General features: G+C 37.5%; 3 protein-coding genes across 8 annotated transcripts; 1 reads left to right on the top strand and 2 right to left on the bottom strand.

The window, feature by feature from the left end:
* Positions 1–28,961: 28,961 nt before the first annotated feature.
* Positions 28,962–30,031, bottom strand: LOC110869951 (early nodulin-75-like). The gene is made up of 3 exons (XM_022119151.1): positions 29,876–30,031; positions 29,517–29,827; positions 28,962–29,475 (listed from the first exon to the last, which is right to left on the bottom strand). The coding sequence occupies exons 1-3, from the start codon at positions 30,029–30,031 to the stop codon at positions 28,962–28,964; spliced, it is 981 nt and encodes a 326-aa protein (XP_021974843.1).
* A 5,052-nt stretch (positions 30,032–35,083) lies between these two features.
* Positions 35,084–39,715, top strand: LOC110872810 (receptor-like protein EIX2). Its single transcript, XM_022121687.2, has 4 exons — positions 35,084–38,253; positions 38,424–38,522; positions 38,609–38,684; positions 39,459–39,715. The coding sequence occupies exons 1-3, from the start codon at positions 35,085–35,087 to the stop codon at positions 38,671–38,673; spliced, it is 3,333 nt and encodes a 1,110-aa protein (XP_021977379.1). The 5' UTR covers position 35,084; the 3' UTR covers positions 38,674–38,684; positions 39,459–39,715.
* Positions 39,716–40,244: 529 nt separating this feature from the next.
* On the bottom strand, positions 40,245–45,225 carry LOC110872809 (glutathione S-transferase T3-like). Of its 6 annotated transcripts, none has more exons than XR_004864353.1 (6): positions 44,767–45,225; positions 44,552–44,636; positions 43,771–43,826; positions 42,198–42,289; positions 40,568–41,773; positions 40,245–40,477 (listed from the first exon to the last, which is right to left on the bottom strand). XR_004864353.1 is itself a non-coding variant. In XM_035976198.1 (4 exons), the coding sequence occupies exons 3-4, from the start codon at positions 41,030–41,032 to the stop codon at positions 40,367–40,369; spliced, it is 576 nt and encodes a 191-aa protein (XP_035832091.1). In that variant the 5' UTR covers positions 41,033–41,773; positions 42,198–42,289; positions 42,411–43,764; the 3' UTR covers positions 40,245–40,366. The 6 variants fall into 6 exon arrangements, 1 of the variants encoding a protein (XP_035832091.1); XR_002554708.2 differs by having other exon boundaries at positions 44,552–44,668; positions 44,733–45,224; XR_002554706.2 differs by having other exon boundaries at positions 44,552–44,657; positions 44,733–45,224.
* Positions 45,226–72,089: the final 26,864 nt, after the last annotated feature.

Below are 72,089 nucleotides of genomic sequence, written 5' to 3'. Positions count from 1 at the left end.
ATACTATCATGTAACCTGGTCCTAAGAGGGTCCTAAGGCATATCTAAGTTATACCAAATTGGGTCAGAACTGAAGTCAAAGCAAAAGTCAAAGTTTTGCGACTTTCGGCTCCGAACCGGGTCAAAACAGTAAATGGTCGGATCAAACAAGCTTAGACCAGTCATAATACTTGTTATTAAGTTATATGAGTGATAAAATAGGTTACATGCCATCTACATTGTTAATTATTCGTTAAATCAAAAATTAGCATTCTGTTGACTTTTTCTAAGCAACTTTGACCCGACATTTGGACTAGTTAGAGTGGGAATCAGAGGGTGCCCTTTTAGGGGTTTAATGCCCATATAATTACCAACATGTAACTACCTTTCATTCGACTAATCACTGGACCATTAGTGACTAATCGTTAAGTCAACCGTTAATTACGACGGTTTGACTTCTAAGCTATAACTAGGCAAAAACTTAACTAAGAAGGGTTGAGCACACTTACTGAAGTCCTATGCACGACCAGAGAAGAGTAGGGAGAACACTTGTGCTCCAGAAATGACCAGAAGTGTTGAATGAAGGTGTGGTTACGATGGTTGCACATAAGGCCTTTTTATAGTAGTCTTAGATGCATTAGATCATGCCACACTACTCTACAAGTGTAACCAGATCATCAACAAGTGTCCCTGAGTGCTAGGGGTCGTTTAGGGGGTGCCCATGCTCTTGCAATAATGTCTAGAGTCGGTTAAAACACCAAACAGTGCTTCTGTCCACGTTTTCTACATCTGGGAGTCTGACGCGGCCCGCGTAAGAGGTCCTGCAACTCTTACACGGCCCGTATGAATCTCCTTGTCAGAGCCCATATCTTTTACCGCTAGCGCGGCCCGCGTAAAGCCTTTTTCAACCTTTACGCGGCCCGCCTGAGACCTGCTGTAAGATTTTCAAATCTTTTTCAATTATTACAGTCGGCTCTTAGCGTTTCGAAGGGGTAACTTTGCATTCTGGGCCTTTCTTATTTACGTATAAGGGCCTCGGGACTTTTACCCAACTTATTAATCCTCGGTTATTTTATTATTACCCGAAAAGTCATTACCTTTAATGTTTGACGCTTTTCACCCCTCGCATACGAATTCGATCATAACTTTCTCATTTTATAACGGAACTTGATGAAATTTATATCGTGCATTCTAGTGAGCATATTTTATCGTTACAAAGCCTCGGGTTTGTTAAAGGGTCATTCAGAGGTACAACTTAAACATGTTGACACATTTAACCCCTGTAGCTTGTAATCTTTCACTTTCATCCACATTTCGTTCCGTATGATCCATGATTCATTCGTTCGAAGGTACGAGCATCATGTAGGGTTACTGTAAAGTATATTAATCCCTTGTTGACGTTTTGAACCCTTGAATTCACATACTTTCTATGTTTGTCAACTTTAATCCTTCTTTAGTATTCTTTAACACGTCCAAGCTTATGACACGTGTCAATACATTATAGGACGCAAATTTTTTTTGAGGTGTTACATCCTCACCCCCTTAAAAGAAATCTCGACCTCGAGATTTACTGAAACAAATGAGGGTACTTTTCTTTCATCGTGGATTCTACCTCCCACGTGTACTCGGGACCTCTACGGGCATCCCATTTTACCTTACAATCAGTATGTACTTCCTTCGAGGTTTCTTAACCTGTCGATCCTCGATTGACACTGGTTTTTCAACAAACTTCAAGCTTTCATCTATGTGCACATCTGTATGCGGTATAACCAGTGATTCATCCGCGAAACACTTCTTCAGATTACAGATGTGGAAAACATTATGAATACTACTGAGCTCTTCCAGTAAGTTTAACTTATAGGCAACCGATCCGACACGTTCGATTATCTCGAAGGGTCCAATGTATCTCGGGCTTAACTTTCCTTTCTTACCAAATCGCATCACTCCCTTCCAGGGTGATACTTTAAGCAATACCTTGTCACCTACTTCGAAGTTAAAAGGTTTACGCTTCAAATCTGCATAGCTTTTCTGCCTATCTCGGGCAGCTTTTAATCGATCACGAATCTGGACAATGTTGTCCGTCATTTCAAAAATTATATCAGGTCATGTCATCTGGACATCTCCAACTTCTGCCCAACAAACGGGCGTTCTACACTTTCTACCATACAAGGCTTTGAAAGGAGCAACTTTAATGCTCGTATGGTAGCTGTTGTTATATGAGAACTCGACTAATGGTAGGTGGTTATCCCAGTTACCACCTAAATCAATTATACATGCACGAAGCATGTCTTCCAACGTTTGGATTGTACGCTCACTCTGTCCGTCCGTCTGAGGGTGGTAAGCCGTACTGAAGTTTAAGCGCGTGCCCAAAGATTGTTGGAAACTTTTCCAAAAGTGTGACGTGTATCTGGTATCTCTGTCAGAGATGATAGACACAGGCACGCCATGAAGGGATACAATCTTATCTACGAATAACTAGGCTAACACATCGGAGCTATAAGTCTCCTTAATGGGTAGGAAATGTGCTGACTTAGTCAGTCTATCAACTATTACCCATATCGTATCGTTTCCCTTCCTTGTCTTTGGCAACTTGGTGATGAAATCCATCGTCACCATTTCCCACTTCCACTCGGGAAGTTCAGGTTGTTGCAGCAAGCCTAACGGCTTTTGATGCTCAGCTTTTACTTGCGCACAAGTCAAACACTTTGCCACATAGGTGGCTATAGACTTCTTCAAGCCTATCCACCAAAAGTTTGCCTTCAAATCCTGGTATATCTTGTCCGCTCCAGGATGAACGGAATATCGGGAACTGTGGGCCTCCGGAAGGATAACGTCCCGAAGACCTCCATAAACAGGGACCCATATCCTTCCATTTAATCTCAGAATTCCGTCTTTGCCATAGGATAACTGTTCTTCAGTTACTCCTAGCTTTTTGTTAGGATAGTTAGCTTCTAGCACAGCTTCTTTCTGTGCAGCTAACAATCGTTCATTCAGACTGTTCTTGATTTCAATGCTCTTGGCATTGATCCTTATTGGTTTCACTCTTTCATTTCTGCTCAAGGCACCTGCGACTAAGTTGGCCTTGCCTGGATGGTATCTTATTTCACAGTCATAATCGTTTAGAGTTTCCATCCAACGTCGCTGCCTCATATTCAAATCTTTTTGATTGAACAGATGCTGAAGGCTTTAGTGATCAGAATAGATCACACACTTAGTTCCATATAAATAATGCCTCCATAGCTTTAATGCAAATACAACTGCACCCAGATCTAAGTCATGGGTGGTGTAGTTCTTCTCGTGCACCTTTAGTTGTCGTGAAGCGTAGGCAATGACCTTGCCTTTTTGCATTAACACACAACCCATTCCGGTGTGTGATGCATCACAATAGACTACGAATTCATCAATTCCTTCAGGTAATGTCAACACTGGGGCATTACTCAACTTTTGCTTTAAAATATCAAATGACTCTTGCTGCTTAGGTCCCCAATTGAACTTGCTATTCTTGCGAGTCAGCGAAGTTAGGGGTGCTGCAATCCTTGAGAAATTTTCGATGAAGCGCCTGTAGTATCCTGCTAGACCTAGGAAACTACGAATCTCCGTAGGTGTCTTGGGCTCCTCCCAATTCATGACAGCTTCAACCTTAGCGGGATCTACTTGGATACCACACTCACTGACTACTTGTCCAAGGAATTGGACTTCTCGTAGCCAAAATTCACATTTAGAGAATTTGGCGTAAAGCTTTTCTTGATGAAGCAGTTTAAGAATACATCGCAGATGCTTCTCGTGGTCAGCTTGACTTTTTAAGTATATGAGGATGTCATCGATGAAGACAATGACAAATTTATCCAAATACGGCTTGTAGACGGGATTCATGAGATCCATGAATGCGGCAGGTGCATTTGTGAGCCCAAAAGGCATCACTAGGAACTCGAAATGACCATAACGAGTCCTAAATGCAGTCTTGTGCACATCTTCCTCCTTGACCTTCAATTGATGGTAGCCTGATCTTAAATCAATCTTGGAAAAGTAGCTTGCCCCTTGCAATTGATCGAACAGATCGTCGATCCTGGGCAAGGGATACCTATTCTTTATAGTAACCTTATTAAGCTCACGGTAATCGATGCATAGACGCATCGAACCATCCTTCTTTTTGACGAACAAGATCGGTGCTCCCCATGGAGACGAACTAGGTCTAATAAAACCTTTGGCTAGCAGATCATCTAGCTGCGTTCTCAATTCTTTCATTTCTGTTGGCACCAATCTATACGGTGCCCTTGCAACAGGTGCAGCTCCTGGAATGATTTCGATTCTAAACTCCACTTGTCTATCTGGTGGCAAGCCAGGTAGTTCTTCAGGGAAAATTTCAGGGAAATCAGAGATGACTGGAATGTCTTCAATCTTGGGTCTTTCCTCACCAATGGTTACCTGAGCCAAACAAATGACACATCCCTTCTTCAGACATCTGGATGCCTTTAGCATAGACACTTGCTCAAGCAATCCATGCCAAGTGTCTCCTTGAATAGTAAGTGGTTCACCAGACGGAGTCTTGATTACCACTTGCTTCTTGTTGCACACTATCTGAGCTTGGTTATGCGATAACCAATCCATACCCAACACTATGTCGAAACCAGCTAGCTTAAAGGGTAACAGGGATACAGGGAAAGAGTGGTTCCTAATGGATATGACACATCCATCTAACACAGTCGAGACGGTTTCCATGGTTCCATCAGCTAACTCTACCTCATAATTCACCCTTAAGGCTTTAACAGGTAATTTTAACAATTCATAAAACTTATTGTCTATAAAGGATTTATCTGCTCCAGAATCAAATAATACCCTTGCAAATACATCATTAATGAGAAACGTACTGGTTATAACGTTGTCATTCTGGATAGCCTCTTGAACATTCATCTGAAAGACCCTGGCATTGGTCTTTTTCCCTTCTTCAGCCTTCTTCACTAGCTTTGGGCAGTTGGTTTTGATATGCCCCTTTTCATTGCAACTATAACAAGTTGCATCCTTCAGTTTCTTACATTCAAGGGTCCTATGCTCAGAGGACTTGCAAATCCCACACGCCTTCGGCTGGGATTTCTGTTCATACCTGCACCTCCCGAAATAGTGCTTCTTGCAAACCTTGCACTTGGGCCTATCGCCCGACTGCTGATCACCCTTCTTGGTCTCAGACCCTTTCTTGTGGTCACGGTTCCCCCTATGCTTCTTGCTTGACCTACGTGAATTATCATCTTCATGTTTCCTCTTCTCAGTGTCAGCATTTCTCAATGATCTCTGTCTCACTGCATCCAGTGTGAGAGACAGAGATATATCTGCTACGGATCTAAATGTAGCGGGCCGAGAGGCCTTCACGCTAGCTTTGATTTCTAGGGCCAGACCCCCAATGAAACGCGCGATCCTTTTGGGTTCCGGGGTCACAAGGTACGGAACCAATCTGGACAGGGTGTTGAAACTGGTAAGATATGCCTGGCAATCCAAGTTCTTCATGACCAGTGATAGGAAATCAGATTCTATCTTCTCGACCTCGTGCTGAGGGCAGTAGTTTTCTTTGATGAGAGCAACAAATTGCTCCCATGACATGCTGTACAAAGCAACCTTTCCAGAGGCTTGAACCAATGACCTCCACCACGCTAGGGCCTCACCCTTAAATGACTGGGATACAAACTTTACCACATCCCTCTCAGCACAACCACTAATGTCCACCACAGTGTCCATTTCGTCCAGCCAGGTCATGCAATCCACAGCGCCTTTTTCCCCAGTAAAATCTCAGGGCTTGCAGGAAACAAAATACTTATATGTGCAACCCTTGGCGCGAGGTGCATCATCGAGCACTATTTTCTTAGGGCGGACATTATTCTCATTTGATGAGTGTCGGTCATCATCTTTCTTAGGTTTAGACTGGGTAGAGGGTGGTTTGCTATGAGATTCAGAATGGGTTCTTGGCTTAGAGTGTAGTGCAGATCGGGTCCTACTTCGAGACCCGCTATAATCTTCGTACTGCCGTTCTAAGGCCGTTTTAACAGCGTTGTCTACTAACGCTTTTAATTCAGCACCCGTTATATTAATTTGGGCGTTATCATTCTCGTTCTCCTTTGGATGACTATTATTTTCGTCTGAGTCAGCCATTGAAATCATGAGCTACTACAAAAGATAATAATAGAAGTCTTATTCGGGAGTTTATTATGTAATTACCCTTATTGGGTAATTCATCAACCATGGTAAACATAGACCATATCTGGTTAATTTGTTACTCACATTCGTTTAGGATTTTAATATAACTTATCCTAATTACAAACAATATTGTTAGTGGCACAGAAGCCTAGTCACATGGACATTTTTATATTATAAGCCAGGATTTCAGAGAATCAGGGCATGCAGGTTTGAACATAGTTCTTTACCTTTCTGACAGAGAGTCATAGACTTCGACTGTCTTTTGTCTTATATGACAATGAGTATAGCCCGTAGGCACTACATCACTAATGGATGCTTGATAAATGATCATCTACTTGATGATGTAAACCCATGATTTATAACCCATTAATTTAGGTTTTGGAATCCTTAGGAGGATCCTTATGTAAAATGACACGTGTGATTTTAACAAATCACGTCTCCCAGGAGGGTTAACATGTTTACAGAGGTTAACCAGAATCTGAATCTTTTAATCAGGTCTTACCATCTCGGCCGGGTTTTATAATGACACCAGGCTAGGTTTCACCATTAAGATTCTTTATTTAATAACTGGTAAGCAGATTAATTTAAAAGGAATGATTTTTGATTTATTTATTTCATAAACAATGTATTTAAGGACAAAAATGAATTGCATAAACTTAACATTCCCTTAAACATAGAAGGTTACACACTGCCCTAAACGGGACTTTTAAATAAACAAATACCTACGCAGAGGTTTAAGAGAAAACAAGTCCTCGCAGGGACCAAATACTAGAATAGATGTCCGCACAGGGACTGAAAGATAAGTCCACGCAGGGACTGAAAGGCAAGTCTACGCAGGGAATAAACACATAATAAATGTCCACGCAGGGACTTGATTAAAATAGGAAATACAATAGTACATCTAGAGACTAATGATCTCGCTTCTTCTTCCCTTTTAACAGGTTTGCTAGGCCTTTGAGGAATCCACGATTGTTCTTACGCTCTTGCTCAAAGTCTCGTTCCACTCTGTTCAAACGGTGGAGGATTTCTTCCTGTTCTGGTATGGAAAAACGCGGCTGCTGCGATTAATGCTGAGCCGGAGGTCTAGCAGGTATTGGATACCCATGAGTTGAGTATCCCATTCCCCAAGGTGTTTCATAAGGTACTTCAGGATGAAGGGCGTGGTAGTTTGCCGCCGCTTCTATGTATGGGTCGCCACCCATATAGTTGTAATGAGTGTGAGCTGGCTGCTCAAACGGGTTGTACGCTGTGGAACCGGCGTACGCAGGTATTGGGTTATCATAACCAAATGGTGGTGGAGGTGGTGCAAGTGGTGCAGAATTCACCTCTGCAGGGTGGTTAGAAATCCACCCATCTGTGGGTCTTCTGGTAGTGGTGGAAAATGACATCCACTTGAGTGGCGAGGGGTGCTAAAGTGAAATTCCCCTCCTCGTGTAGACACCCGCGAGCCTGATCTCCTACGCCTTGGTGGATCTGGAGGTGCTTGATGAATTGGTGGCGGTGGAGGCGGTGGCGTGACTGCCACGAAACGCGAATCCTCGGAAGGATCCTGCTGCTGCTGTTGCTGGTGGGGTGAAGAATGATGAGAGGGTGTAAAGTACCACTCACACTGGTTGAACCTCGCCTGATAACTGTCGGGACTCTGATAAGGTGTTCCATGGAAGGATGACCCATCAGAGATCTCGATTGGATGGTTAGGGGTACCTCTTGCAGGCTCGACGGGATCCGTGTCCTCGTCCATATCCATCGCATTGTCTTTGGAGAAATGGTCCTCTGGTCCTAAAGGGTTAAAACCTACTGGTTCTTGGATAAAGTTTGTCGGGTTGAACCAGCCTTGGAAGAAAGGAGTGGGGTCGCCATAGGAACGGTGCGAAAAAGAACGCTGGAGAGGTATGAACGAAGGTTGAGGGTTATCGGGCTCGTTTTCCGAATTCGGCCCAAAAGAGTGACGGTATGAAGGTGTCGAACTGTGTGAGGTAGACCGTCTAGCGGGCTCAAAGAGGTTCCTCCTACGCCTCTGAGGTTCTTCACTCCTGGTGCTGGAAGGAGCTCGCATGTTTGAAGGTCCGGCCTCGTGATCATTGTGTGTAGTGATCGGCCCCTTGCCTCTTCCTCCTCTTCTGATTGCTGGTGGCATATTTCCTGCTTAAACAATTTTAAATCAACAACAAACAATAAAAGACAAACTAGGACCACAATTCAAATTTGTCCTATGTTCTTGTCTAGACTCGAGTATGTGCAATTGTGTCATTGAGATTAAACACATAGGGATAGTGTTTAATTCACTCAACATTGGCTCTGATACCAACCTGTCACACCCCGATTTCCACACGTTTCACCGGTGGGCCCGGTGGGGGATTACTGTGACGTAGTTGGCAACAATATAGTCAAACAACACAATATTTAAATGCACAGCGGAAGCATAAAGATAGATTTATTTCAACCAACAAAATGTAATATCCAAGTATCACATATTAGCTGAAATAGATCCACAGGTGGATCAAAATAAAAAAAGAAGATATTGTTCAACAGATAATGGCATCCAAGCTTGCGAGACTCTAACGATGCCAAGGATTGGCCAGCCTATTTCGTGTAGAACCTGCATTTAATCTTTTTGGGGAAAATACGTCAGTTTACACTGGTAAATACATTCAACCGACACTTTAAGAAAAGTTTAATGAAATTGATTTGAATGCACGAGGCACAAACTTTTATAACTTGGGATAATTAATCAAATTTAATCTTGTAAAAGAATTACATGTTCGTTATGCGTTTAGTCGCTCGGTTCGTGCCGGGTTTAAGGTTAATTGACACACCACATAGTATAGAACCGCGGCGGGAAAACCAACGGTTATACCTTTATAAGTATGGACACATTGTCGGGTGTACGCCTACACCCGCGTGTCAAGGTCGTGGCCATTTCGTAAAATGATGCCAAGGATATCCGGGACATGGTCATTAAACTCCCAAAGGCGTAAAACAAACAAAACCAACTTTTAAACGGGTCATATTGATAATACTCAACTACTAATGAGTTGAGGTCAATTGCCCGACCAAGCGGTATTTATATACCATACCCCAAGCCCGTATAATGGAAAATAAGTTAAAAGTATTTACCTGAGCAAGTAATAACCACAACAAGCAAATGCAAGTATCTTTTACTGGTCTCCTATTCTGGAACGAAGGTTTATAATAACCTATTAGAATCCTAACGGGTCTTTAATTTAGCCTAAGCTTAGACCGGTTAGTTTCAAAGGATAAATACGGTTTAATCGCATGAAAGGCGAAAACCGGGAATGGAATGTGGTTTGGACCCAACAAGTTCGGAGGCTTGTATATTATGGGTAAACTAAACACATTCTAGATTTTGAGGTAAAAACGACAAGGTTGGACCCGTTTCGGCTAATTTATGTAAACCAGTTACATAAACCGGACCGAACGAGCAAATGGCGTAACGGGTAACCGTAAGAGTCCTACATAGGTTTCCTAAGTTAATACGCTTCAAAGAGGTTGTGGTATCAGTAGGATACCTTCCATTATGCCCATAACGAGTTTAACCCCAATATACGCCCTGTAGGGGTATTTTGGTTATTTTAAAGGTTATAAAAGAGATTTCCGGGTTATACAGGAAACCTGAGTTTTCTGACCAGGTTATAAATTTCAAAATACTTTATTTATTATTTAAAATCAGTAGCAACTAGATTCGTGTCGAAATACCATGTAGAACTCATTTTAGGTCCGAAAAGGGTATATTCGGTATTTACTGAACCAAGGCCATACCCGCAGGTTATGAGCAGGTTAAAAATAATTAAAAATCTTTAAAAATCCCAAAATAATTCATCAGTGTGTAAAAGGTTTGGTTTTGAAATTTGGGTTTAGATAGGCTTTATGCTAATTGCGCCGATTAATTACAAAAGTTCTCTTAATTGCGCTATTTAGCATAACTCCTATTCTAGACCTCGGATTGACATGATATTTTTGGGACATGTTTAGAAATCAGTAACTAAGGTTTCTGTCCTTTCACATATTCAAAATTCTTGTTTTAAGGTCAAGAGGGCATTATGGTCAACATTCAAGCATATAACGGAAATGTGTAAATGACTCCGACAACCAACGAACCAGCCACAGAGGGTTATACCATCATGTAACCTGGTCCAAAGAGGGTCCTAAGGCATATCTAAGTTATACCAAATCGGGTCAGAACTGAAGTCAAAGCAAAGTCAACGTTTTACGACTTTCGGTTCCGAACCGGGTCAAAACAGTAAATGGTCGGATCAAACAAGCTTAGACCAGTTATAATACTTATTATCAAGTTATATGAGTGATAAAACAGGTTACATGCCATCTACATTGTTAATTATGCATTAAATCGAAAATTAGCATTCTGTTGACTTTTTCTAAGCAACTTTGACCCGACATTTGGACTAGTTAGAGTGGGAATCAGAGGGTGCCCTTTTAGGGGTTTAATGCCCACATAATTACCAACATGTAACTACCTTTGATTCGACTAATCACTGGACCATTAGTGACTAATCGTTAAGTCAACCGTTAATTACGACGGTTTGACTTCTAAGCTATAACTAGGCAAAAACTTAACTAAGAAGGGTTGAGCACACTTACTGAAGTCCTATGCACGACCAGAGAAGAGTAGAGAGAACACTTGAGCTCCAGAAATGATCAGAAGTGTTGAATGAAGGTGTGGTTACAATGGTTGCACATAAGGCCTTTTTATAGTAGTCTTAGATGCATTAGATCATGCCACACAACTCTACAAGTGTAACCAGATCATCAACAAGTGTCCCTGAGTGCTAGGGGTCGTTTAGGGGGCGCTCATGCTCTTGCAATAATGTCTAGAGTCGGTTAAAACACCAAACAGTGCTTCTGTCCATGTTTTCAACATATGGGAGTCTGACGCGGCCCGCGTAAGAGGTCCTGCAACTCTTACGCGGCCCGTATGAATCTCCTTGTCAGCGCCCATATCTTTTACTGCTAGCGCGGCCCGCGTAAAGCCTTTTGCAACCTTTACGCGGCCCGCCTGAGACCTGCTATAAGATTTTCAAATCTTTTCAATTATTACAGTCGGCTCTTGGCGTTTCGAAGGGGTAACTTTGCATTCTAGGCCTTTCTTATTTACGTATAAGGGCCTCGGGACTTTCACCCAACTTATTAATCCTCGGTTATTTTATTATTACCCGAAAAGTCATAACTTTCAATGTTTGACGCTTTTCACCCCTCGCATACGAATTCGATCATAACTTTCTCATTTTATAACGGAACTTGATGAAATTTATATCGTGCATTCTAGTGAGCATATTTTATCGTTACAAAGACTCGTGTTTGTTAAAGGGTCACTCAAAGGTACAACTTAAACATGTTGACACATTTAACCCCTGTAGCTTGTAATCTCTCACTTTCTTCCACATTTCGTTCCGTATGATCCATGATTCATTCGTTCGAAGGTACGAGCATCATGTAGGGTTACTGTAAAGTATATCTATCCCTTGTTGACGTTTTGAACCGTTGAATTCACATACTTTCTATGTTTGTCAACTTTAGTCCTTCTTTAGTATTCTTTAACACGTCCAAGCTTATGACACGTGTCAATACATTGTAGGACGCAAATTTTTTTTGAGGTGTTAAACCTTCGTCTCGGGAATGGGGAGTGTATTCTTTGTTCGACTCACGTGAAAGTGAAAAACATATTTGCTTGAGGGCAAGCAAAAGACAAGTGTGGGGATGTGATACGTGGTCGAAAACCGGTGATCGTAATTGCTTAATTTGATGTTTTTACACAAGTTTTAATTTTGAATAGCCTACTTTTGATTAGATATGTAATTTGCAGGTCTAGCGGAGTTAAAAGAGCTTTTTGGGAGCTTTACGGGTCACCGGGATGAAAAACGAGCCACCGGGATGCGAAACAAGTCAATCGGAGCTAAGAATTGAAGAAAACAGAAGTTGGAGGTTAGGAGACCCGTCGCCGACGCCAAAGAGGGCCGTCGGCGACGCATCGTGCAAATCACCGTCACCCAAAAAGCCCGTAGGCAGCGAGTTACACCGTCGGCCACAATTAAACAAACACGAACCGTCGCCGACGGGGCTTCAGGCCGTCGGTAACGACTTCCCAAAATGTGGACGCGAATATTTTGACTTTTTGGCTTTGGGAACGAATCAAAAGACTTTGGGAGCCATTAATTCGGGGGTTACACTTGATGCAAGTTTGAATATCATTCTTGGAGCCACTATTGATTATCATCTTCACTACCATTCACCACGAATCCACCTACCATCACGAATCAAGACCCGAATCATTACCACTTTTTCATTCCATAACCCTAATTCCATCAGTCATCCTTCAATCCATTCATCACCACCAACCATTCCAAACCCTAAACACCATCTTCACAACTTCAAAGCTTCAAGATGATGATGTTCAAGTTCTCAATTTTCGGTGATAGCATTCGTCCTTCCATGAGTGGCTAAATTCTTGAAGGTTTCACCCCAGTGTAGACTTTTGTAAGATTTAGGGTTTATTATGTGTTGTTGTTTGCTTTGTGACAACTTGAATTACATTTGAATCTTTAGACAATTGTCCTACGTTTGTATTGAATTTGCGAATTGTCGAGTGAATGATTAAATTTGACTTTGTGAAATGAATGCACGTATTTATGCCTTGCCTTTTGATAGGATTTGCTAGTCCGAAGTAACAAAGTGCATCGTGGTCCGTTGTCTATGACGTTGATAGCGATTGGCACCTAAGCTTTGTGATTGTTGATCCGTTAATGAATTATCTCGAGTAAATCAAATTAAAACACATAGTAATCCTAAGTCTTGCATTTGTTGAAACTGGGTGTGAACCTTGTTTACATATTCTGTTTTTAAACCATCAATTACGTTTCTTGCAATTGTTTATTTCTTTTAGTTAATCCAACTCATTTGTTATTCATATTTTAACATCTTTTCAAAATCAATTAAAAATCAAGGAAAAAAAAACAAATTAGCAAGCTTCATAATTGTGACACTTTTTAAGAATTCATCCAAATCCAACCGCAAATCACATACTCTTCATGGTTCGACCCCTTGCTACCACTAACTATTTGTTAAGGGTAATCTGGGACTATAAATATTATCTTTGACCGGAGTGCGACACTCCGATCATGTATTGGCTGCCAAAATCGTCCAAAAAGTGTGTACATGATTTATGAAAATCAAAACTCCAAAAAGTTGTCTTCTCTTATCCCAAGATTCGTCCTACTATGGCTGCCTCCAAAAATCGTGTATGGATTCAAGGAGATTGTGATGATGAAAATTAATTCTCCTCCCCCACGTGTCCGCTGTATGCATGTGTATATTTTAAAGTTCCTTCAAAAAGTCTGCATTTGCCACGAATTGTTCAGGAGGTCATAAGGATATTAGGGTTTTCAAAGCCCTTTAAATGTCGGCCAACAAAACAACATGTGTGCGCTGCCTTTCTTTCAAACATAAGCTATAGCCATGGACCGTATGCTACCAAGCCAAATCATAGATTACATTCTTCAAGTGCTGATGCCTTTTATCTAACCTGTATAACCCGTAAGCTACGGTCAAGGACCGTAACCTATGTCACACTCATTTGGCTCCATATTTAACTATGTTGCAACTTTCTATTAATTATATACAGGCCCCTGGATTTCATTCGTGTGTGTTCCTTTTAAATCCAAGCTATCTTTTAGACACGAAACATCCACCGAATGACATCTTTCGCATTGTTTATCATCCCCAGTAGTTCCGCTTCATCAACACGCACTCTAACTTCATCGAATTAGGCGATTAACCTGTAAAACCACCAAAACTCGTAGTTATCACACTCGAATTACATAACCTCCTAAAACGCACTAAAACACGTAATTTAAACACTTCAACACCTGGGTTTCACACTCTCCATCAGAGGGCGAGCCCAATACCTACCGTGAGGCGGTCACCTCCACGGAAGGACCTCAATGGCAAGAAGCAATTAAGAATGACATTGATTCTATATTGCAAAATCATACTTGGGGGTTAGTAGATTTTCCACCCGGTTGTAAACCACTTGGATATCGTTGGATATTCGAAAGGAAGATGAAAGCAGACGGAAGTATTTATAAATACAAGGCGAGGTTAGTAATGGAAGGATTTAGACAAAAAGATGGTCTAGACTACTTTGATACTTACTCGCCTGTGACACGAACAATCTCTATAAGATTGGTTCTTATAATTGCAGCTCTGAGAAATTTGGAAGTTCACCAAATGGATGTAAAAACCGCATTTCTCAAGGGCGATTTAGAAGAAGAAATTTATATGGAACAACCTGAAGGTTTTTCCACCGCAGGAAAAGAGGGCAAAGTATGTAAACTTGTCAAGTCTTTGTATGGCTTGAAGCAAGCTCCAAAACAATGGCACCAAAAGTTTGATCATGTCATGATTGACAATGGTTTCACAATAAATGAGTGTGACAAATGTGTCTACTTTAAAGACACACCAAGAGGTTATGTAATTTTATGTCTTTATGTAGATGATATGCTTATCATTGGGAGTGATGATAATATGATCAACTCAACTAAAGACATGTTGAAAGCGTGGTTTGACATGAAAGATATGGGCCTAACAGATGTAATTCTTGGAGTAAAAATCACTAGAACCCAAAATGGTCTTGTATTAAGTCAATCTCACCACGTAGACAAGATCCTTGGGAAATTCAATTCGGACGACACGACTATAGATCGAACTCCAATTGATAACACCCAACGTCTAAGGAAAAATAGAGGCGAGAGTGTTGCTTAGTTAGAGTACTCAAGGATCATTGGTAGTCTCATGTATCTAATGACATGTACTAGACCTGACTTAGCATATGTTGTGAACAGGCTAAGTAGATACACCAGTAATCCAAGTTCGGATCATTGGAGAGCTATTACAAGGGTGCTTAGATACATAAGATACAAGATATTACGGATCACACTATACCCGTGATCCAACAGTGATCGAAGGATAGACTAATGCAAACTGGATATCGGATATAAAAGGTAACAGATCGACAAGTGGATATGTGTTTACACTTACGGGAGCGGCTATAGCTTGGAAGTCATCGAAGCAAACTGTTATAGCTAGTTCCACGATGAAATCTGAGTTTGTTGCTTTAGATGAAAGCGGGAAGAGGTGGAGTGGCTACGTCAATTTGGGGAAGATATTCCAAGGTGGCCAAAGCCTTTGTCGGCAATTTGCATACATTGTGACAATCAATCAGCGATTGTTAGAGCTTAAAGCTCAATGTACAATGGCAGATCAAGGCACATTCGACGTAGACACAACACGGTACGACAACTAGTCTCAATGGGTGTTATCTCGATTGACTATGTTAAGTATTGCAGACTCGTTAACAAAAGACTAAGCAAATATTTAGTTTATAAGTCGTCAAGAGGAATGGGACTAAAGCCCATAGAAGAAGGGAATATGAGGGAAACCTAACCTAGTTGACTGGAGATCCCAAGATCTAGGTTCAACAGGATAACTTAATCATAAACCCAAAAGGAGTCATTGTGGGGGGTGCCCCAAAATTAATAAAGGGAGTTATATACTTCTTAGTCCATTCCAATCAGTGACATGAAGGAAGGTTAAGCATGTTGAGGTTAAGGATCTAAGTAAATCCAAATTAACCATGATGATTTTAATGATTCAAAGGGATCACCTATGTTAGAGAGAAGTGGGGTCGCTTCGAATGGATTCGTGGAGAGGCGCAAATCCTAGAGCTCTCGCAGAACCAAGAAAGTGTTCCATGACCATAAACGGAGACAACCATGAGTAATTGACTATACCAGGGAGAGTATTGTATGAATGTATATTGTCGCCTACATAAATGGAGGACTGTCTAAAGGCACCGCGTCTACAAGACCTTAGGAGGCTAAGTATGCTTCACAAAAGAAGGTTCAAATGTTACACCTAAGTATCTTGCAATAATCAACTGCTGAATGTGTATTGTTGAAATTTGAAAGATCGATTTCTATTCATGTGTGGGATTGTTAGAAATTTTCTGAAAATAACAATTTTCACAAATATAGGAAATGATTTTTTTCCTAATTTTGGACTAGAAAGAAATATAAGAAACTGAGGGGATTTTATAAATTTTTTTGTGGGTTTATGTTCTATGTTGGAAGAACTTCGCAACGAACTAAACTGCGTCCAAAACGGAGCTAAGATGAATGAGATATCAATGCTCAAAGTTTGGTGTTTGAAACATTGAATGCATAATGGGAAAGTGGCACCTTGTCACACATAGCAGGAGAGATGAAACTTAAAGTGGTATTTAGTTAGAACACCCCCTCCTTATTGTTTTATGGAAGCACACACTAGTGTACTCGCGAAGGGTGCAGAGCACCCTAACTGGCACTCGCACGCGCGCACGTGGCATGGGCGATGGGCGCAATGTGACGCTTTGATGGCGTACTTTGCACTTGGCGAGCCGCCTCTGTATTTTTTACTGCACGCGTTTGGCTCAACACAGAGGATGCAAGGACCAGGTGGCAGGACAACAACGAATAACATGGCAGGCCTTTGTAATTTTGTTTTTATTTATTTTTTATTTCACTTGTAACAGTATTGTAATTTACTACTTTCTTCTTTTCTTCTTTTCTGTATTGTAATTCAAGTTAATAAAAGTTTTATTTTATTTTATACGGACGGTTTCCTACACAAACATGCTAGCTCTCGTTGATGATAGCTCTTCATGTATATGATCTTTTTCATCACTTTAAAAAAATCTTCATCTTTAATGTGAACATGAAGTTATTTGAATTCGCACATCTCTCTGGGAAAAGCATAAGAGACATGGAAGTGATATCGATAATCAATATATGGTTCCATATTTTAGTTATGATTTAATATTCTTTTTTTTTTAATATTTGAATCTTATTTATAATCATAAGAGTTATTTATACTTATCCAAACCTCATATCAGATAACATTTGGCCTTTCATTTGACACACTACATATATTCTACCATATATCAATAAACTTGCATTAATTTGCAAAAAAAAGCATAAACCTAAGATAAAAATTAGTTACTGGAAATGCTTATGTTAAAACACAAAATGCATGAGATAATTTGAATAATCAATAATTTTGATGCTAGGAAAACTAAAGGTATTTGTGTTTAGACATATTCTAGTGGAAAATAGATAGTCGTAAGATATTTTTTTCTCTTTAGAAAAATCTTCTTCTAATGGTAACATGTATGTAGTCATTTTTCTTCCGTCAAATTCACACATGTCTAACTAGAGAAATCAAACAAGAGACATGGAATTGATAGATAAAGAAAAAAAAACATGTACTACTGGAATACTAATTAAAAGATAGACTTTTATCGACGAAAAGTCGATCCATAACTGATTATTGACGCAAAAATTCTTTTGTAATCGTAACGTGCAATAAAAATTATGTCTGTTATTCGACGTTGAATCCGATAATTCTTCGGAGGAGTAGCCTGTCGCCTTGAGTGATTTGTTGGTGCCCATAACTTGGTTTAGGATGTCTTTGGTGATTCGTCAGCGAAATCATTATCCACAACTAAATTTTCACACTTTTATTTTCTGGATTATTGTGTTTGGTATCTTTATTGATTATCAACCACTAAATTTTCACACTTTTATCTATGGATTATTGCGTTTGGTATCTTTATTGATATATATTTTGGAGGGTGAAAATCTTTGGATAATTGCGTTTGGTATCTTTATTGATGTTTTGGAGTGTGAAAATCCACTAATTTGTAGTGAAATATTTTGTATTTAAACAAATTAGATATTTAAGTTATAGTTATCGAAATATATCAATTAAAAGTTGATCTTTAATACTACTCAATTTAAGTATTTAACCTTAAATTATACAATATTACATGTCCAAGTATTAACTTAGATAAAACTTAATTACTCGAAATGTTTGTATTGAATCACAAATTACATGTGACGATTTGTATACTTGTTCATTTCCTCTTGATGGAAAAATGTCCTTTATAAATCAGTTATATTCATCTTGATGCATTGCACACCGATTAGATGACGTTGAAACATGAAAGGACATCATCAAGACATTGTGCACCACAACAATAGGCCGGTTTATACCAAAAATTGACTACTTTTCGTATGCTTTATTTTTCCAATTGCCACAACATCACATGTATCTATACACTTTGTATTTTTAATACGTGTCGTGTAGGTCCAAAAGTCAGATCTGCAAATGTCAGTAATTGTCTGGCGGCTGACTGAACCTATACCGGTCATATAGGTCTATATAGGTCGTATTGAATTGTTTTTTTTATATAATAATGTATAGTTTTAACAAAGTTCGATAAAGAATTCTTTACTTTTTTAAATAAAAATATTTTTAAAAATTTATCATGTAATATAGGTCTGTACATAGTATTTATTTATGTTATACTCATATTATATACTACACTTATATTATAGTTTATCATACTATAATAAACTACATCTATAGGTATCGAAACCGCAAACCCTAAAAGTATGAAATTTTTATTTTACCCATGTACGTATCGTATAGGTCAAAACTAGGTCGTATAATACCTTAATACGACTCGTATTGACTTATACAATACGTATAAGGGTGTTGTTTCCTGAAAAAAAGAGCGTATCAACATAATACGAGACCATTTATACGCATCGAATAAGTTAATACGAGTCGTAGGGGTAAAATTAAAATTTCACAATTTTTAAAATTATATACTATACCATACCATACCATACCGTACCGTACCGTACCGTACCATACCGTACCATACCATACCATATCATACCATACCATACTATACAACCTTCTGGGGTAGCCCAATTGGCCAGCCTCACCCACCCTCTCTCTAAAGGTCCCGGGTTCGAATCTTGGTGTCCGCATCCCACGGCCAAGCTCTTCGCTCTCGGTTGGGTAGTCACCCCCAGGCAGCTATGGGGCTAAGGTAGCTTGTGGAGTGTGATCACTCCAGCGGTTGGGAGGACCGTGGAATCTCCCCCCCCCCCTACTATACCATACTATACTATACTACAACTATAAGCATATATGAGATCTATACTACTCATATAGGTCTATACGAGTTCTATACATAATGTATACTACACCTATACTATAAATATACTACATGGCTGTAAACGAACCCAACGTTCAACGAACAGTTCATGAACCATTCGGCGGGAAGTTTATTTATGTTCGTTCGTTTAATTAATGAACGAACATGAACAATAAAGTTTGATTGGTTTATAAAATGAACGAATACGAACAGATATCTCGTTCGTTCAATTGCGTTCGTGAACGTTTAGTAATGTGTTCGTGAACATGTGTTCATGTTTGTTTGTTTATGTGGTTCATTAAAGCTTTTTTAGTATTTATTTATTTTATCTAAGCATTTTATACTCTTTAATTTTTATTTAATTCATTACCCAAATAAATAAAATAGGAAGCTCCATCTCCACCTTGTTTATGCACCGTTTCACTTCTCATTATTCACACTGAAAAATACAATCAACCTTTGTTCAATAATTAAAGTTTACCATCGCTCACTCTCACCATCCACATCTAACCCTCACCGTCTTCTCCGACTTTATGTGTTTGTTTGTGTTCGTGAACAAGTTCCTTTACTTAACGAACAAACACGAACATAAAATCTCGTTCGGTCAGTGTTCATGAACAGTTCGTGAAACACATTATAACCTTAACGAACGAACACGAACAAGGCCGTGTTCGTATTCGTTCGGTTCATTTACAGCCCTAAGTCTACATCTATTCTACACTATACCTATACCTATACATATACAACAACTATAAGCATATACACGAGACCTTTACTACCCCTATATGCTCATACGGGACCTATACTTCACCTATACTATAGTATACTATACTATATTATGTTGACACTACACTATACGATATATGTACCGAACTATACTACACTATCTTTTTAGTCACACATAGAAAAAACAATAATATACCATAAATGTTGTATAGATAAAATATAAGTGGAGTTCTTCGGGTGGATAGTTGCTCTAAACTGACTCCTCAAAAAAGTCTATTTTGTTAAGAGAGGTATGTGATCCATTGTCAAGTATTGTATATGGTATAAAAATAAATTTTAAAAATGTTTATATTTTAAAAAATATATATTTTTTTAGAAAACTTTGTTAAAACAATAGATAAATGTAAAAAAAAATTGTAAAAAAACCTGGTTCAGTTCAATATGACCCGTATAGGTACAGTCCACTAGACAAAATCTGACACATAAGCCTTTATTGGAAATTGAAAAGCTATACGACTTGTATTGAGGATGTCGATTTAAGGATCCATGGTGTCCCAATAATACGACCCTTTTATGATATATAGTCTATATAGTAGTAGGTACCAGTCTAGATGCACAAATTCGTGTCGTCTTCACATTTCAAGAGGTTCAAGAATTAAAAGACCAAAACGTTTACCATTTTTATAGGTTATATTCACCTAACTATTCTTTATCATAATCATCACGTAACGACTTTCGGGTTGAAGGGTTTCAATGGGTTATTCGAGACCTCAAATGGATAACATAGAAAATTATAACCATAGTACTTTTCTTGTTAAGGGCATGTTTGGCTAAGCTTATTTAACTCAAAAAGGATTTTTGTTAAAAGGACTTATTGACTTATGACTTTTTGAAAAGTAGTTTTAAAAAAAGTGTTTGGATTAGCTTATGTGATGGAAAAAGCCAATAAGCTAAAAAGTTTTGAAAAGTTAGGATATTCTAGGGTTTTGGAATAATAGTTAGGCAACTATTTCATATTCATACTTCTCAAGTATTTTATGTGTGTATTCCCTTCCCAAGGATGTGGGTATTTTATACATGTATTCTGGTAGTTCCGAAAATAATGTATTTTTAAGTCTGACTTAGAAAATATATTTAACACACTTGTCGAAAATACTGTGTTCACAATATATATATATTTTTCCCAAAAATAATATATTTTCATTCTTTGTATCAAAATAATATTTACCCAAAATATATTCATAAAAGTTTTCCGGAATTATAATTGTGACGGTATTTTGCTAAGTTACATTATTTTGCCTTAATTAATATAACTAGTTCACAAATTAAACAAATAATCACACAAGCGTTTTAATATAAAATATATATTTTAAATATATATTTATCCATTTTTATTTAAGAAAAATCAACCTCCGACACTTGTATTTTGTTACAAAAATTATGGCGAAGTTTATATTCGAAACACAAGTTATAAAATATACTTGTAACACTTGTTTGGAAAAATATTTTCTAAGTGTTGGAATTTTTAGAAAATTTCACCGGAGTTTCCTTTCTAACGGAGGTGTCCATGCTTATTAGCATATCATTTTCTTTTAAAAAATTCATTCAATCAAACACAACAAATTATGAAACAACATTACACTAAACAAGTGCAAAAACAATGCACTTTACATAATAACATGAACTTGTTTTTTTTAGTAAAAACGCGTAGTAACTTAGTGAAGCGTTTAGTGGACTTAGTTACCTTCCAAAGCGTAATTATTACTTTAAAAATCATTTTCTCACAAAAGTTTAGTGTTTACAACTTGTAAACAATTTTTACAAAAATAAAACTTTTGAACTCTTCTTGTAAATAAAAGGTTTTTACACTTATTTCATTTCCAAAAAATGTGTAAGTGTATGTAAAAGTCACAGTCTTTTAAAAATCGATTTTTAGACTTGGTTTATTTAGAAAAACCTCTTGTAAAACTTAGATCTACATGATCATCAAATTATTTTGTTCACTTATTTTTTTCAAGAAATCTATTTCTTTTTAAGTTCATGTTTAACTAGGAGATGATTATGTTATGTGACATCCTATCATCTCCTAATCTTGTTAAGTCATGTTTCTAATCATCACTTAACAAGTTCCATATGGTGATTAACATTACATAACCAAGAATCATCATGCAATCAACAACATATTCATAACAATATCCTTCTAACAACATTTCATTCTCATGTAAACTTTATGTAAAGGTTTATGTTTATGTCTTTTTAGTTCATGTTCTTGGTGATCATGATATTCGTCATACTTTAACTTTTAACTACTCAAAATGGAAGCAAACAAGAATAGATCAAGACTTACTACTAGCTTATAGCTAGGGATGATCTCTAGTTAAAAAGATGAAGAAGATGATGGTGAAAAGCAAGTGAAAGAAGCTCCTTGAAGTTCCACAAGTTACAAGCTCCCTTGAATCACCTTCTAGCCTTGAATGAAGCTTGAAAATGGAAGATTGTGGTGGTGATATGGTGGAGGTGGTGGCGGTCAAGGTGTGGCCGAGAGGGAGAGAGTGAGGTGAGGGAGTGATGGTGTGAATTTTGTGAAATGATGTAGGATCTAGTGTGCCATGCTTTATAAAGATGTTTCTAATATTTTGTTTACAAGATCCAGTAACCAATCCAATATAAATTTAGAAGGAAATCTAGGACAAGATGTGAGGTATGGTGGGGTGGTCCTTGTGACCGAATTCGGGTAGGGGGGGGGGGTTGGATGTACATTTTTGTAACAAGTTGGTAAGTATTAGTTCTAGTTCAAGTATCTTGTTAGTTGTTACATGATTCATATGTTAGTTAGTAGGGAATTTAGTGGGTGTTATGGTATACGGGGATCATGACTAGCCAAGAAATATTTAAACAATGTATTTGACAAAAATTTAGTGTTCCGGGTAATGTCCGGTTGTTCGGTAAGATACCGTTCCGTTAAAGTGTTTAATTAGTCCGTAAAGTGTCTTTTATATACATTCTTGTAACACTTTTAATTCCCGGCACTTAGGAAAGCATACAGGACCATTCTGCCATATTTTTGCATATTACTAGCATGCTACAATGCTGAATTTTATTAATAAATGCAAAATTCTGCATTCAAAATGTGTTTTTGGCACTTCCCGGCACTTTAAATATCACCTAGTGACGCAGTTTTATGGTCCTTACTTCCCTACACTCCCTACTAGTGTAACATCCTGTCTCTGGCTCATACTGGCCTCAAAAACATGGTTGTCTATGTGCTGGCATTGTTAGCATGTTTCTGAATTATCCGTTCATTGTGCTAACTGTGCTTTGTGTATCAAGTATGTCACTAAAGTTTGTGTGTAATAAATGGAGTGACAGTATGAGATATGATGCATATGTATGTATGATACAAAAATCATAAAGTAGTTTAAATTTTCAGTTGAAATCAAGCACAGTCATTAAGCACATAATTAAGATTAATTAATTATACGGTACCTGTAATTGTGAGGGTTGTCACATTCTCCCCACGTTAAGAAAATTTTGTCTCGAAATTTTAGGTTCTGCTTCTAGTCGCAGGGGTCTTGGGGAACAAATGTGGGTATTTTTCCTTCATTCGATCCTCACGTTCCCATGTGAATTCTGGGCCATGTCGTGCATTCCATCGAAACTTGACGAGCTTGACACTACTCCGGCGTGTTTTGTTAACATTCCAATCCATAACCTCAACAGGTTCTTCAATAAAGTGGAGTGTGTAGTCAATATGAATTTCGTCGGCAGGTATGACTACTGTTTCTTGAGTTGTATGGAATGTATCACGAACGCCATTAAGTTCAGCAGGTAAATCCAACTTGTATACTACCAAACCAACCCTTTTTAGTATTTTGAATGGACCAATGTATCTGGGATTCAATTTTCCATGCTTCCCGAAGCCTGCCACACCCTTCCAGGGTGAAACTTTCAACCAAACCATGTCTCCAACCTCAAATTCCAGAGGTTTCCTTCTTTGGTCCGCATAACACTTCTGACGATCACGAGCCGCTTTGATGCATTCTCGGATTTCGAAAATCTTGTCCGTTGTTTCTTGAACCACATCCGGACCAACTAACTGTCTGTCTCCCGCGTCGGCCCAACAAACTGGTGATCGACACTTACGCCCGTAGAGAGCTTCGAACGGTGCGGCTTGAATGCTTGCATGATAACTGTTATTGTATGAAAATTCAACCAATGGTAGGTGTGTGTCCCAACTTCCACCTAAATCCATTACGCAAGCTCGCAACATGTCTTCTAACGTTTGAATCGTCCGTTCACTCTGTCCGTCTGTTTGCGGGTGAAATGCAGTACTCAGATTCAACTGAGAACCGAAAGCTTCTTGAAAGGATTGCCAAATCCTTGACATGAATCTTCCATCTCTATCAGAGATAATTGAGAGAGGCACTCCATGACGTGCAACAATCTCTCTCAACTATATCTCGGTAAGTTTGCTCGTGTTGTCTTTCTCCTTGATTGGTAAAAATGCGCAGATTTCGTTAAACGGTCTACTATTACCCAAATCGTATCGTGGCCCTTGGCAATTTCGTTATGAAGTCCATTGAAATCTGTTCCCATTTCCATTTGGGTATTTCGGGTTGCTGCAGGAGACCTGAAGGCTTCTGGTACTCGGCTTTCACTTTGGCGCAAGTTAAACATTTACCAACATATATCGCAACATCGCCCTTCATTCTTGGCCACCAATAGAAATCTTTAAGATCTTGGTACATCTTATCCGCTCCTGGATGAATCGAGTACCGTGACTTATGAGCTTCATCAAAAATAACCTTTCTCAAACCACCAAACAAAGGAACCCAAATTCGTTTCATGAAGCACAACGTTCCTTCCACGTTTGGTACCAACTGCTTCTCCATCCCACGGAGGTATTCATTCTCAATATTTCTTTCCTAGAGAGCTTCTCTCTACACGGCACGAATGCGCAAGGAGAGGTCCGTTTGAATAATCATTTCCAAAGCCCTAACCCTTATGGGCTTGATTCTTTCCTTCCGACTCAGGGCATTGGCGACCACATTCGCCTTCCCTGGATGATACTTGATTTCACAGTCGTAGTCGTTCAATAGTTCAACCCAGCGTCTCTGCCTCATGTTAAGCTCTTTTTGATCAAAAATGTGCTGTAGACTCTTGTGATCTGTGTAAATTGTGCATCGCGTGCTATATAAATAATGTCGCCATATTTTCAAAGCAAACACCACTGCGCCCAATTCCAATCATGTGTGGTGTAGTTTCTCTCGTGGACCTTTAACTGGCGAGAAGCATATGCTATAACCTTCTGTCACTGCATCAGCACGCAGCCTAAACCCTGATGCGAAGAATCGCATTATACCATGAAGTCGTCTGTGCCTTCGGGTAGAGATAAGATTGGCGCGTCACAAAGCTTGTTTTTCAACAGTTGAAATGCTTCTTCCTGTTTGTCTGCCCAATCAAACTTCTTGTCTTTCTGCGTAAGGGAAGTCAAAGGTTGAGCGATTTCTGAGAAATCCTCTATGAACCTGCGATAATACCCAGCGAAACCTAAGAATTGTCGAATCTTGGTTGGCGTCTTAGGAGTTTCCCAATTCTTGATCGCCTCGATCTTTGTGGGATCCACATGAATTCCATTTCCATTAACCACATGACCAAGAAACTGAAATTCGCGAAACCAGAACTCGCACTTCGAGAACTTCGCGTACAACTTCTCCTTCTTCAGCAGCTCTAAGATGGCTCTTAGATGATGCTCATGTTCTTCTTTTGTTTCTGAGTAGATCAAGATATCGTCAATGAATATAATTACAAACATTTCAAGGTACGGCTTGCAAACTCTGTTCATCAAATCCATGAATACAGCTGGCGCGTTCGTCAGACCAAACCGCATGACCAGGAACTCGTAATGTCCATAACGAGTCCTAAAAGCAGTCTTGGGAATACTTTCCTCTTGGATTCTCAATTGGTGATAACCTGATCGAAGATCGATTTTTGAGTAAAAACTTGAACCTTGTAACTGATCGAACAGGTCATCGATCCTTGGCAAAGGATATCTGTTCTTCATTGTCAGCTTGTTCAGCTCTCGGTAGTCGATACACATGCGAAAACTACCATCCTTCTTCTTGACAAACAAGACTGGAGCTCCCCAAGGTGAGAAGCTTGGCCTGATGAATCCCTTGTCTAACAACTCCTGAAGTTGCGTTGATAACTCCTGCATTTCCGAAGGTGCAAGTCTATAAGGTGCCTTAGCCACAGGCGCGGCGCCTGGAACTAAGTCAATATGGAACTCGACTTGTCTCTGTGGCGGCAATCCTGGCAAGTCTTCTGGAAAGACTTCAGGATACTTCTTCACGACTGGAATATCTTCTATCTTAGGCTCAACGGCTTCTTTATCTATGATGTGTGCCAAGAAGGCAACACATCCCTTCTTCAAACACCTTCTAGCTTTTAAACAGCTAATGATCCTTAAAGGCGTATCACGCTTCTATCCGTGAACCACAATTGTTTCTCCATCCGCCCTTGGGATGCGAATGGTCTTCTCGTGACATACAATTTCGGCTTTGTTGCTAGATAACCAATCCATCCCTACTACCACGTCGAAGCTTCCCAACTTGACTGGCAGTAGATCTAGTGTAAATTCGTGTTCTCCCAGCTCTATTACGCACCCTCTGAGAACTTCATTTGTTTCCACTTGCTTTCCATTAGCCAGTTCAATTGAGTACGGAATGTCTAACTTACTAGCAGTTAACCCAAGCATATTCTTAAATTCTAGCGATACAAAACTATAGTCGGCACCAGTGTCAAACAGTACAGATGCAAAGCGTTAATTTATAGGGAACGTACCAGTGACAACATTCAGGTCCTGGCGTGCTTCCCTTGCTCCAATGTTGAATACCCTCCCGCGAGCTTGATTGAGTTTTAGGCATTCACACTTGAAGTGCCCGATGTGTCCGCAGTTAAAACACCCCGGTCCTCGATCGTTACCATCTCCATTACCGCCTTGATTGTTGTTTTGATTGCGGTTACCATTTCCTGCTTGATTCCCGAAGTTACCGCGATTACTATTTCTGCCGTTGCGGTTCCCATTCCCGTTACCTCCACGGTTGTTGTTACCAAACCCTCTTTGGCCACCACGGCCAGTTCCAACCCAACAAGTGTCTTTTAAGTGACCCATCCTTCCACAGGATTCACATTTGCTAAGTCTGCACCGGCCAGGATGATGAAACTGGCATAATTCGCACTTGGGCAGAGTGCCCATGTATCCTTTCCCTTTTTGTTCACTGCCAGTCTTTACCTCAGCTAACGGGTTTGTATCCCTCTTCTTGCTGGCACTGCCGGTACTTTTCTTAAAGTTTGAGAACTTTCTCTTGTTTTCCCCTGAGGATTCGACATGAGTTTCTTTCTTTTTCGGCTCAGAAATGGAAAACTTGTTCAATCTGATGGCTTCTTCTGTAAGTGCCACGCTGAGATCAATGGCTTCGGTAATCGTTGGAGGCTTGGACGTTGTTACCATGCTCATGATCTAGGGTGCCAATCCCCGGATGAAATGCTTAATGCGTTTAAATTCAGGCTCAACCATATACGGCACAACGCGTAACAAGTCGTGGAACCTTTGGACATATTCAGCAATTTTTGGCCATCCATTTTTAGGTTCCAGAATTCTGTCTTTAGCTTCTGTATCTCTGCCCGTGAACAATATTTCTTCCTCATGAGCTCCTTCAGCTCAGCCCATGTTACTGCATACGTCGCCGCCTCTCCTAAGGTCTAAACTTATAAGTTCCACCAGGATAAAGCACCATCAAGAAAGAGTCCTGAGACGTAAGTAACTTGGTTTTCAGGAGCACACTTGCTCATCCTTATTACCGAGTCTGTCTTTTCCGTCCACCTGACGAAAGCAACAGCACCTCTAGTGCTGTGGTAGTTCAAGGGCTTACAATCCAGGAATTGTTTGTAAGTACAGCCTGTACGGGCAATATCATTTACAACAAGTATTAGTGGATGTGTAAGAGGTATCCAAATGTAACACAATGTGTCTCAAGCGACTTAACATTACCATTGGGTGGATTGTTGTTGTTGTTGTTGTTTGAGGTATTCCTGCTTGTTTCTGCGCGCAAGGCCTCATACTGTGCTATTGCTGCGGCAATTCGCTCCTGGAGTTCCTCCTCAGTAGTAGGCAGGTGTGGGTCTCGTTGTGGAGGCATCTTCTAAAAGATAATCATATTGGTCAGGTCATAGTAAGTATAGTAAATATACATATATAATAACATCCATCTACCTCGCAACACATAACATCCCATGTTATAATATAAAACAAATAATTCAACAAAGCATGTAGTGAGAACGTTGCCATTGAGCTTTCATTTAATCATGACCACAATATAGTTTTACATGTTTCATAGTGCGTCATACATAAAAATAGGATCATAGGGTTACATCAGCCCAAAATACAAGTCAGTCTACACAAATCATATACAAAAGTGTGGTCTTCCAAAAGTCTTCGTATGCTGGCCCAATAGCTACGCTGATGGCAGAGGAGGAGGGAAGAAAATCAAATGGCGCAAGCGCACCCAATCCTCCTCAAGTGCATGGATAACGCGCAGCAAATAAGCAATTTGCTGCTCAGGTGTGAGGAAGCGAACATCAGAATCAGGGGGTAGAGGAAGAGGAGCTGGTGGTGTAGCAAAAGGAGACTGACAACGGCAAGGGGGAGGACGCGGAGTCCTCTCCAGCTCCTGGACCCGACGACTCAAAGCATTCTGCTGTAACTGCAGGGATATCAGTATATCATCTTTGGTATACCCGACATGAAATGGGTGATATGGGTCTGACAGAGGCAAAACATTGGGCGAAGACCATAGAAACGGCTCGCCCGAAGGTACAAAAGTTGGTGTAGTGTGAGGAAACTAAGACATGAATGGAACAGCTGACGACACAGGCGGTACAAAAGTAGGCTGCTGTCTCGATGAACCCTCCCCAGGACGAGGTGGAGGAATGTCCTAGAGGAAAGTGATAGGAAGGTCGATACGATGGATATCTGAAACATGGGGAAAATGAGGGGAAACATCAATCGGTGCAGAGACGGGTGCATGAGAAGGGGTGACAGGTCTAACATATGGGGGATAATCGTCATCGTCGATCCACCCGTTGTGGGTGTCAGCGTATCGAGGATCGATGTGAGTGGCAAAAGGTGCATGGTCAGCATACACAGGAGCCGAATCGGGTAATATCTGTGCAATAACGGGAATATCAACAATGGGTGGTGCAATAGCTGGTGCATCCATATCAGGCGGTGCAACGACTGGAGCATCATCAAGAACTGGGTAGTGCACAGGTACAGGGTCATGAGCAACAACAGGCTCTAGTGCCATGACAGGCTCAGGATCGGCAAAGTCCATATCAAAGTCGGCAGGTACATCAAGAAGCTGATCAATAGGAGCCACTGGTGCCTCCAAGGGCTGGTCAACAGGAATAAACTCGATCTCGTGATCGGGATCAAAATCAGAAGGAAAACTAGATCAAACTCGTCCTCAAACTCAGGATGAAACTCAAACTCGTGAGGTGAACCATGTACAGCTGACATCACCACGTCTGAGTCAGCGTCATGAGAGTAGTGCTGCACACCCCGGTCGTGCAAAGAAGCGGATGCCACAGACTCAAACGAGTCTGGACCAGATGAATCAGAAGGAGCCTCCTCCACAGGAGCCTCAGCAATAGGAATGGCGACATCATCAGCAATTAGGGACCCACCCTCATGGTCGTCCTCAGGGGGACCCTCGACGAAAAGATCGATGTCGTCATCAGACACAACATCGAGTGGCAAATCCGCCATGGGAAATGCAGCAAGTGGGACAGGTGCAGGGATCTGCACGAGGGGTAGATCCCCATCAAGAATACCATTAGCGAGCTAAACATCGTCCCCGAAATCGGGCAAAGCGAAAGGCTGGAAATCGTCATCATTACTGGTGTCAGTATCAGATGTATAAATCGCGGGATCTGTGGGCATCGGGTCATCTGGATCTACTGCTATGGGGTCTAGTGTGCTAGAAACTCCACTCGAAGAAGACATGACGTCTGTGACAAACAATCGCGACAATTGCACATACATCAACATTTAATCAAATAAGCATGTAAGTCAAAATAATGCAAGTAATCGGCCTAGTCTTCCCCAGACTATCCCACCCAGTCTCTTAGACTAAACTTCCTGGTCTCTAAGACCAACTCCCTGGTCTCTATGGCCAACTTTCCCAGTCTCTAAGACTAAATCCCTGGTCTCTAAGACCAACCTCCTAGTCTCTAAGACTAAATCCCTGGTTTCTAAGACCAACCTCCCAGTCTCTAAGACTAAACCTCCCCAATCTCTAAGATTGAACCCCTCAGTCTCTAAGACTGAACCACCCCAGCCTCTAAGGCTGGACTCCCTCAGTCTCTAAGACTGAACATAAATTTTGAAATGTGTATTTGTGCCTTTTGTTTGTAAAAATGTTTGTACCCCGAATCTAGACGTTTAGTGTATGTAATGTAAAAATGTTTTCGTGAGAGCCCTAGTGATCATATTGTAGACTCGAGAAAGAACCCTAGTTCGCTATGATCGAGGCTCTGATACCAAGCTGTCACACCCTTGCTTTTGCGGAAGCGTGGATTATTTCGGTGTGACTTCTTAATACCATAGCAACAATCATAACAATGCTATATGAAAATAAAACACAAGATGTTCATCCATTCATTAAGTTTAATAATACCATAACATCAATGTTTGAAAATGTCGACACTTAAGGTAAGGTACAAACCATACTTGTTTTAAATGTGTTCATAGGAGACCACAAAACACTTTAAATAAAACGTGGTTTGGAGACATGTGACTCGTCCAGGTAAGGGTTACACCTCCCAAACCTTGCGACCCTGGATGACATCTTTATTCAACGCAGCTTGACACATATGCAGACACCTGCCAGATCCGATTAGTTCCCTGAAATACATGTAGTTTGAAAAAAATAAACAAAAGTTGAGCGAGTTCATGTGTATGTGAGTATGTATAAACCTTTGTAAACGGTGTATGAAAGTCCCCGGTATGTAGCAATAAGGAAAAAGAGATCACCAATGGTTTGCAAGGCCATAGATATGTGTGAAGTGATGCAGGAAGACTCAAACCTAGCGGAGTTGCACCAGGCTTCCGGCTGTAAGACACAGTCACCACTATGGGCCGCCCCGGCCTCATGGGTGTGGGCTCGCTACACCCAAATAGATCTATCACTCATGTCCCTCGGTCCTACGACGAGGATTAATGGCCTTTAGTAGCCGCCTACCCACTCACATGATCTAACGGTGTATGAAAGTCCCTCCTTAAGCTAACCATACCATGTATAAAAATGTCTGTATAATTGTAACATGTATTTCACCCCGAAGTTGTAAAACTGAAAACAGTTAAAAGAAAAGGGGGACATGAACTCACTGTAGTGTGTCTGCTGAATAGTACCGTCAACTCAAACTTGGTCCGCTACACGACAACCTACAACGTACTATGTCTATTAGACGAATGGACCGTGCCTTGTTTTTGTATTTACGGGTTTGAGTTACGTTACTTGGTTATTATTCCAAGTCATAACTTCTTGTTAAAATAATAATTATTTTTAGCTTAAGTTTTATTTTTAGGGTTTTGGAATAATAGTTAGGCACCTATTTCGTATTCATACTTCTCAAGTATTTTATGTGCGTATTCCCTTCCCAAGGATGGGAGTATTTTATACATGTATTCTGGTAGTTCCGAAAATAATGTATTTTTAAGCCTGACTTAGAAAATATATTTAACACACTTGTCGAAAATACTGTATTCCCAAAATATATATATTTTTCCCAAAAATAATATATTTTCATTCTTTGTATCAAAATAATATTTATCCAAAATATATTCGTAAAAGTATTTTCCGGAATTATAATTGTGACGGTATTTTGCTAAGTTACATTATTTTGCCCTAATTAATATAACTAGTTCACAAATTAAACAAATAATCACACAAGCGTTTTAATATAAAATATATATTCTAAATATATATTTATCCATTTTTATATAAGAAAAATAACCTCCGACACTTGTATTTTGTTACAAAAATTATGGCGAAGTTTATATTCGAAACACAAGTTATAAAATATACTTGTAACATTTGTTTGGAAAAATATTTTCTAAGTGTTGGAATTTTTAGAAAATTTCGCCAGAGTTTCCTTTGTAAACGGAGGTGTCCATGCTTATTAGCATATCATTTTCTTTTCAAAAATTCATTCAATCAAACACAACAAATTATCAAACAACATTACACTAAACAAGTGCAAAAACAATGCACTTTACATAATAACATGAACTTGTTTTTTTTAGTAAAAATGCGTAGTAACTTAGTGAAGCGTTTAGTGGACTTAGTTACCTTCCAAAGCGTAATTATTTCTTTAAAAATCATTTTCTCACAAAAGTTTAGTGTTTACAACTTGTAAACAATTTTTACAAAAATAAAACTTTTGAACTCTTCTTGTAAATAAAAGGTTTTTACACTTATTTCATTTCAAAAAAATGTGTAAGTGTATGTAAAAGTCACAGTCTTTTAAAAATCGATTTTTAGACTTGGTTTATTTAGAAAAACCTCTTGTAAAACTTAGATCTACATGATCATCAAATTATTTTGTTCACTTATTTTTTTCAAGAAATCTATTTCTTTCAAGTTCATGTTTAACAAGGAGATGATTATGTTATGTGACATCCTATCATCTCCTAATCTTGTTAAGTCATGTTTCTAATCATCACTTAACAAGTTCCATATGGTGATTAACATTACATAACCAAGAATCATCATGCAATCAACAACATATTCATAACAATATCCTTCTAACAACATTTCATTCTCATGTAAACTTTATGTTTAAGTCCTTTTAGTTCATGTTCTTGGTGATCTTGATATTCATCATACTTTAAATTTTAACTACTCAAAATGGAAGCAAACAAGAGTAGATCAAGACTTACTACTTGCTTATAGCTAGGGATGATCTCTAGTTAAAAAGATGAAGAAGATGATGGTGAAAAGCAAGTGAAAGAAGCTCCTTGAAGTTCCACAAGTTACAAGCTCCCTTGAATCACCTTCTAGCCTTGAATGAAGCTTGAAAATGGAAGATTGTGGTGGTGATATGGTGGACGTGGTGGCGGTCAAGGTGTGGCCGAGAGGGAGAGAGTGAGGTGAGGGAGTGATGGTGTGAATTTTGTGAAATGATGTAGGATCTAGTGTGCCATGCTTTATAAAGATGTTTCTAATATTTTGTTTACAAGATCAAGTAACCAATCCAATATAAAATTAGAAGGAAATCTAGGACAAGATGTGAGGTATGGTGGGGTGGTCCTTGTGACCGAATTCGGGTATGGGGGGGGGGGGGGTTGGATGTAAATTTTTGTAACAAGTTGGTAAGTATTAGTTCTAGTTCAACTATCTTGTTACATGATTCATATGTTAGTTAGTAGGGAATTTAGTGGGTGTTATGGTATACGGGGATCATGACTAGCCAAGAAATATTTAAACAATGTATTTGACAAAAATTTAGTATTCCGGGTAATGTCCGGTTGTTCGGTTAGATACCGTTCCGTTAAAGTGTTTAATTAGTCCGTAAAGTGTCTTTTATATACATTCTTGTAACAAGTTTAATTCCCGGCACCTAGGAAAGCATACAGGACCATTCTGCCATATTTTTGCATATTACTAGCATGCTACAGTGCTGAATTTTATTAATAAATGCATAATTCTGCATTTAAAGTGTGTTTTTGGCACTTACCGGCACTTTAAATATCACCTAGTGACGCAGTTTTATGGTCCTTACTTCCCTACACTCCCTACTAGTGTAACATCCTGTCTCTGGCTCATACTGGCCTAAGAAACATGGTTGTCTATGTGCTGGCATTGTCAGCATGTTTCTGAATTATCCGTTAGTGTGCTAACTGTGCTTTGTGCATCAAGTATGTCACTAAAGTTTGTGTATAATAAATGGAGTGACAGTATCAGATATGATGCATATGTATGTATGATACAAAAATCATAAAGCAGTTTAAATTGTCAGTTGAAGTCAAGCACAGTCACTAAGCACATAATTAAGATTAATTAATTATACGGTACCTGTAATTGTGAGGGTTGTCACATGTTAATGTTAGTTTTTTATTATAGATGAATAATATTGGGCTTTCAGATGAAGATCAAGCAACTAACAAGAACCGAACACATGTTAAATGAAACTTCCGCGTTGATCTTGTTTTGTTTCGATAATGTCAATTATGTAGACTCTTAAAATTAGTATTTTGAATGTTTTAAACTCGAAGTGAACATCGTTTTGGAAATGTTTTTGTAAAATGACATATATGTCGTATAAATGATGTATATTATATGACGAACTGGTTATAAATTTGTACGGGTCTTACATGTAGTAGCGAGCGAACGCATAATCAACTAAACTCAAAATAAAGTCCAATGTTGAGTAAAATGAATTGGTTCAACGGTCTTTACATTTAAACAATACAAAACTCAAAATAAAGTCCAATGTTGAGTAAAATGAATTGGTTCAACGGTCTTTATATTTAAACGATGCAATTTTTATTTTCTTGCAATTTTTTATTTTATTTTATTTGTTTTTGACACTTCAAGTAAGTTTTGGGATGTTTTGAGCTTGGGTAGGTGACGATAATTCTAATTATCTGGGTAATTTTACCATCTAAGATCCTAAACAAGTATCTTGGATCCCTATGAAAAATCCACAAACATGATTGTTAAACCACACAACGCATAGCCTTACAAAATAATAATGTTTGTGGCTCTGTGCAAGGACTGTGAAGGCAGAGCGAAAGGTCCGTGCCTACGGACAAGAATAGACTAACCTTGAGACTTTGAGAGAGGTAGAGACAGATTAGTGGGGACCCCTTTTTTAGGTGCTTTTACTACGCTCAAAAGAAAATATCTTCACTTTGGAGTAGATATTCATCTAGAGTGGTCCTTGTTTGTTCCTAAAAAATCACATGGATTGTTTTTACCTATACCTGACACTACACTTATCTCTTATAAATAGAGAACCAAATTTAAATCTTTTTGCATTCATCGTCATTACAAATGAAGGCTCTTTCACCTGTTACTTTATCTTCTACGTCGTGCCTTTGGTTTCCTTTTGTTTTATCACTTTGCACCATTTGTTTCTGCAATCAAAACTTGGACCAGGCATCATGTATAGCAAGTGAGCGCCTGGTGCTTATTCAGCTGAAGAACGATCTCATCGACAACGCAAACCGTCTATCTTCTTGGGTAGGCAATGATTGTTGCAGTTGGTCTGGTGTGGTCTGCAACAATATCACTGGTAATGTCCAAGAGATTCATCTTCGAGGACCTGACGATGGATTTCACGGCCATTGTCATGGACCTTACGACACCGATGATGAATTGGAAGAAGCATCCAAACAAATGTTAGGAGGAACCATAAGTCCTTCTGTGACTAAGTTATTACAACTCATGTATTTCGACATAAGTTGTAACGATTTTGGATTCATCCCTATTCCAGCCTTCTTCGGTTCTTTCAAGAATCTACGATATCTTAACATCTCAAAATCACAATTTAGGGGGGAAATCCCCCACCAACTTGGAAATCTATCAAAATTACGTTTTCTAGATCTTCATGACGTTCCTTTAGCCGGAAATATTCATTCAAAGAGTTTAAAATGGTTAAAGGATCTTCAAGAGTTGCAACATCTAGATATGGGTGGCATCGACCTGGCAAGGGCTTTAGATTGGTTTCAGGTGATAAGCTCGCTCCCTTCTTTGCTGGAAATACACTGTTCTTTATGCGGGTTAATTCAATTTCCTAGTAATCCAACTAAAGTTAGTTTTATGTCCCTTATCGTCCTAGATCTTTCGTACAACTCCTTCTTCGACAGTTTGTTGCCCCGGTGGATTTTCAGTTTACATAATTTAGTTTTATTAGATCTCACTAATTGCTTTATTAGTGGTCTAAGTCCAGGAACTCATGGTGGTTTCCATAGCCTGCCTTCTTTAAGGATTCTTAGTGTTTCAGGCAATACTTTTGTGAATTCTTCTTCATTACTTAATGGTTTACCTAGCTTAAGTAATCTTCGTTGGTTTGATGTTAGTAACTGCAATTTAACAGCTCCAATTCTTAGCAACTTACATAACTTGTCATCAATTATTCATCTTGACTTATCGAATAACCAGATTGTTGAGGAGATACCTAAATCCTTAAGTAATCTTTGCAATTTGGTTACCCTTGATCTCCAATCTAACAACTTCTCCGGAAATGTGTCCGTACTTCTTAACAGAGTTTGTGATTGTGAGTCACCTAAACTAGAATTATTAGCCTTACGAGGCAATAATTTGACTGGCCAACTACCTGAAAAGCTAGGAAGACTTAAGAATCTTGTAAGCATGGATCTTGCTTACAATCAGTTAACCGGGAACATCCCAGATTCTGTAGGAAATTTGTCTCTCTTGAAAACATTACAGATGAATATAAATCAACTGACAGGTTCTATCCCAGATACCATTGGTCGTTTGTCATCGTTGAATTTCTTGGATCTATCGTATAACCAGTTGAATGGAAGTCTTCCTAAAAGTATTGGGCGACTCAGGTTGCTGCAATTTCTAACTGTTCATCACAATTCCTTTACGGGCATTGTAACTGAAAATCACTTAACCAATCTAACATCCTTGAAAACTTTGTGGATTGGGGACAACAAGTTAGTATTCACGTTAAATGTTAAAAACTGGATTCCGCCTTTCCAGCTCGAAGTGTTGAGAATAGGCTCTTGTAGTTTGGGTCCTCATTTTCCTTTATGGATTCATTCGCAAACAAGCTTAACAGAACTGGATTTAGCCAACACAAGCATTTCAGACAACATCCCCAATTGGTTTTGGAACACATTCTCTAGTGTATCATATTTGAACTTATCCCACAACAACATTCAAGGAATGTTGGGAAATGTTAGTTTTCTTGCACCAGGTGCTGTCTTAGATCTAAGTTTCAACCGTTTACATGGTTTCCTTCCTGGTCATTTCAATAGACCTGACTTAGATTTCCTCGATCTTTCGTACAACGAACTCTCAGGATCTCTAGAGCAATTCTTGTGTTCTGGCATACAAGAACCGCGACAGTTAAGAGTTCTCAATTTAGCGCACAACAACATGTCAGGTGTTATCTCAGATTGTTGGATGAACTGGGAAAATCTAGCCATATTAAACTTCGAGAAAAACCTGTTTTGGGGTATAATACCATCCTCTCTAGGAAATATTTCTTCCCTCTTATCATTGGATATTCGTCATAACAAACTATCTGGGAACTTACCTGGGTCGTTATTGAACTCCCAGAGCTTGATAATCCTTGACCTAGCAGAAAATGAACTGGTGGGAGGAATTCCAACATCAATAGGGAGAGACAATACAAGTCTAAAACTTCTAAGTCTTCGTTCTAACAAATTGGATGGTAAAATCCCAAATGAAATATGTCACCTCAGTTCTATACAGATCATGGATCTCGCTGATAATGATCTTTCTGGGAACCTACCGACATGCTTTGCAAACCTCACTGTCATTTCTGGAAGGGAGACATCAGGTCCATTTATTCTTTACGACGTTCTTTTTGAGAATATAGTTCTAGGTAGTGCATCACTGGTGACAAAGGGTCGAGTTTCTACATATGAAAACATATTGTCTCTGGTAACTACATTAGACCTTTCTAATAACAAGTTTTCAGGGTCAATTCCTAACGAACTTGTTTCACTTTTGGGCTTACGGTATCTGAATCTATCAGAAAATAATTTAACAGGACGAATTCCCAACTCGTTTAGCAACAATGGAGAGCTTGAATCTTTAGACATATCAATAAACCATCTTGATGGAAAAATTCCTTCCAGCTTAGCAGCATTAACTGCTTTAAATTTTTTGAACGTATCAGACAACAATCTTGTAGGAAGAATCCCAACGGGCCCTCAGCTTCAAACCTTCGATGAGTCAAGTTTCAATGGAAATGCACTTTGTGGGGTTCCTCTTTCAGCGTGTCCACAAAATACTGATGATCCGAGAGGAACTAACAACGAACATGATGAATCTGATGGCATTGATTGGATCCTAGTGATATGTACACTCACTGGATTAGTTATTGGTTTTTGGATCATGATTGCCCCATTAATTGTTAGCAAGCAATGGAGAAATGCTTATTATCATTTTCTTGAAGGAATCTGGATCAAGCTTCGATATTTCAGTCTTATCGTATTCCCATGTAAGTCTTTACCTACATTTAGTTAAACTGATATGTAAAACCTAGAAAGATATAAACTAATGTATAAAAGCGAGAAAGTAAAATTAAAAAAAAAAAAAACGTATATTAATAAAACAAAAAGGTTTAAATTTGGGTGTTCATAGCCTGATCATGTGGATTGTAACTTGTAGGCTTTAGGAGGCGTAAGCAAGCTGGTCATGAAATTCTTAGCTCAATTGATCAAGTTCAACAATTTGATATATCACAATACATCGACGATAAATCCAAAGGTCAGTAGTCAAACTTAAAGACTTTGGTTGTCCAATTGATTGATTCTTATGTTGACGATAATGAAGCATGCCTGTTTTTTCTGTAGGCTTTCAACAAGAGTCGTCTTCTGAAGCTAGCAGCTCCACTCACAAAATTCAACAATCTTATTGACGATCAACAAGGTCACAACTTCAACTAAATACTTGTTTACCTTCACCACACTTGATTTTTGCAACAATCATTATCATATACTACAATAAATGAAATGCAGTTTCACATCTTTTTTTATGGACAGTCCAGAAAATATAGAATCTTAATGAAAACACTATGAATAAACACAATAATAGATACTTGATTTCTGATATGAATGTATGTTTACAGACTTAATGATTCATAATCTGTTTCAAGGTTTAACTCTTGACACATACACCCCTTGATTATACATAATTACATGATAAACACTAAATACAACTTTGGACTATCCACACAAACGACCCGTTAACTTTAACCTACATGGATTAAGGAAACTATGTTTCAATATAAAAGAGGAAACATTTATGTAAAATAAAATAAAATTCTATGTAGAATTTAAGTTGTAGACAACACCTTGTAGTCCCGAGTTTCATCACACAACACATATATGCGGAAATTGAGTGATAAAATTATATCAGTATAGTTATAAATTTATGTAGGTATTTTAATTATATAATTTTTGTATATGATTGTATATAAGTGTAATCTTTTACTACTATTTAAAACATATAAAAATCCTAAAATATAAGTGTAACAATATCTTGATCTGTCAAAGTGTGAATAACATAAACAAAATAACTGGACATGTTAATAAACTAATTAGTGAACAGATCTATTTAGAAACACATATTTATGGTAGATGATGTAATAACTTGGACTTCCGCTTCTAATTGTTGTTTCCACAATGATACATTGACTTGCAGGTCTCCCTAATGGCTTGGGAATATGTTTCAACAAAGAAAATAAATATGAGAAAGCGTACAACATACTGCTTGGGAATTGGGATGTATGTTATATTTATGTTTGTAATGATTTATTATGTAATCTCTCTCTACATATATAATGCTACTTACATGAGGTCAATTGAAGTCCGTTTGATATCCTTTTTGTAACGTCTTATTTTTAAGAGAGTTTGTATTTAATCTAACCCATAAAATATTTATCCATTGTGAGGAATATAAAGTATGTGAGTAGAATAATATATTAATGAGTTTTATTAACATGTAAGAAAAAATGTCACAAAATAAACCTGAAAATATATTGCTTGATATCATTAACATCAATCACAATCAAATTGGTTTTGTGGATTTAGCTTTCTTTATCTCATCTTATTAGGTTATGTACGATAAAAATCAAACACTATTCATTACCTCTTTGTGTATATATATATAACTAAATACAGACCACAAATCTATCAGATAAATGGGTAGTATAACCTTGACATTTTAGTAAATAATAAAAATTAAAAGAGATTATGTTAAGGGTGAGAGGGGGACTCCTCTCTCTCTTACGCATAACCAATACTTGTGTGTCACGTCAACTGCTCTCTTAAACTCCCCTAATACCCTAAATTGATGGCGGTACTCCCCTCTTAGAGGACTTGGTTTTTTATTTTTTATTTTTTGTTTTTTTATTTGTTGTAATTATGCATGTTTATAAAAAATATTAATAAAAATTAAATAAAATTATACAAAAGACATTTCAAAGTAGAAAATAAAAATAAAAATTAAATTCAAACTAGAAAATTAAAATTACATTCAAACTAGAAAATAAAAATTACATTAAAAGTAGAAAATAAAAATTTTAGAAATCGCACGGCCACCCGTACTTATTAGCGATGTCGCGCTTTCGGGCGAGGATGAACGGCAACATATTTGGCGGAGCATCGTCGTGCGGCTTTCATCACGTTGAGATCCTTACACCCGCTTCCTCGTGTGCGATCCTACATATTATAAAATAATAAGTGTTAAAAAAATATGAACTCAGTAAAGAAAATTAAAAAATATACAATGTTAAAAAATATAATTTTTACCGCTTGTTGGTATAGGCCGTTGAAAAAGTTTATTTTCGTCATCATCGGGCCCCATTTAGACCGTACTTGATGCACGGTCCGGTTACTTCCACCGACGGTGGCGTTAAAATGATCAAAAATCTTACGCCAAAAACGATCGCGGTTTTGTTGATTGCCCTTCTTTTTGTTGGTAGAGCAATGTACCCACGCCTTCGCCAACGCCTCTTCTTGGACCTTGGTCCATTTTTCGCTCGCCATTTTTCCCTTTTTATCCCGAGTGTCATCTTCTTCGTTGCCCGCGTCTTCATCCACATTATATTCATCGTCCTCGTTCTCGTCGCCCAAATTTTGAGTTTCAGGCACTACCTCATCGTCCTCGTCGTCGTAAATAGGTAGAGGACGTTCAACATTTCCTCGTGTAGATGGAACTTGTGAGGAACGAAAACCATATGGGTCGAAGACGGGGGATTGAGGAGGAGCATCCATTGATAATAAATTTTGAAAATAGCCGAAATTGGGTTGAAGGTTGGGTGGTTGGGTGTTGTAAAAGGAGGGGTGTGAAGGTTGTTGGAAAAAAACGGGGGTTGTGAAGTATATCCGAAAGGGGGTTGTGGTTGTGCACTTGCACCGCTCGAACCACCACGAGACGGTTGCGAGCTCCGTCCCTTAGTTTTTTTCTTGGCTTCGCGGGGTTGGTTCTCCATTGCTTGGTTTGAAGTGAGTGTGGTTTGAAAGTATAAAAAATTAGTGATGTGAGTGTGGTTTGAGAGTAAAAAAAATGAGTGAAGTGGGTGTGGTTTGAGAGTATAAAAAATTAGTGGTGGGTGTGGTTATTTATATTTGTTAAAAAAGTGATTTTTTTTTTAAATTTGAGCGTTTAAAATTCGACCGTTCCTCAAAACTCGTGCCATTCAACGCGGTGAATACATGCCGATTCCCCTCCCCGAATCGGGTCCCCGCGGTGATGGCGACGGTGTTCCCGATCGGGGTTAGGGGTCACCGCACCCTCTCCCCGAGAGTGCCCCGGATACCCTAATGATATAAGAGCAAATCTGTGTTGGAATTCTATATTATATTGTTCCCGTTGTTTGTAACTGCTATTTGGGCTAATTACAGCCGTAGAAAGTCATCAACTTTTAATCTCAGCCGTTTAAAGTCTCTAAATTCCTTCTAGAAGCAGCAGTTCACGGCAGTTCAGCACTCTCTCACCCACGATCTTGCGGTTTCCTGCAGTTTATCAAGATGCACCAATCAGAATGCATTATTAGAACATGGGTCCTAGAAAAGTGCAAGTTATCAATTGACAGTTAAAAGGGTGTTCCTTATTTTCAGGAACTTAGTGGGGTAGTGGACACTTAACTGAATAGTTTGTTGGCGTTTGTTGGCTATATAATACGGGTTGGGGTAGCATAATCTTCCATTTATTTTTTAATTATATATGCTACCAAAGTTTAAGCATTCCAATGGAGCAGAATAAAGATGAAAGCAATGGAGCATATAAAGATGAAAGCAACAGATCTAAATTCCAGGGTATTTTACTTGATAAATTGTTTTGATACTTTTACCTACTAATTTGAGAGTTTCCAGGGTATTTAACTTGATAAATTGTTTTAATACTTTCACCTACTAATTTGAGAGTTTCATTTCATACCAGGTTGAGCCAAAAAAGGCCTTGCAACTGATGAGAATGCTGAGACCTGCAACCCATTTACCAGTCCGTTGACATCCGACTTACACTGTGACCTGAAAGTGTAGGTTAATTATATTTAAAAATGTTAGTAATGAGTTTGATTTGTTCTCATGTATATGTATATTTTTTTCTTTCTGGAACATACAGGAAGATATTGGGGTTAAAAAACACTACCTCTGCTGTCTAAATGGAAGATCATCATAAAAAAAAAAACACAAATCAGTTGGCCAAGGTACTCTTTCCATCATATTACACTTTCAGCTTTGAAACTCTTAACATAAAAAGGACACGAAGATGATGGTGAAGCATGGTGAATGTGAACTTGTATTCGTGTACTTTCTTTCATTCATTGTACAAGTACTTAGTTTACAATCTCATATTTAAACATGTATTTAAAAAGTTCAAATTTCTGCTTTTATGTAAACAGGATTATAAGATGATGTCGAAGCATGATAAACTGAAGGCGGGCTCAAGTCACTGTATTTTCTTTATTTAAATTTACAATCTCATCTTTAAAGTTGTAATTAAAAGTTCAAATTTTCTGTTCTTAATTTAAACAGGTTTAGAAGATGAGGCCGAACATGATAAATCGAAGGTGAACTCAAGTTTGTGTACTTTCTTTTTTTTCAGTTTACCATTTGATCTTTAAACATGTAATTAAAGATTCATATTTTCTGTTTTTTATTTAAACAGGATCAGATCAGATCGAATGGCAAATGGTGTATTTGTAATTTGTTAACCTTAAAAAAACTTAGAAAAGATTTGGATAATGTTTCTTTAAATATGGTAATTTCGGTTTTTAAATGTTTACACAAGTTTACATATTGTTTTGTTTTAAAAATGTTAATCGGTTTTTTAGTGGTTTTCAAAACTTATAACGCCTTCTGTCCATTTTACACAAGTTTCAGATGTTTTTTTAAAGGGGCAATGTGTTTGTATAAATGGTTTTTAATAAAAGATAGTTTGTCTTTTATACATTTTACACAAGTTTTACTTCCTATTTTTTGGTTCCTTAAATTAGTGAGTCCAACATTTTTTACTTAACTCTTAGTTTGTGCTCTGTAAATAGGTTGTTTCAGTTATTAAAAAAAAGTAAATATTATGATTATTTTCATGTTCTTAATGTTGAAAATTCTCTTTTCAAGTGGTGTAAATAAAATGGCATAACACATGAAAGACTTGAAAAAATAATAAAAAGATATAGTAGTGTCCTGAATGTACCACACAGAAAATACAACCTCAAGTGAAGTAATTTTGATTTTTCTTACAAAAGCCTCTCATTTGTAAACACCTTCATAGCCATTTTAAATTATCTTACAAAAACCTCCCATGTGTTAACACCTTCATTACAGGTTAGTAGACCTTCATAGTCATTTTTTAATTCTCTTACAAAAACCTCTCATGTGTTAAACCTTCATTACAGATTTCATAGCCATTTTGAATTCTCTTATTAAAATATTTACAAAAATCCCTCATATGTTAACCGCCTTTTTTAAACAAAAAACCAGGTAGATTAGTTATTAACAAAACTGACCTAATTTGCTCATTCCCTTCTTCAACATCCTGAAGCTAGCCCCTTACCTCTTCAAACTGCGATAAAAAAAATACTATTGTAAATACGTGTGGATTAGCAATATCCCCAAAATGATGTTGATGATGATGATGTATAATATTTGCTAAAAAGTAAAAGGTTTTTAAAAAAAATTTCAAGAAACATATGATACGGTTATATGATTTACACATAAACACATGTTGACTTTTAAAAGTTATAGATTGTTCAGTTATAATAATTAATGACCAAGTAGGCCACTTTCCCACTTTCACACTATCCCTCATTAATTAACTACCCATAATTTTCAGACAAAAAACCTTAACGGCCTTGAGTAAATAGCTATATATAATGTAGTAATATAGGATTTTAAGATGCTATCATCATATTAAGTCTCTTTGCAAAACCATCTTATGTTATGATAATAGCTTTACTTTAGCTTTTATTACATACACTTTGGTATGTTTATACACCTTTAAATTTTAAAGACTTATATGCAAACGAAACCATTTAGGCCTGTAATAGGTTTGCTAAGGTATGTATACTGAATTTTCTTCAAATGTGTATAATCTAAGTGACTCATCTCAAAACAAACTTAGAACTCACAACATTTTAATCACAATAAGCCTTACATGTATAACACATAATATAACAGATGTCAAAAATAAACATTATGCATTTTATACCATTTAATTCAAATAGGTTTCTGTTAAACAAGACACATATGTAGAGCAAATAGTATGACAGATTGGTAAGAAATACTTACTGTGACATATGATTAAGAACATGGGTTAGAAGATGCACAATAGTTTCGTGAGTTGTTTCAAACACTCAAGGATAAGCCCTAACTTCTGTACATCATATCAAGGTTCCTATTAGCACACTAAAACAGATTAGTATCTTAGAAAAGTATACAATATTGCAGTTATAAACCTAATAAAACTTACATAAATGTTAAACGAACAAACAAAATAGCATGACCCCTTCATATGCCTAATTACAGATCCAAACATTGTTAAACGAACATGAATCACCCCATTCGACCAAATATTCACAGTGTATCAGAACCTAGGGTTTCAGTTGACTAAAACCCTAAAATCCGAAAAGCTTCGATCGTTATCTTTCACAATCGATCATCAAATAAACTGTTAATCAAACATCAAGCACCCAAATCGAAAAAAATAATATCATGTGTAAGACCCTAGGGTTTCAGAGATGAAAACCCTAAATTACGAAAACGATTGAAGTGACGGTACATATGACGACAATGTACATAGTGTATACAGCCATAACAATGGTGAATCGTCATCATCAAAGCTGATGACGATGACGAAAACCATATTCAGAAAGAAACGATTTGCAGAAGAATAAGGGGCTGGATTCATCGCATATGTGGCCAAGGTTATGTGATCACTACTTTTAAATAGTATCCATGTTTTATTTCGGAAGATCCATACCCACTCAATATCCATATTTGTAGCTCACACCCGGTCCATCTCCCATTTCGTTTTATGTTTGATCCCATGGCCCAGTAACCTAACCTGGCCCACATAGAAACCCATTCAAATAACAAAACAAATCATGGTCAATACGCACATTAGTTTGTTCCTAATTTTTATTATTGATGATAATACTTTTTTTTTATTGTTTTACTTTGTACTTTTAAAATTATTATTAGACATATTATTACATCTTTTATTGTAAATTATTTTTCAATAAAAATTGTAAATAGTTTTTCAATAAAAAAATGGATGAACACTACAATGTAGCTGGTTTTTCTTCACTAACACACCATGGAGCATGATATAATCTTATTTTTGTGCGTGTCGAATTTTACTTGGTTTGATGTCAGCGAAACATATTACTACTTATTTCACTTGATAAAAATGTAAGCTCATTTATTTGTATTGGTTTGGTTTCTTAAGTTTATATGGATTGAATGTAAGTAACATAGTTTGTATTATAGCAAAAAAGAGTTGTAGCAGTTGTCCCAACCAATTTGGTTCACTTATTTGATGGCATGGAACTCATGGTCGTGTTTTTTTGGCTACTCATTTTTAAAATGAGAATTTCATGCATCATGAGTACCCAACATACTAAAGCTACGTATTAATTTATGGTGACAAGAATATAGTTATAAACGAAGACACAAAATTTACTTTGTTTATTTGTGAGAATTCAAAAGGTTTTCCATTATATCCATGTGTGCCTTCCTTTAATATTCTTAAGCATTACAGGGGTTGTCACTATCATATCGTTGGTATACCAAAAGTCTAAAATGTTGTTGCATTTCTTGATATATTAATCAGGCTTCCGCAAAGTATGTGGGCTGGTCTAAGAGTGTATGTAAGCAATGGCTATCTCTACTATCGATGTGTCATTTTGCTATAACGCATTTTCGGCACACATCTACATCCAATAATCAGAAATTTATAGCGATTGGTTCACCTTTATGTTCAGTATTTACCCCTTCATGTGGACAATCAGATCATCTATCAAGTGCCATACTCTCACTTCCATTCGAAACAGCTTGGCATGAAGTAAAGACTCTAACAAGTTTTGATGGGTTGTTATATTTTGTTTGTGTAATATAAGTTACAAGGAGTGGTAACACCGAGACTCTTTCTTCACTAAATATTTAGTTCAATTAAGTGTACTCTTCTCTTATGTTCATTTTAATGCTTGGTTATTTGTTTACTGACGTTATAAATACATTTTCTATATACGTTATGGATATTTATTGTTTTCTTTATCATGTACTATATATATACTTATGTCATTATGCCGTTAAAATACCCGGCCTATGGACGGGTACTCAACTAGTTATCGTTAGTTTGTGACATTGCAGCAAACTAAAGGTAACAACGCGTCCTTTACAACCCGTTATGATGTTTCCTCCGGCGCCTATATAAACAAACACCAGCAATTATTTGTAAACAGTTGATTCATCGCAGAAGTTATATATGAATCGCTTTCTTTGTCATTGATCATGTGTTTATCTTGATTTCATATCTTTGTGTCCATCGATCTTGATTAGAGGCCATCAATCCAGAACAAAAAAAAGAATGAAAACCACTGTAATCCTAAATTCACTCTTTTCAGCTACGGTTAAAAGAATTAATAGTTTTCTTTTATTTTTCATCATATTAATTAAGCATTCTATGTTGAAGAGCTCGATCAAATATTCTGAAATGAAGACGTGCCTTTAGAGTATTCTCATCCAATCCATTAAATTATACATACATTCCACTAAAAACAACTCCTATATCAATATATTTTCACTAAAAACAAATACTTTTTCTCTCTCCTTTTCAATTAAATAATATTATCATCACATTTTTCTCTTTCCTTCACTCACAACCACTTTCAATATATATTAAAAAAATTATACTGGGTGAACAGTGTCCCCCCAAATATACAGATGAACAGTAACATTTTCTCTCTCCTCCACTCACAACCACTTTTTATACCCTTTACAATATAAAAACTCACCCTCACAAGTTTTGATGGATTGGATGAGAATGCTCTTAAAAGATGAATATGTATCCTGCTGAGGTACATATATGTGTTTTGAAAGAAGAGACGGAAGAAAACATGAATAACTTAACGATACATATATGTAACATTGTTTTAAAGAAGGTGATGAGTTAAAAATCAACTGGCCAGAGCAGTGGCGGAACTAGAATAAAAATTCAGGGTTATCCTATTTTTTTTTTTACCTAACCCCATTTTTTGCCGCGCGTGCGGTTAAATGGGCCTAGGTAAATAATGCGGTTAAAAAATGAGCCTAAGGTCATCCATGAGAATTCAAGAGCACTTAAAGCCCTGTCTAATATACATATATAATTAAGGTTCTAAACTCATATATTATACGTGTTGAATAAATAATATTAAACAATTAGTAATAAAATTTATAAATTACAATATAATATTTTAAGATAAATATATAACTAAAATTAATTACATAGAGATATGTTTGTGGTGAACTAAAAAACAATTTATTAAATCATCCATTTAAAAAAATGTTTTAATGTTTTATTCTTGTACTAGGTTATTGTCCCGTGTAATACACGGGGTGAATCATAATTATAATGTGAAATAAAAAAAAATATATTCATAATATGATCTAAGTATATATAATATAGAGTAATATGAAGACCAAATACGAAATAAATATTGAAGTTTGTGTAGTCATTCATAATAATATGATCTGTCATTTGTTTTAGGATTTGTCATAGGAACTTAAAATTTTGTACCACTACTAATATTTATTGTGACATTTTCTTGTTCAAATGTAACGTGTCTGATTTTATTTGATAATAGATTATTCTGACGGGTTAATGTTGGCATAATATTATATTTTCTACTATCCAAATATAGTTTCCTCACTTTCGCTATCATTAACATTAATATAAGGTATGCTCGTATTCAAAGCTATAAACCAATATGAATTATACGAAATAATTATTTTTATCACAATTAGTAATGAAACCAATAAAAACTATTGATAATGTAATATGTCCCATACCATTTGAAAGGTCTGAAAAGGGACTTCTCGACAGATAAAAGTAATATAAATGAATAGACAAAAATTGAATCAATAAAACCAATTAACTATAGTTGAGAAAATACTATGTATAGTGTAATACTTTACATGTACAATTGAACCAATGAAACATATATATATATACGTGAAAAAATAAAAATAAAGACATTAGACACCACACGACAACTAAGTAAATCTAAATTTAAAAAAAAAGTTATGACATTCCGAATGTGAAGATACCTTTCATAGACCTCTACATCTTAGTTACAATAGGAAAAAAAAAATATGTATGTTAAGAGTTTACCTTGTTTTAAAACACATATTGTAAGAAGGGTAGAAATGCTCCTAAAAAAAACCACTACACACAAAAAAAAAAAAAAAAAAAAACTTAAACATCCACCACCACCCAAAAACCTAACCCCCACCCACCCCCATCACCCACCCCAAAAAAAAATTTTGTTTTTTATTTTTTTTATTTATTTTTTTTTTTTTGCCGAGGGGGTGGGGGTTTAGGTTTTTGGGTGGTGGTGGAGTGGGGTGGGAGTTTAGTTTTTTTTTTTTTTTTTGGGGGGGGGGGGTAGGTTTTTGGGGGGTGGGGGGGTTAGGCTTTTGGGGGTTTACACTTGTCACTCTATAAATCCTTCTTACACTTCTTATAATTAGAAGTTTTTGTAGAATAACTTGACCCAAACTTATCTAAAAATACATGAGCATACTTGATTTGTTCCATTATTTTCAAAAAGAGAGGGAGATTATGGGTGTGTGTTTTAAGGTTTTTGTTTGTGATTTTAAAGGGTTCAGTTGGAAAATATCTATTTGGTTGGAAATAGGGACCGAGTAATATTTTCAACTTTTAATAATTGTTTGTTAGTTAAGATTTTATTACTTAGGACTTTTACATGCAATTATGATTCTATGAAATAACGAATAGTGTGGATGGTAAAAATATATAATAATTATGAATCCATTTATTTAAAATAAATATGTTAATTACAATCAAAATAAAATTCTAATATAATATTTAAATTTTTTTACTTTAAAATTTATCAATAAATTATTAATGCCCTCATTGAATGACATGTGTCCCAAATCAGGTTTATTTTATTATATAGTATAGATATAGATTATATTACTTTAAATTTTATATTTAAAAAACAACCACCAAAGTTTTGTGACAACTATAGGTTAACATTATTAAGAAACTGCCGATCAAAAAAAAAAAACATTATTAAGAAACCTGTTGTACAGATAAAAAATAATAAATATAACAAAGTAAACAAAATAAAGGAAATAAGTGATGTATACAATAAAGTAAATAGTTCTGACAGTTGCTTTTTCTTTTCCAACGTCCATATTAATTAAAGTTTGACTAAACTTCATCTTCTTTATTATTTTAATAATGACATCTTCTCCATTCTTTACAACGAGAGCGCTGTAATTTTCCGATGACCGGTTTTTTTTCTGTCAACCATAAATTTCATTTCTTCTTTATCTTCATCTATACTTAGGGGTATCCTAACGTTTACTTAGAGGCATCCTTGATAAATAAAACAGAGATTTAAAAAAAAAATACACTTCATCAATAAAGTTGAGGGGCATCCCGGGCAACCCCTGACTGTTATATAGGTCCGCCCCTAGGCTAGAGCTTTTTGCAAACAAAAAGAACAATAGAAATCAATTATTTTTCCAGTTTAAAAAAGGGTGATGGTATTGATACACCTTTACTTTTCAAGTGCACCCTCCCCCCCCCCTCTCCCGAGGTGTCATATAGGGCAATAAGGGGAGTATATAGTGTGAAAGCAATTAATGTGCCAGAAAAAAAAGGTTTTGATAAGCCTCCCATTGCCCTATGAGAGTCGTATAAGGTTGTGGTAGTTGAAGCATTTATCCCTATACGCCTCTCATTGAGCAATGAGAGGCTTATCGGCCCGACTTTTGATGAATTTAAGGTATAATTACTGACATGAAAGGAGTTGAGTCTGAAAAAGCGTGAAAGTGACCAGTGACGGACCCATGATTTTTTTCGAATGGCGTCCACCTTTTTTGGTATTCAGATTTTTCACAACCATATGTAAGAATTTTCGGGTTGGTCGTCGTTCGGGTCAGGCCGAAGAGAAGAACATAATAAAATACAATATCATAACAAATAGGCAGATTACTCATTAGGAAACACAAAATAGAAGTACAATGTCTTTTAAAATGAAAAACAAAACTTACAAAAAATTCAAGTTTTAACAAACTTACTCACAAATTCAAAATTTAGATTCATAGCACACAAATGTTTACATGGTAATTTGATTTCTAAATTCAAATAAACTACTTAAACAACAAATCCTGAATGTGTGGCTACTGCTGCAGCCCTAACTTTATAATTTGGATTTAAAAAGACAAAAAAGCTACGTTGCAAGACTCGAACTTGCAATCTTCTTGGTAATGTAATCAAGGAATTACCACTACACCATCTTTCAACTTGATATGACGGAGTCTATCTAATTATTTTTATGGGGTACTTTAGAAAACTAATATATCGGCTCTACTACATTCTTTAAAAACATTGGAGTCCAAGGACCCCGACCCACTCTATGTGGGTCCGCCCCTGAAAGTGACCCATATGACCCTTATCGACCTATACGACCCTTATCGACCAAGAATCTTTATTTACCCAAGCATACATGATTTATTCGATTCAAAATTTTTCAAACTCATAATAATAATAATAATAATAATAATAATAATAATAATAATAATAATAATAATAATAATAATAATTAAAATAATAATAATAATAATAATAATAATAATAATAATACTTAATAAAAATAACATATGCACATTTAAAAAAAACGATGATATAACTAGACCCGGCAAACAGGTCGGGCCGGGGGTCGGGTAGGGTCACGGGTCAAAGACCCTACCCGACCTCCTGCCCGACCCGTTTGCCGGGACTAGTTATAACATTGTTTTTTAAATATGCATATGTTTTTTTAATTAAGTATTATTATTATTATTATTATTATTATTATTATTATTATTATTATTTAAAACTTCATATTTTATTAAATGAACTGTGTGTATTATTAAATGTCAAATTTTTTATTTATCAAACTTACTTCCCGTTTATTCGATGGTCCGGAGGTTTAACAGAACCATTCCATTTTATCGATCATTATGTCGAAGGTGTTTATTTCATCGTGGCTAAGTTAACGGGATGATTGCCTGATGCCGGTACGAAATGGACTTTGAAATGCCTCACCGAAGTATAGAAGCTATGGAATGGGTAACAATGTATATGTCTCGTATTACATAGGGTAGGGCGTTACTCGGTAGTAATAGAACTTCACGAAAAACAATTTTGTTAACTTGGCAAATGTGTAACATCCGTGAAATATAGTGTAAGCAACAATTTTTTAATAAAAATAATATTAATTAGGGTGTTTTATAACATAAAAACACTTAGTTACCACAAATTTGCTTTAAATTAATATCATATGAGTCGTATAGGGCAATGAGACACATATACAACTCCTAAAAGGTTCTCATTGACCAATAAGCCTCCTCTGGTGGACACATTATGAGTGTCTCATTGACCAATAAGTCTCTTCTGATGGTTTCCACTTTTCTCAAAGGTGGAATAGTTCAACCAGGAGAGACTTATTTGTCAATGAGACACTCATAATGTGTCCACCAGGGGAGGCTTATTGGTCAATGATCAACTCAATATGTTATGCTTTATTATTATTATTATTATTATTATTATTATTATTATTATAATTAATATTATTATTATTATTATTATTATTATTATTATTATTATTATTATTAGTACGTAAATATGTTATTTTGTGCAAACGACAGAGACTAACTATGTAATTAACTCTCATCATCATCATCATCATCATCATCATCATCATCATCTTCATCATCATGTTATTTTGTGCAAACCATAGAGACTAACTATGTAATTAACTCTCATCATCATCATCATCATCCTCGTCGTCGTTGTCGTCGTCGTCATCATTGGTCAATGAGCAACTCAATATGTGATAGTCTTTATTATTATTATTACTATTATTATTATTTAATATTATTATTATTATTATTATTATTATTATTATTATTATTATTATTATTGGTCAATGAACAACTCAATATGTGATATGATTTATTATTATTATTACTATTACTATTATTATTATTATTATTATTATTATTATTATTATTATTTAAAACTTCATATGTTATGAAATGAATTGTGTGTATTATAAAATATCAAATTTTTTATTTATCAAACTTACTTCCCGTTTGTTCGATGGTCCGGAGGTTTACCCGAACCATTTCACTTTATCGATCGCTTATGTCGAAGGTAGGGCTGTAAACGAACCGAACGAACACGAACAAGGCCTTCTTCGTGTTCGTTCGTTAAGAAAATAAATATGTTCACGAACGGTTCATGAACACTTAGCGAACGGAATTTTATGTTCGTGTTCGTTCATTAAGGAAATGAGCGTGTTCGTGAACGGTTCACAAACACAAATAAATTTGGCGAATGCGACGAAGGATAAAGATAGATGGCCCAGAGAGTAGCACTCGAACTAGAATCCCTTATTGTGGAATGGAGGTCGATCGTATTTGCCGATCTAAATAATGAGAAATGAAAGGGAAATGATGTATAAACAAGGTGAAAATGGGTTTCCTAGTTTAATTGTTAGGTTAATAAAATAAATAAAAGTTTAATAATATAAAAAATACAAATAAAATATAAGAAAGTATAAAGATCTTCAATTAAAACACAAACATATGAACATAAACGAAAGCAAATCAACGAATGTTCACGAACACCTTACCGAACGTTCACGAACACAATCAAACGCCCGTTCATTTAACTAATTGAACGAAATTTCATGTTCATGTTCGTTCGTTTATTAAACGAACGAACCTAAACGAACTTCCCGCTGAACGGCTCACGAACTGTTCGCTGAACGTTCGGTTCGTTTACAGCCCTAGTCGAAGGTGTCTATTTCATTGTGGCTAAGTTAACGGGATGATTGCCCGATGCCGGTACGAAATGGACTTTGAAATACTTCACCGAAGTATAGAAGCTATGAAATGAGTGGCAATGTACATGTCTCGTATTACACAGGGTAGGACGTTACTAGGTAGTAATAGAACTTCACGAAAAAGAATTTGTTAACTTGGAAAAGGTGTAATATCCGTGAAATATAGTGTACGCAACAATTTTTTTTTATAAAAATAATATTAATTAAGGTGTTTTATAACATAAAAACCCTTAATTACCCCAAAAAAATTTAAAAATTAATATCGTATGAGTCGTATAGAGCAATGAGACACATATAGAACTCCTAAAAGGTTCTCAATGACCAATAAGCCTTCCCTGGTGGACACATTATGAGTGTCTCATTGACCAATAAGCCTCCTCTGTTAGTTTCCACTTTTATCAAAGGTGGAATAGTTCAAACAGGGGATGCTTATTGGTTAATGAGACACTCATAATGTGTCCACCAGGGGAGACTTATTGGTCAATGAGCAACTCAATATGTGCATATGCTTTATTATTATTATTATTATTATTATTATTATTATTATTATTATTATTATTATTATTGGTGAATGAGCAACTCAATATGTGCATATGCATTATTATTATTGTTTTTGTTGTTGTTGTGCTTTATTAATATTAATATTAATATTAATATTATTATTATTTATTAAAAAAACGATGGTATAACTAGACCTGACAAACGGTTGGGTCGGGGGTCGGGTAGGGTCATGGGTTAAAGACCCTACTCGACCCTCGGCCCAACCCGTTTGCCGGGACTAGTTATAACATCCTTTTTTTTAAATGTGCATCTGTATTTTATTAATTATTATTATTATTATTATTATTATTATTATTATTATTATTATTATTATTATTATTATTATTATTATTATTATTATTTAAAACTTCATATTTTATAAAATGAATTGTGTGTATTATAAAATGTCAAATTTTTTATTTATCAAACTTACTTACCGTCTGTTCGATGGTCCGGAGGTTTACCTAAACCATTCCATTTTATCGATCGCTGATGTCGAAGGTGTCTATTTTATCGTGGCTAAGTTAAGATTGCCCGATGCCGGTACGAATTGGACTTTGAAATATCTCACCGAAGTATAGAAGCTATGGAATGGGTGACAATGTACATGTCTCGTATTACACCAAAGTATTATTATTATTATTATTATTATTATTATTATTATTATTATTATTATTATTATTATTATTATTATTATTATTATTATTATTATTATTGGTCAATAAGCAACTCAATATGTGATGTGATATGCTTTATTATTATTATTTATTATTTATTATTATTATTTATTTATTATTTTTATTATTATTACTATTATTATTATTATTATTGGTCAATGAGCAACTCGATGTGTGATATGCTTTATTATTTTTGTTATTATTATTATTATTATTATTATTAGTAGTAGTAGTAGTAGTAGTAGTAGTAGTAGTAGTAGTAGTAGTAGTAGTAGTAGTAGTAGTAGTAGTAGTAGTAGTAGTTGACATGACATTTATGACAACTTTTCAGCCGATATGCCTCGTATAGCCCGATAAGACCCATATACATCTACTTTTTCTGAAAAGTTGACATGACATTTATGACACACCACTTCATACGCGTCTCATCGACCCATACGGGTCTCATTGAACTTCAGTTTCTTTTCTTTTTGTGGTTTTATTTTGGGCGTTTGTGGTGGTGTTGGGGTTGTGGTTGTGGTGAATAGGTTGTGGTGGTGGGTCGGCTATGGTGGTGGTGGTGATGGTGTGCCGGCTGGGGTGGTGGTGGTGGGTCGGCTGGGGTGGTGGTGGTGGTGGTGGTGGGTCGGCTATGGTGGTGGTGGTGGGTCAGCTGGGGTGGTTGTGGTGGTGGTGGGTCGGCTGCGGTGGTGGTGGTGGTGGGTCTGCTGTGGTGGTGGTGGTGGTGGGTCGGCTGTGGTGGTGGTGGTGGTGATGGTGGTGGGTCGGCTGTGGTGGTGATGGTGGGTCGGTTGTGGCGGTGGCGGTGGGTCGGCTGGGATGGTTGTGGTGGTGATGGGTCGGCTGGGGTGGTGGTGGTGGTGGGTCGGCTATGGTGGTGGTGGTGGTGGGCCGGCTGGGGTGGTTGTGGTGGTGGTAGGTCGGCTAGGGTGGTGGCGGTGGTGGTGGTGGGTCGGCTATGTTGGTGGCGGTGGTGGGTCGGCTGTGGTGGTGGTGGTGGGGGGGGGGTCGGTTGTGGTGGTGGGGGGGTCGGTTGTGGTGGTGGGGGTGGTGTGTCGGCTGTGGTGGTGGTGGTGGTGATGGTGGTGGGTCGGCTATGGTGGTGGTGGTGGTGGTGGGTCGGCTGTGGTGGTATATTTTTTTTTTTTACAATATATTTTCGAATACCAAGTCTAATGCTAAATTGTATTTTTTATTAACAGGATATCGAAAGTCGGTGTTTTGACGGTGGTGGTAGCGTAATAGTTATGGAGAAACTACGTGCGTATTTCAGATTCATGAACTAGAACGCCGATCTACGTTCGTATTTGACAATTAAAGAAATAATAATAATTCATAAATAAAAAACCTTGTTATAATATATACAATTCGTTTTATAAAAAAAAATTGACATTTAATAATACTTATAAAAAATTGGCATTCTATAATATACACAATTCATTTCATAAAAATATGAAGTTTTTAATAATAATACTTAATAAAAAAACATATGCACATTTTTTTAATTAAAAAATATACACAATTCGTTTTATAAAAATATGAAGTTTTATAATACTAACACAATTTTTTATAACAACATTTTATAAAAAAAATATTAATTTTCTTAGATAAATATTTCACAACTTCCCCATACAAAAACTCTATCAAAATAAAGTTCCTTACATCCCAATCATTGGTAATCATTAGCTAACACCCAATGATTGGCATTAATTAGATGGTAGAGACCATTTTCAAACGTATTGGGCAATAAGATGCGTATGGGTTGGATCAGTTTGAGGCGTATTGGGCAATGAGGGTTAGGGGTGTGTAAATACTTTTGAGGGAGGGGGTGTGTGGATACCTCCACCGTTAAAAAATACAAGAAAACCCATAAAATTCGATGTCGTTTATAACATTCTAAAACATAGATGATCCCAGAAAAACGATATGATCAAACATGTTGGAAATCAAATGCATGTCGTCAATATTGCTTTATAAAAAAAAGTTACTCAGTCCCCACTGTTCACTCGTGGTTTACTCTTTTGGTCTTTTACACAAACTAACATTATAAAATCTATTAAGCTGTTGTAAATGACCGTTGTGCCCCAACTGAATTTGGTGGGAAAGAAGTCACCTTTAAATGATGATATGTCTGAGATCCCATTGGCATCGCCTCCTCAAATGTTTGTGCCCTAACTAGAAGAATCATTATCTCCTGATCATAATAATTTCACACGTTTACAATAAACGCACATTGTTGTAAATGATAATCAGAGATGAAAAAGATAATCGGAGGGAATTGAATTTTATTGATTTATTTCTTACATTCAAACAGGAAAAACAAACCTTCATTTATAGGCTTTACAAGAAAGAATAAAAAGGAAACATAATAATTCAAATCATGGTAAATAATGGGAAATATGACAATCTTCAAATCACGACAAAAAATAGGAAACATACTATTGGAATGATGTTACATTCAAACCAGCTAAAGGCGAAGAGAACGTGCTCGATAACTAGCTTCGGAATGAAGACACGACGTGGAGGCACTCAAAAGATAAAGATGATCGAGTTGTCGCTGACCTCTCATCAACATCTCAAGGATCTAAGTGCTGAAAATGGAGTTTATTTTAAGGGGGGGTTTGTTAACACACTTCCTAAATGAAAGGGGGAGTTTATTTTAAGGGGGAGTTTGTTAAAACACTTCCTAATACACTTTCTACTTACGACGCGTGAATACTGTAGGTCCCTCGCGGAGGATGAGGTTAAACCTTAACCTTGTTATATTAACACACTAGCAAGTGCGGAATCCAAGCTAGAGTGCAACCGAGTTGAGACAAGCATAAACACAAAACACACAAGATTCACCGATTAACACCACTTGTATTAATGCGAATGAAGGTTCCGGTTACAAGCACAATGTTTACAAATCAGTTTTGTAAACTCTCTCTAAGTGTGTGTGTGTTCTTGACAGAATACTCTCTCTATCTCTCGAGTCTATCTTTCTGTCTGTGTGCCTATCTGTATGTCTTAACTGAAATGAACACACTGCATGGGTTTATATACCCAACACTGGATTGTCTGGTCGAAGGATCAAGTTGACTGATCGATAGATCATCTGTCGATCACAAAGCCACCGAAGGATCCATATACTTCGAAGGATGGCATATCCTTCGAAGTCCATCCATCGAATGATATCTTTCGAGCTCATCGAAGGATATTCACAATCCTTCGATGACTTATCCTTCGACACAAAACATTATACAACCATATACAAACTGTTTGTCCAAGTCAAACCGGAGGATGGTTGACTTGGTCAAACTTACATGACTAACAAGGACATCGTTTACATCGTGACCGAATACAGACAAAGTACAGACACAAGTGCACCAACAAACTCCCCCTTGGCTGTAGCTTTGTCTCGATCTTGATCATCTTTGATCTTCATGTCTTCAAGACTCTGATGTCCTTTCAAGTCTTCAATGTCGGAGGATCTTCAAAGTCTTCACGTCTTGAAAGCAGAAAGTGTATCAACAAACTACCCGTATCATGTGGGAAGTGTGTTGACAAACTCCCCCTTAACATAAGCTCCCCCTTGAGTTATGCTCGTGAATGACTTGATCTTTAATGCTTGAGATCCTTGTGGTGTTGATGATGGTCAGCGGCAACTCGATCATCTTCATCTTTTGAGTGCCTTCACGTCGTGTCTTCATTCCAAAGCTTGTCATTGACCATGTTCTCCTAGCCTTTAGCATCTGCACATGCAAGAAATCTAAACGCGTAATGAGAACAACTGCTTGGAATAGTTAGTATAAACAAATGACACACGAATGACCATGTCACAATCAAACACCGTCCGACAGTTTGAAAGTTTAATAAATTTCTCAATTTTAGATTTAACTTTCAAAGCTTGCAAAATTTCGACCGTTTATGAAGATTTAGTCAATTCGGTTTTCGTTCAGATTTCAGGTAACGAAGACTCGAGATCCAACATCGTACGATCGAAAATAAACTAGAAATAAAATCTTTTTGGCTTTTATAAAGTTTATATTAAAACTCACCTAAAATCTTTTTGGTATTTTTGAATAAATTAAAAGACAACAATTTTAATATCCTTTGAGTGTTATCAAATGACATCACCGCTAATGTCGTGCTGATATGCACCAAACGACGAAACTGTTTAAAAATAAAACAATAAAAGTTAAGCAGTAAATAAATATATACAGCCATTCTTTTTGCGAGTTTCGAGGGTAAGAGAATCATATCAGTGTACGGTCATGTCAAAACACTCTTTTTGTTCAGTTAGTTAACATTAAAATAAGCATCCTATAACAATTATCGGTATTGTTGTCCACTTAAGCTCAACTTATCAGATGTAATCATGGCGAGGGGATACGTTAAGGTATGATTTATACTTACCGACCGGTGTTCATCCACATCACGACACATTCCCGTATCAAGGTATGCACGAGAATTCATCTTACCGGTGAGTATACTGATTATCATCTGTTTGACCGTATAAGATGTGAGATACTCACTTATTTTGATTTGAAAACAAGCCCTATGTGATATAATCACTTATTGATGAGGAACTTGATTTTCATATGCATGAGGGCACAGGAGCAAGTCCGTGAACAGGTCAGTACTTTCGTACAGCAGAGAGACGAACTTGACTCCCGGATAAATGTGATATTTTATCACTTATTTGTTTGGACATGTGATTGTTTATCACTTATTGAGGTCGAATGCAGTATGTAATATGTACACGTATGTATAGTATCATGGAAGATCTAGACTTGCGTCCCCGTTATTTTTCGGTAAAAGATACAACCATGATACCCAGATGATAAGCAGCATAAAGACCGAATATCTCAGAACCTCGGCAATCTATCAAACGAAATTTCGGTACTAAGACCATATGCCAATGAATGGTTCCCACCTGGTCTTCAGTCGATTTAAGTTTATATCACCCTGCACACTTTAAAATGATTGTGAGCCTACCGATACATCTTATATAGAGCTGCTTATCGTTTTTCATTTAAGGTTTAAAGAGGTTTGGATAGACCACTGATGTACTATCATTTTCTCTTTTGCTCGCCAGGAAACTCATTTTTGTTTTTCTATTGTTTTTGTGTTTTGGAAATTTTTCGATGTTTTTGGATTTTCCGATTTTTGGATTTACTCCCCCTAAAATCAATAAACTAAGACAAATTTAAAACACAAAGGTATTTACAAAAATGATTTTCCGATGTTGGTTTACTCTTGCTTGACCTTAATGCCGTTTACCAATAATAAAAAGTCAAATCTTGATTTGTCAAATGCTTTGGTAAAAAGGTCGGCACGTTGGTCATCGGTGTGGACCTTAACAACATCGATTAGCCTTTTCTCAAAGCAATCACGTATGAAGTGATATTTGATTTCGATGTGTTTGGTCTTTGAGTGCTGCACAGGATTTCTAGTGATCTGTAATGCAGCAGAATTATCAACGTAAATAGGTGTAGTTAGGAATTCAAAACCGTAGTCGCGTAATTGTTGTTGGATCTAAAGAACTTGGGAGCAACAACTTGAGGCAGCAATGTATTCAGCTTCGCATGTTGATGTAGCGACGCACGTCTGCTTCTTGCACTGCCATGTGACTAGGCGATTTCCTAAAAACTGACATCCAGCCGTTGTGGATTTGCCGTCGATTTTGCATCAGCCATGATCAGAATCACTGAATGCTATCAAGTCAAAGTTATTATCCCTAGGGTACCATAGACCGGTGTCATGGTAACCTTCAAATAACGAAAAATCCTTTTTACAGCTGCAAGATGTGAGGCCTTCGGGTTGACTTGATATCTGGCAAGCAGGCACGTTGGGTACATTATGTCTGGCCGTGAGATACATAAGAGATCCGATCATTGCGCGGTAGTACGAGGGGCTAACAGCTTCACCCTTCAAGTCTGGAGTAATTCCGTGATTTTGTGGCAGTGGGGTACCAATGGGCGTTGCATCAGACATCTGGAACCGGCTCAAGATGTCACCAACATATTTAGTCTGATGGATGAATATCCCAGACTCAGTTTGTTGCACTTGTAGGCCCAAGAAGAAGGTCATTTCCCCCATAGCACTCATCTCGAATTTATCCTGCATAATGCGCTCGAAATTCCTACACAAGACATCATTAGTAGAACCAAAAATAATATCATCAACATATACCTGAACCAGAAGAAGATCTCCATCTTGTTCTTTGATGAAAAGAGTACAGTCGATAAGACCTCTTCGAAAACCGTTCTCCAGCAGATAGGTGGATAAGGTTGCATACCAAGCTCGTGGTGCTTGATGAAGACCATAGAGAGCTTTGTTGAGCAACCAAACCCGATCGGGATGGATAGGATCTTCAAAACCTGGAGGCTGTTCGACATATACCTCTTCTTCAACCACACCATGTAAGAATGCACTTTTGACGTCCATCTGATAAACCTTGAATCCTTTGAATGAGGCATAAGTCAGAAAGATCCGAATAGCTTCCAGACGTGCAACAGGTGCATAGACTTCGTTGTAGTCGATTCCTTCTATCTGACGAAAACCTTGAACGACTAAACATGCTTTGTTCCGAATAACCACTCCACGGTCGTCTTTCTTGCATTTGAAAACCCATCGAGTACCAATTTTCTTGTAGTTCTCAGGTTTTTCAACAAGCTTCCAAACACCAAGCTTTTGAAATTGCTGCAATTCTTCCTGCATGGCTTCAACCCAAGCACTGTCTTTCAACGCTTCTTTCCACGATTTTGGTTCTTCTTGTGACACGTAACACGCGAAGGACCAGTCATTCTGAAGACCAAATTCTCTTATAGCTGAATACAAACCAGCATTCCGGTTGTTTCTCAGCTGATTACGCGTCTGCACACCGCGATGGACATCTCCTATAATATTCTGCTGGGGGTGGGTATCATGAATCCTCATTTCAGGATTTTCTGGCACACGTGCATTGATACCCAAATTGGTAAGATTAAGATCAACAACCAACTCCACACCAGGAATGTGGGTAGAGGTGGATGCATTCCCTTCAGCAGTGTCTACATTCTGCATATGAGGTGTATCAACAGAGGCACCTTGAACAGGAGCAACTGGAGCCGAAGATCCTTCAGCTGCATCATGATATTCATCATCTTCAGAAGATTCATTATAATCAGCAGCATCTTCATAAACCTCATTTTGAACCATATTGTTGACATACGAAGAAGCTTGAGGGTCAACAACAATAGGTCTAACCAAAGGCGAGACAGCAGCGTTGTCACTTTCCAACAACATCCTAGCCGCTGCTGACTCTTCGTCAAAGGTTGGCAGATTGAAGGAGTCAAATAGTCCATCATAGTCGAACATCCACGGATCAGACGGAGTCCTAACAGGACTCGTGTACCTTTGAACCCTCACTTCACTCCAAAGCTCAATCTTTTTGGTAGCCAGATTCCAAACACGAAAATTCGGAGTAGCATATCCAAGGAAGAAACCTTCGATAGCTCTTGCTCCAAACTTTCCATCCGGCTCAATCATAGTACATGGAGCACCAAACGGTTCTAGGTAAGAAAGATCCGGTTTCCTTTTCTGAAGGAGTTCGAAGCAAGTTTTGCCATGTCTCTTTACTGTAAGAACTCTGTTTAACGTGTAGCATGCAGCCGATACAGCCTCCCCCCAGAATTGAATAGGGAGTTCCGACTCTACTAACATTGTTCTTGCAGTTTCTATAATCGTCCGATTCTTCCTCTCCGCGACACCATTTTGTTGTGGAGTATAACGAGAACTGTACTCATGAAGAATGCCTTTAGAAGTACAAAACTCATCCATAACTTGATTCTTGAATTCGGTTCCATTGTCGCTTCGGATCCTGTTCACTTTCAACGAATAGAGATTCTCCAACATTGTAAGAAGATCCTTGAGGATGCCAGGAGTTTGACTCTTGTCTGCCATGAAGGATACCCAAGAAAATCTAGAATAATCATCAGTAACAACTAGACAATAAGCATCTCCGAATGTTGTCTTGTGTTTCATAGGTCCAAAAAGATCCATATGAAGACGTTCGAGAGGCATGCTGACAGTGTTGATTTTCTTCAAAGGGTGAGACTTCTTTGTTTGCTTCCCTTTTTGGCACAAGACACAGATATCTTGTAAATGAAAACTTCTCACAGGCACACCATTCACAAGATTATTTTTCACCAAATGGTTCATCTTTCTCAAGTGAATGTGTCCCATTCTTCTGTGCCAAGATATAGACTCCTTTTCCGTGGCTTTCGAGACAAAGCAAGTGACTTGTGCAGATGTTGTAATCGCTTGGCTCATGTCGAGAATATAAAGATCATTAACTCTCGGAGCCGATAAGAGAATCCATTCTTGTGGAATTTTGAATCCAGGTTTCAGCACATAGCAGCCGGCATCATCAAAATGCACAGAGAATTGTTTATCGCAGATTTGCGACACACTGAGAAGATTATGATCAATTTGCTTAACATAATTGATCTTATCGAAGCACACCATACCATTTGAGATACTTCCCTCTCCAGTGATGAATCCGCCTTTGTCTCCCTCAAATGCAACATACCCTCCTCTAATGTTTCTCACGTCGTATAGGAGCCGTAAGTCGCCAGTCATGTGCCTGGATGCTCCACTATCAACAATCCAGTGACTGTTAATAGTTCCTCCTAGAACATCCTGACTCGAAGAGGCTGACACATTTGTCATAAAAGCAGTTTGAAAAGAAAAAGATCCGTCTTCAGAAAAGACCTTTTCCATTTCCCTGGATGTAGTAGCAGCCTTCTTGATCAGAATTGATTTCTGACATATGAGATAATCAGCTTCATTCAATAAATCCTCAACACCAGAACCTGTTTCCTCCTTCACATCAGACTCTGATTGATTATCCCCAGAAACAGAGCCTTCTTCATCAGAACTTCCAGAATAACCAGAACTGTCATCACTTTCAGAGACCTCTTCTTTATGAACATGCTCGATGATCTTTGCATAACAAGCTGTTCCACTTCCCTGATCACCTTCACCAAACTGCACAGACCAGTCACATCCCTCATCAGCTTGAACAGCCAAAGCCCGATTGGGATTTGAAGTTCCAGACTGGCCCTGATTGTTATTAACTGCCACAATCCTCCTCTCACGGTTTTCTTGCTGGGCATTCACATTTGTAGAACTCGTCTAGTTTCTGAAAGGGTTGTGATTGCCTTGTTTTGTTGGTCGAGTGCACTCACGTTTGAAGTGCCCTTTATTACCACAATTGAAGCATGTAACGGCGTTGATATCAAACCCATACTTCGTATCTTTCTTTCCTTCCAACGAAGTTCTTCCAGTTCGAGCCATGAAATCTTTTGCCCTTCTCACTGCACTAGCAAAAGCCCATTTGATATCCATCAACTCCATTTCTTCCTTGTCGATCTGTTGATAGTCTTCATTGGTCATGTTGATGTTTCCAAGCTGACCTGCTACCAAACCACAGTAAGCACTGACCATTGTATTGATAATTTCCATATGCTCCTTAGCAACTTCAATGCTGAGGTGTGAAAGGTTTGAATTATCGACTCGGATTGTGTTAGGGTTTTGAGGTTGAGGATTGTTTGTATAATGAGCCTGCTGTTGTTGTTGTGGTGGTTGGACTTGTGGCTGTGTTGGGACGGGAATGTAAGACCTCGGATCAAAAGCCGGAGCAGCAGTTGATTGAGGAAACGGAAGAGAACTTGTGTTGGACACAAATGCAGTTTGCAGTTTAGGTTACTGAGCTGCAGCGGATCTTGCCAAAGCATCGAAGCCTGGAAGGTACATTTCTGTATTCTGAGGAGCGGGAGCTCGCTTTGCTTTCCTGATTTCTTCATCATTTTTATGTTCCAGCTTCTGAATGAACTCATAGATGTTAACCGTGTCTAGAGTTCCAGTATGCTTCAACAACTCAATAAAAGAACTCCACTTTGGAGGTAAGGCGTCAGCAAACCTATTCACCATGTCTTGTTGAGTAGATATAACCCCATAAGCACACATTTCACTAATCAGATGATAGAACCGTGTTGTCATATCATTTAGAGTTTCGTTTTCCAAAAATTGAAACGATTCAAACTCTTTCTTCAACAAACCATGACGAGACTTTCGAGTAGCTGCATTGCCTTCTCCTCTAGCAACTAAGGCATCCCACAATGTTTTCGTGGTCTTGCAGTAGGAGAACTGATGATAGATATCTTTGTTGAGTGCTTGTGTAAGTGTAGCAAAGGCCTTTTTCTCCAATTCATAAGCCTTCTTGTCATTTTCCAGCATGTTAGCATAACCTTCTGAAGTGGATGCCACAACCTCAAGATTAGCATTGAATGCATTGATGAAACATGTCCAAAGATCGGTGCTTTGCCCTTGAACATACGTGTGAAAGCGGTTTTTCCATGATGGAAAATCATTCATATGGTTCAATTTTGGTGGACGGTTGTTGCTGCCCGTTTCGCTTTCACTAATCAAAAGATTTTGAATGCTTTGACTTTGATTGGATACCAAAGCCCATTGACTTGGACTGATTGATGGCGGTGGAAACATGCTTTTTGCCCAAGCTGCAGCAGAGGTTAGCTCTTGACTAGATTGTGAGTCAATACTCCAGTCCCAAGGACTTGTACAACTCATTTTGATGAGATACTAATTGGAAACCTTCACAAACCTATTAGATTCAAACAGACAAGAATTGAAAGATACAGACTTGTTCGAAAGACCAAGACTTGTTCGAAGGATCAACAGTGTTCGAAAGATCACTGTTGAGTTTCGAACAAAGACTTCGAAAGATTCACAATTTGACAGATCCTTATCTTTCGAGCAATTATTTCGAAAGATTCACAATTTGAAAGATCCTTATCTTTCGAGCAATTATTTCGAAAGATTCACAATTTGAAAGATCCTTATCTTTCGAATAACTATCTTTCGAATAGATTCCCTGGATCGAAGGATAAGTCTCTGACTTCGAAGGATGGGTCGAAAGATGATTATCTATCGAGCCTTCCTTGATCGAAAGATGATCGTTCGATATCGAAAGATATCCTTCGATCGCTACTGACACAACTGACAAAAAGGTGACAGGTTGGTGAGAAAGGTGATTGGTTGGTGAACCAACTTTCGGCAGAAAGGATGTTCTGACCTCAACTTTTCACCAACTTTGATTTTCAAATAGAATATGCCCAAAATGGCAAACCTTATCCAGAAAGTCCGGTCACCGGAACACACCGGAATTTGGCCGGAAATCACCAAATTTCATAAAAACAAGTTGTAAGTTACCCAACCCGCTTTTTAACACTCCCGGTTGGTTTAGAACACGTTTTTATGCCAAGAAATCCCAGAAAATCACTAAAAACGGGAGCTAAACCAAGTGTCCAAACACACCAAGACTTGAACAAACCCGGTTTTTAACAAGGTAAAGAGCCACGGCTCTGATACCACTTGTAGGTCCCTCGCGGAGGATGAGGTTAAACCTTAACCTTGTTATATTAACACACTAGCAAGTGCGGAATCCAAGCTAGAGTGCAACCGAGTTGAGACAAGCATAAACACAAAACACACAAGATTCACCGATTAACACCACTTGTATTAATGCGAATGAAGGTTCCGGTTACAAGCACAATGTTTACAAATCAGTTTTGTAAACTCTCTCTAAGTGTGTGTGTGTTCTTGACAGAATACTCTCTCTATCTCTCGTGTCTATCTTTCTGTCTGTGTGCCTATCTGTATGTCTTAACTGAAATGAACACACTGCATGGGTTTATATACCCAACACTGGATTGTCTGGTCGAAGGATCAAGTTGACTGATCGATAGATCATCTGTCGATCACAAAGCCATCGAAGGATCCATATACTTCGAAGGATGGCATATCCTTCGAAGTCTATCCATCGAATGATATCTTTCGAGCTCATCGAAGGATATTCACAATCCTTCGATGACTTATCCTTCGACACAAAACATTATACAACCATATACAAACTGTTTGTCCAAGTCAAACCGGAGGATGGTTGACTTGGTCAAACATACATGACTAACAAGGACATCGTTTACATCGTGACCGAATACAGACAAAGTACAGACACAAGTGCACCAACAAATACTTTGAAGATCCTCCGACATGATAAACATGGAAGATGAACACTCACGAGAAGTTGTAATCAGTTCTGCATGACGAAAAACCTTCTTGCTGTTGACGAAAAACCTCCTGGTTTGTATGCTGTTGACGAATAGCCTCTTGATGAAAGATATGTTTCGTCACGATGTGATAGTGACGAAAAACCTGTAGGTTTTTCGTCATCTATGGTCTTTCATCATGATGTCTTTCGTCGGATGATGATCTTACGTCAACTGCATGATGTTTCGTCGCGATGTTTCGTCGCTGCAGGTCTTTCATCGACCTGCAACATGTTTCGTCGACATGTCCCTATATATATGCAGAACTGAAGACAGAAGACATAGAACAGAAGAACTGAGACACACTAGTGAGATACGAGAGAACCGGTGAGTTTGTGAGAGTATAACTTTGTGTAATCCTTTGTAAACAAACATTCTGTTGATTAATACAGTTGATATTCAAACGTTGAATCTTTGTTCTTTTTTGTGTCTCGATCTCGGTTTGCTTTCCCGGTTGGATTCCGCACAACCGGGTTTGTTCGTATACAAGGATTAGGCGACTAGATCCTCCGCTAGTGGACCTACATCCTTCCTGACCGCCGCGTAGGCTCCCTCAGCCGAGGGAAGTGGATCCCACCGCAGGATTTCTCTTTTGATTGGGTCAAACTTCATGTCAAGAGCATTCAAGAGTTGGAATAATTTTTGTTCTGATATTGTTATATGTTGCTATGTCAGCAGAGCAAGTCATTGTATTCGGATCCCTTCGATCTATTTCTCCCCAAATGCCTTGTAACGTGATCCAGAAATCTTCTAGGGCCGAGCCATTTTGCTTGAGTTTGTTTGCTTTGACGTGTAAATCGAAGGTTTGTAGTTTATCTTTCCGGCTGTTGCAGTGGGAAACTCGGTGAGGTTACCGGCTAATCCTGGTTCGATGTTTTGTATGAGCCATGAGAACACGACTAGATCGTCCTGTTCCAATTGCTCATATTGTTCATCCGACGGATTTGGTGGTGCAGGTTTCCCTGTAATATGACTCAACGGGTTCTTAGATTTCCCCCTATAGCGACTCGAATCATTCGAGCCCATAGGGCGTAATTTTGACTATTCAGCTTGATATTGATCTTCAGGCTATCGGATATGGTTTGTTTTAGTGTTTGAGATTGGGTATTAAGGTTGGTTCTAAGAAGATTCGCAAGTTGAATTGCGAGATCGTCATTGTTGGTATGGTTGTTTGGGCTACCGTCTCTTGACATGGCAGTTGTATAAATGATCAACGAGCTTTAGAGAATCGTCTCTTGCTCTGATACCATGTTGTAAATGATAATCAGTGATGAAAAAGATAATCAGAGGGAATTGAGTTTTATTGATTTATTTCTAACATTCAAACAGGAAAAACAAGCCTTCATTTATAGGCTTTACAAGAAAGAATAAAAAGGAAACATGATAATTCAAATCATGGTAAATAATGGGAAATATGGCAATCTTCAAATCACGACAAAAAATAGGAAACATACTATAGGAATGATTTTTTTTCCTTTTTAACACGCACAAGACAGAAAAAGCAAAAAAGTTATTAGAGAACACCAGCTTACTCGTATAAGCAAATTGCCCCTAGTATGGCATTTTTACCTTAATTTTTTGCAGACCAAGTATAGATGGCGTGCACGAGCTGAGCAGGCCATATATGATACATTTATCCACGTGCTCGAGGCGTGAAGTACCAGTTAAAGGATACGACATTGCTACCCTATTAGAATTTCCACCTGATGGGTTTCCCCTTGAAAAATGGCAACGGATGTGTGTGGTACCGAATTCAATAATTTTTATTCTAAATTATATACATATACATATATATACATATATATACATATATATACATACGTGAATTAGGAAATAAAATGTAACAAAGTAGCACGTCTGGTTGGTACATTTTACATTATGAATGCTGAAACTTCACATGGCCTTAACGATTTCCCCTTATTTTTGGATGACAAAATTAACGGGTTGGGTTACGAGTCAAAATGGGTGATATTGGTGTGGGTCGAAACTGTTGGTGTTTATGAGATTAGCACTTGGCTTTGTGCTTCAATTTATTAAGCTTTTTTTATTTTAAATAAATATATAAAAAAATAAGTAGATAGGAGAAAAGCGACTTAATCATCAGAGCAAGCTACTGATTCTGTTTAAAGATCGAAAATTTAGTTGTGTATTGTATGTATATATAATACTATAAAGTGTGTGTGAGTATATATATATGCTACCTATTAGGGTTGGTCCTTGGTTATGGTTTATTACCAAATTGTCGGTATCGAGTCGGTTCGGTTTATCATCAGGTCAGATCGAGTTTTTAGAACATGCTCACCCGACTTTCAAGTTTAGCTGTAAAATGAAAAAAAAACATGTGTTTTTTAAGTTTAGCTGTAAAATGAAAAAAACATGTGTTTTTTTTCAAAATATCATCAAAATTCGTCATGTTACGAAAACATATCGTCAAAATTCACATATCATTTAACAATAATACGATAGTCAAGTCGGGTGTCGGGTAAAAAAAGGACAGGCCTAATTGGTATGACCATCTTGAAATAAAATAGATGTAAATAAATAGGATATAGAGTTATTCACTAGATGATAATAGGTTTGATCTAAGACATTTAACAATAATATGATATTTGAGTCGGGTGTCGGGTAAAAAGGACACGTCTAATTGGTATGGCCATCTTAAAACAAAATATATGTAAATCACAAGGAAATAGAGTTATTCACATGATAATAGGTTTAATCTTGTGGCAGTTCTTGTAAAATTCAAGATGGCCATACCAATTAGGTCTGTCATTTTTACTTGAAACCCGACACCCGACTCAAATATTGTATTGTTAAATGATATGTTAATTTTGACTATATGTTTTTGTTAATACGCATTAATTATATCTTTTTGTACAACTTTTAGCTTTAAAAAGTTCAAGCGGAATCAGAAAGAGAACGAGAGGCCCGACAAAACATAGAATCCTGTTTCGAACAATTTCAACAAGAGCGCGAAAAAGAGCGGGCCGACCAAGCGCCATGGTAAAAAACTATGGAAGAAACTGAAAGCCATCGGAAATAAATAAAAATTCTCGTCTTGTTAAGTATTATAATGTTAAAGATCTGATTAGTTTTGAATGCTTTTAATTAGGATTTTTTTTGTGCATTTTGGAATGTCTTAAAATTTTTGAAATGTTTGGAATGTCTAGGAACGTTGCTTTAACATTTTTGGAATGTTGTAGATTTTTGCTGCAATTATTTTTGGAATATAATAATAATTTTGCTGCATTTTTTTCATAAAAAAATGGTTTTATTTAATTTCTTTAGTTTGTTACAGTTTGTCACAAATCTGTAGCAAACAGCTGCAGGATTTTTTCTGAGTTGTAAGAAATTTGTGGCAAACTTCAAAAAACAAAAAAGTGGTATGTAGGAATTTTGTAGTAACCTTTAAATTTTGATTTTTTTGGTTTGTAGGAATTTTGTCATAACCTTTAAATCTTGTTTTTTTGGTTTGTAGGAATTTTGTGTAGGTCCCGATACGGATCGTCGGACTTAGATGATTTCTTGTTTCAGATGCCGTAACGAGTGCGGAATCCTTGTTGCGACACAAACCGAGCGAGAGAGTAAAATACAATACAAAGATTCAACGATTAAAGGTCAAATGTATTGATTCAGCAGAGCAAGTGTCTGTTTATATAGGCCCAACACTGAGTAACCCTATGAAGAAGGTTACTGGGCTCACGAACATCCTTCAGGCCCCACGAAGAATAGGAGTTCTTCGTGGACCATTCCAGCATACAAACCATCACCACGAAGAATGGTTCTTTGTGGTGAACAAATCTGATAAATACAATTGTTCGTGAAATATGTAATCCCACGAAGAATAGGGGTTCTTCGTGGGGACCCTATACACAGACATAACTTTCAGCAGTAAGATCAAAACATATTAACAACTAACAGTTGCACACATGCAAACTCTTTTACAACGCTATCAAAATAAACGTCGTGCTAAGTCAAGATAGGAGGATATCTTGACTTGGCCGACTCGACCAAAACTATACAGACCGTAAATAAAGACCGTACAAATTACAACGTAATAAGAACAAGCGATAGACACAAAACTGCACCAACAAAGTTGTAGGAAATTTGTTGCAACATTTGAAAATATATTTTTTATTTGTAGGAAACTTGTAGCAAACTAGTAAGAGAAAGTTTTATAATTTTGTAGAAATTTTGTCTCAAAATAAGAATAATTATTCGTAATTATGTATAATTTTTCTCCTTAGTGTTATTAATTTTAAAAGTAAAATGTCATAAAATAAAATACAAAACAGGCATAATTGTGGAAGAATTGTAGAAAAAACATAAAAAATCGGTTTGTAGGTATTTTGTGGCAACGTTTGTGATGATATATTGTTGTCGAAAATTTGTGGGAAATTTTGTCATAATTTTGTAGCTAACATGTTAGGACCGGTTTGACTCCAAAACGATTGCGTATGACACGTTCAACGTGCGGAATCCGTGAACGTGAACGACCGAAACACACGAAACGTACTCAATCTGTGATTCTATAGAAACGTATGAAAATGTACAAGCAACACGAATCACCTTTTGCCTTTCTCTCTTTACTTTCTCTCTCTGGCTTCTCTCTCTAACCTCTAACCTTCAAAGCTCTAAAATGGCAAAAGTCCTAAACTCTAAGCCTTAGAGTTCTATTTATAGGCCAAGGGGCTTAATGAGGAATCTCATTAATTACAGAAATGCCACCTTGCCATTCTAACTAATATTACAATGTAAGCACTTGAATTCTTTGGTTTCTGCTACGAATGAACTTGACGGAGGCGATAGACATAGATGCACTAACAGACTCCCCCTTGGATATTGCCGTAGTCAATCCGTAGTCAAGCTCGTAACGACTTTTCTTTCTCTCTCTCTTGAGTCTTCTTGAAGCTTTAACACGTATTTAGCAACATAGACTCCCTCTTGCTCGAACAGAATCCCGGTGGATCTGTCTTCAGCTTCAGCTCCCCCTTTCGGTAGACTCTTCAGGCTCCCCCTTTCGTCAAGCTTCCGTGCTTTGGGATCGACACCTGGCTTTCCGGTTACAAGCTCTTCCAGAAACGATACCTGGCTTCTTACACGCTTCCGTTTGCATTGAGCTCGTCTTCAGACTCCCCCTCAGACTCAGCTGTCGGGATCGTAGTCTGGAATAACATCTGCAACACTCATACGTTTATAAGTGACAATGTTTTGAAATTTGGCTCTTTTAAACTTTCTAAATCAAGATCCTGGCTTTAAGATATAATAATATGAATATATCCAGGATTATCTTGACTCTCTCCCCCTATCAAAAAGCTTCATAGATTTG

Source organism: Helianthus annuus, chromosome 8 (assembly GCF_002127325.2).
Source record: "Helianthus annuus cultivar XRQ/B chromosome 8, HanXRQr2.0-SUNRISE, whole genome shotgun sequence".
Taxonomy (NCBI): domain Eukaryota; kingdom Viridiplantae; phylum Streptophyta; class Magnoliopsida; order Asterales; family Asteraceae; genus Helianthus; species Helianthus annuus.
This window is presented reverse-complemented; position numbering and strand designations above follow the sequence as displayed.

Coding starts and splice junctions, on each gene's coding strand:
- LOC110869951 (XM_022119151.1), bottom strand. CDS start 30,031: ATGTCTTCTTCGAGTGGAGTTTCTAGCACACTAGACCCCATAGCAGTA. Junction 29,828..29,875: donor TGCCCGATTTCGGGGACGAT/GTTTAGCTCGCT, acceptor CCCCTCGTGCAG/ATCCCTGCACCTGTCCCACT. Junction 29,476..29,516: donor GTACATGGTTCACCTCACGA/GTTTGAGTTTCA, acceptor AGTTTGATCTAG/TTTTCCTTCTGATTTTGATC.
- LOC110872810 (XM_022121687.2), top strand. CDS start 35,085: ATGAAGGCTCTTTCACCTGTTACTTTATCTTCTACGTCGTGCCTTTGG. Junction 38,254..38,423: donor CAGTCTTATCGTATTCCCAT/GTAAGTCTTTAC, acceptor TGTAACTTGTAG/GCTTTAGGAGGCGTAAGCAA. Junction 38,523..38,608: donor CATCGACGATAAATCCAAAG/GTCAGTAGTCAA, acceptor TTTTTTCTGTAG/GCTTTCAACAAGAGTCGTCT.
- LOC110872809 (XM_035976198.1), bottom strand. CDS start 41,032: ATGGATGCTCCTCCTCAATCCCCCGTCTTCGACCCATATGGTTTTCGT. Junction 40,478..40,567: donor ACGGCCTATACCAACAAGCG/GTAAAAATTATA, acceptor TATAATATGTAG/GATCGCACACGAGGAAGCGG.